At 42.0% G+C, this 71,437-nt stretch overlaps 2 protein-coding genes and 1 long non-coding RNA gene across 6 annotated transcripts; 1 reads left to right on the top strand and 2 right to left on the bottom strand.

Annotated features, from left to right (window-relative positions):
• Positions 1-13,688: 13,688 nt before the first annotated feature.
• Positions 13,689-14,223, bottom strand: LOC124238114 (uncharacterized). Its single transcript, XR_006888244.1, has 2 exons — positions 14,107-14,223; positions 13,689-13,901 (listed from the first exon to the last, which is right to left on the bottom strand). It is a non-coding gene; the product is annotated as an uncharacterized LOC124238114 (long non-coding RNA).
• Positions 14,224-14,525: 302 nt separating this feature from the next.
• Positions 14,526-47,476, top strand: NFE2L2 (NFE2 like bZIP transcription factor 2). Of its 2 annotated transcripts, none has more exons than XM_046658697.1 (5): positions 14,526-14,708; positions 43,547-43,813; positions 44,428-44,517; positions 45,183-45,374; positions 45,766-47,476. In XM_046658697.1, the coding sequence occupies exons 1-5, from the start codon at positions 14,664-14,666 to the stop codon at positions 46,987-46,989; spliced, it is 1,818 nt and encodes a 605-aa protein (XP_046514653.1). In that variant the 5' UTR covers positions 14,526-14,663; the 3' UTR covers positions 46,990-47,476. The 2 variants fall into 2 exon arrangements, with proteins under 2 accessions (XP_046514653.1, XP_046514655.1); XM_046658699.1 differs by lacking the exon at positions 14,526-14,708 and adding an exon at positions 15,399-15,846.
• A 4,754-nt stretch (positions 47,477-52,230) lies between these two features.
• On the bottom strand, positions 52,231-61,976 carry HNRNPA3 (heterogeneous nuclear ribonucleoprotein A3). Of its 3 annotated transcripts, none has more exons than XM_046658701.1 (11): positions 61,842-61,976; positions 59,679-59,801; positions 59,441-59,587; positions 59,149-59,359; positions 58,746-58,835; positions 58,568-58,663; positions 58,401-58,478; positions 57,753-57,899; positions 56,764-56,883; positions 56,603-56,672; positions 52,231-53,839 (listed from the first exon to the last, which is right to left on the bottom strand). In XM_046658701.1, exons 1-10 carry the CDS (start codon positions 61,911-61,913, stop codon positions 56,620-56,622), a joined length of 1,137 nt encoding a protein of 378 aa, XP_046514657.1. In that variant the 5' UTR covers positions 61,914-61,976; the 3' UTR covers positions 52,231-53,839; positions 56,603-56,619. The 3 variants fall into 3 exon arrangements, with proteins under 3 accessions (XP_046514657.1, XP_046514656.1, XP_046514658.1); XM_046658700.1 differs by lacking the exon at positions 52,231-53,839 and adding an exon at positions 55,788-56,510; XM_046658702.1 differs by lacking the exon at positions 52,231-53,839 and adding an exon at positions 55,788-56,510 and having other exon boundaries at positions 61,908-61,967.
• Positions 61,977-71,437: the final 9,461 nt, after the last annotated feature.

The following is a 71,437-nucleotide window of genomic DNA, read 5'->3' as shown; positions in this document are numbered from 1 at the left end:
ATCAGATTTTCAAAAATCTAAAAGTTTGCTTATCTTTGTGAGATTATAAATTGGTACAACTCCATGGAGGGCATTTTCGCAGGGTCCATCAGTCTTACAAATGCACATATCCTTTGACCCGATAATCCCTTTTAATGGAATATATCCTATGAATATATTTGACACATAGATGACCTAGATGCAGGATTATTCATGGCACCATTACTTGTAATAGCAAGACTGGAAACAACCCAATGTCCATCAATATGAAACTGGTTAAATAAATCATGTTGCCTCCATTTAGTGGAATATTATGCAGCCATGAAAACAGAAAGAAATAAAAAAGAAAGATAAGGATATGCTATGTACTATACTGATACAGAAAAATCTCCAAGATATTTTTAATGAAAAAATGCAAGATGCTGAGCAGTATGCACTATCTGCTAACTTTGTGTGAAAAAAGAAAAAAATAGAATATATGTATAAATATTTGCTGGTATATACATAAACTACTCTGAAAGATATCCAAACAACCAGTAAGAGTGGATGGGGAGGAAAAAAGGGAAGGAGATCTAGTGAATGGGGAGATTGGGAAGGGAGACAGACATTCACCTTTTATATTTTTTAAATATTTGAGTCATGAGCATATATTACTTATTCACATATTAAATATTTAAAAAGTGCTTGTTAAAAAATCAAACAATACAGACATATATAAGGTAGGAAGTGAGTGTTCCTCTGCTCCTAAACCTACCACTTGGAGAAAACCAATGCCACAGACGCCTACTTATCTTAAGGGATTTAGTCATTGATAAGCAGATAGGAGACTTAGAAAAAATTATGTATTAGGCAAGGAAAGCACTATTTTCTGAGTCACTGAAATCATGTTGCTGTGGCAGTACCAAATCCGCTTAGCTCAAAGACAAGCAGCTGAAATCAATATTTTATTTTATTTTTTGAGGAAGATTAGCCCTGAACTCTGCTGCCAATCCTCCTCTTTTTGCTGAGGAAGACTGGCCCTGAGCTAACATCTGTGCCCATCTTCCTCTACTTTATATGTGGGATGCCTACCACAGCATGGCTTGCCAAGCGATGCCATGTCTGCACCCGGGATCCGAACCGGCCAACCCCAGGATGTCAAAGCAGAACGTGCAGTTAACCACCGTGCCACTGGGCCAGCCCTCTGAAATCAATATTGCTTTCCTTCTGCAGGCTTACAGTGAGCCACTGGGCTTACATAGCACATTCAATCCTATATGAGTTCAAGTATATGTAGAATTGAATTGGAAAATTATTCTGAATTAGGTAGCAAGGTAAAGAGAATGGTAGAGGCCATTAGCTCTAATGTATTAAGTATTATGTGGATTTGAAATTAAGACACTAATATTGCAGCAAATGAAAATGTTTATGCAGTCTGCAAATTCTTGGCAGTAGTACCACAGAATTCAGCCAGCAACGGCTCCTAAGTTACAAACATAAAGAGTTGCAAAGAACACTAGTAATTATTCCTTATTTTCCACTGCCATTATTAAAAATTACTAAAAATATTTTCTAACTAGACTGTGACATTCCACTAGTTCAGTAAAGCAAAACTCATGTTATGAAGACCCCTCTCAAGATCATGTTCCTTTGACTCAGAAAATTCCTTGGAGTAGAAAATGAATGTTATAAATATCTATTAACCAAAAATGAATACAAAATGACGTATTCAGGCTCCTTATTTCAACACAAATACCAAGATCTCTAGCCAAACTAGCAGTTGATACTTTTAATACATGTGCCCTAATACAATGCAACAATTTTTATGCAATGCACTCTTTTTCCTGTCATCTTCTTATAAAAGCAATGTGTTGATGTTGGAAGAAACCTTAGAAATCAACAAGTCTAGTCATGCAGTCATTCATTCATTTCACAAATATTTATCAAGTGTCTCCACATATTAAGTAAAGTAAAAAGCAGTAGGATAAGAAGATGAATGACACAGTCTCTGGCCCTTGAGGAGCTTACATCTAAGCCAAACCCTTTATTATTTATTTTATTTATTTTGGCTTGATGTGTTTTATGTTCATGTTTTTAATTAAAAACATTTTTTTTCAATTGAGGTAACATTGGTTTATAGCTACCCCTTTATTTTTATTTTAAAGAATCTCTAGGTCTCTCAAGTTGAGACCAGTATGTCTTTTCTTTATGCCAAATATCAAGCATTTATGAAAAGAACTAAATAGTTTATATTTATGGATTGGCAGTGGTCTATTATTACTTCAATGCTTTTCACATAGTAATTTTTTGGTTTTGGATGATCATTTCAGACGATCTAACTGCTCTTCATCTTCACAAGTAACTTTAATACATTATGCCAGTTAGCCTTGCAACAACCTTCATTTCACAGAAGAGCAAACTGATGTCAGCGAGATTAATCAACTTTCCCAGGAATTGTACGGCTAGTAAGTAAGTGAACCCAGATGTGTCTGTCTCTAATGCTTATATTCTCTCTACCACAGAATCCAGCAGGACTTGTAGAGAAGTTGTAATTAGTATTTACTTTTGGAGTACTTTAAGATTGAGAATACTTTGAGTACATGAGTGTCATTTGATTGTTAAATCTGCTGCTGCTTCACAGACAATTTCTCAGAGAAAAGTACACTATAACTGTAAACAACACAATGTATTTCTGAGTACCTTAATGCCAAATCACGAAGAGCATGAAATGATACTGGACAACTGCTGGCCTCAGTCATTACAATATTCTGCATTAAAATGATCAATGTAGGGCTGGCCCAGTGGCACAGCAGTTAAGTTTGCAGGTTACGCTTCAGCGACCCTCGGTTCACCAGTTCGGATCCCGGGTGTGGACCTATGCACCACTTGTCAAGCCATGCGGTGGCAGGCATCCCTCATATAAAGTAGAGGAAGATGGGCACAGATGTTAGCTCAGGGCCAGTCTTCCTCAGCAAAAAGAGGAGGATTGGCAGCAGATGTTAGCTCAGAGCTAATCTTCCTCAAAAAAAAGTAAAAAAATTAAAAATAAAAAAAATGATCAATGTATAAATGAAGTTACTGGTTTTTTCCCATTATATTCCTTTACTTTTTTATCCGCAAACCTTCCTATAACCTTATCTTTTGTTCATTTGAATTGCTTTGCTCTACGTCTTTTGAATATCCATATCAAGTCTACTAAATCTTTAAAGATACTATAATATTTTTACATTAAATTATTATTATGTTCTTCAAAAGGTCACTGATTTTTCTTCTTTTAGGCATGTTGGTATGAGTCTCCTCTTAACACACACACTCCTCTACTCAAGTCTTCTGAGAAGCAAAACATTCACTTTATAGTGAATGATCAATGCATAACTCGCTCAGAGCAAGGTAGAGATTTTTGCAATCATAGAGATGATCTATAGCAAAAGAGATATTTGGGTAAAGTCACATGATCGAGTCTGGCACTGATTGGCAGTTAGCTTTGAAGACCTTGGACCGTGGAATCAGATCATAAAATCTGAATTGTGTTCCTTAGAGTCATATTCTTCACATTCACCCTTGAGCCACTACAATCAGATACAGGTTTCTAGGGGCCCTTGTAATTTATTTTTTTATGTATTTACAGATTTGGATCAATAGTAGAGGGCTGGTAAGCAGTAATCAAGAAAGAAAAACAAATACATGGAAATCTTAAATTGAATTGCAACATGAAAATTATAGCACAGTTTATAACAGCTTTATTATATCCTAATAGCATAAAATTATGCTTCACCCTTCAAAGTATGTCACACAGTTAAATGAGTTCCATGGTAAAAATTATAGCATAGATCATAGTCCCTAAATTGTTTAATTATTCACAAAGCATTGGGTGGTATCTTGGAATCTAGTTTGGCCCAGTGAAAGAGCAAAGGTTTTGGAATGAGCCAAACCTAGGATTTCAGGTGAACTCTGCCATGGAAGCTTGGCTAAGTTACTGAATCATGGAGCTGTGTGACCTTGGCCAAGTGATGGTATCAGACTGAACTCAGCTTTATCACCGTTTTTTTTTTTGTTTTTTTTTTTTTGAGAAAGATTAGCCCTGAGCTAACATCTACCGCCAGTCCTCCTCCTTATGCTGAGGAAGGCTGGCCCTGAGCTAACATCCATGCCCATCTTCCTCTACTTTATATGTGGGACGCCTGCCACAGCATGGCTCACCAAGCGGTGCCATGTCCGCACCCGGGATCTGAACTGGTGAACCCGGGGCCACTGAATCAGAATGTGCGAACTTAACTGCTGCACCACTGGGCCAGCCCACTTTATCACCTTAAAATGGTTGTTGTGAAGATAATAATGACACAAAAAAGGTTTGGAAATAGAGCCTCGTACATAGTAGATACTCAATAAACTCAAGCCTCACATAGGGCAGTTTCCACAGTACACATAATGATTTCTTATTAAATTGAATTGATTATAAGGAGATTAAGTGTTGGTATTATATGACCTTCCTCCTCAAGTGGATAATTAAAATTGAAAGGACATATTTCCTGCTGCTGACAATATAGTACTTCCCCAAGAGATTAGAATGGGCAAACTTTAGCAAGAAATGTCTCCATTATATTCCTTTATGGAGAAGTCTACAGTGTACACGAACACTTCTTCTATCTTATAAATCAGTATTATCACAAAATATCTGGGGCTGGCCCCGTGGCCGAGTGGTTAAGTTCGCGTGCTCTGCTGCAGGCGGCCCAGTGTTTGGTTGGTTCGAATCCTGGGCGCAGACATGGCACTGCTAATCAAACCACGCTGAGGCAGCGTCCCACATGCCACAACTAGAAGGACCCACAACGAAGAATATACAACTATGTATTGGGGGGCTTTGGGGAGAAAAAGTAAAAAAATAAAATCTTTAAAAAAAAAAATCTACTTATCCAGTGTTTAGGGCCTTTTTTTTTAATCTGTTTTTTTTTAAAGATTGGCACCTGAGCTAACATCTGTTGCCAATCTTTTTGTTGTTGTTGTTGTTCTTCTCCCCAAATCCCCCCAGTACATAGTTGTATATTCTAGTTGTAGGTCCTTCTGGTTGTCCTGTGTGGGACGCCGCCTCAGCATGGCTTGATGAGCGGTGCCATGTCTGCGCCCAGGATCCAAACTGGTGAAACCTGGGCTGCCAAAGCAGAGCTCGGGAACCCAACCACAGCACCACTGGCCGGCCCTGCCTTTTTTTTGTTGTTGTTGTTTTAAATAAAACTGCAATGACCTTGTCAGGGTAGTTAACAGATGATCTTAACCAATTTGGTTAAAATTGTTTATGGTGATAACTAGGGTTTCAAAGGGAGAGGAGTCAAGGAAGAATAAGAAACAGGTAATAATTGTTACTTCTCGATGAAGTTTAGGAAACATGAGTGGGTTCATTAACACATGGTTCGTGGAAGAAATTCTGAGACACCAATTGAAAGTAAAAGCTTAGTATTTTGTAGTTTCTTTTTTTAAGAACTCAAATTTGCATTAAGGTGTGTTTTATATTTTCTGGAATTTTGATGTCATTTAAATCAATAGTTAATGATATTTTCTTACCATAACTCCTCTCTGATTATCTAACAGCAAAGTCTCTAACAATGAAGGATATTGTAGGGACGTATCCCTTCCTCTAAGTCAACGTATAGAAAACATTATATTACACATTAAAACCGCTGTCATGAACAGATAATTGACATCTTTAGTCATTAAGGGAATGCAAATTAAATGCAAATTAAAGTTGCAATGACATACAGATATATTATGTACATACATAATATATATACAGATATATTATATACATGTATATTAGAATGATTATACTAAGTTGTCTTGGCAAGAATATGGAGGAACTGGACTCTAATAGATTGCTGGTGGGAATGTAAAATGATATAACCACTTAGAAGAAAGTCTAGCAGATTCTTATAAAGTTAAACATTCTCCTACCGTGTGAACCAGCCATTCTCCTCCTAGGTATTTACCCAAGAGAAATGAAATGTATATCCATACAAAGACTTGTATGTTAACATTCAGCAACTTTATTTGTAATAGCTAAAAAATGGAAACAACCTAACATCTATCAACATGTGAATGGATAAACAAATTGTGGTATATCTACACAATGAATACTACTCAACAATAAAAAGGAATTAACTATCGATACATGCAACAACATATATGAATCTCAATTACGTAGAGTGAAAGAAGCCAGATTAAAAAAGATTACATACTGTATGATTCCATTTATAATATTCTAGAACATGCAAACTAATTCATCATTCCACAAAGTAGATCAATGGTTGCCTGGGGATGGAATGGAGTACTGGGAGAAGCAGGATTAAAATGAGACACAAACAAGCTTTTGGGAGTGATGGATATGTTTGTTATCTTCATTGCATTGATGGCTTCACACATATATATCAAAACTTATCAAACAGATACTTTAAATATGTGCCATTTATTGTATGTCAATTATACCTCAATAAAGCTGTTTTAAAAAAAAACACTGTGTTAATTTTTCATAAAAATGCAGAGACAATGCTGACCCTCTGCTATTAGGCTGGGTAGATCCACTGCATGCCTCTTCTGTGGCATTCACTACTTCCTGGCTATGGGCAACTGTGATGTTTTATTACTGGACTGTAAGGACCTTGAGGGTAGGATCCATGTTTACCTCATCTTGGTCTTCCTTCAAACCCTCAGCATGGGCTGAGTGGTTGAGTTCACACGTTCTGCTTCTGTGGCCTGGGGTTTCGCCAGATCGGATCTTGGGCGTGGACATGGCACTGCTCATCAATCCATGCTGAGGCGGCATCCCACATGCCACAACTGGAAGTACCCACAACTAAAAATACAAAACTATTTACTGGAGGGGGTTTGGGGAGAAAAAGGAAAACTAAAATCTTTAAAAAAAAAAAAATCCTCAGCATGGTACCCCTCATCAGGTGTTTGGGTTTTTTTTACTGAGGTCATAACAGTTTACAACATTGTGAAATTTCACTTGTACATTATTGTTTGTCAGTCACCATATATATGTGCCCCTTTACCCCTTATGCCCACCTCCCAAACCCCTTCCCCTCTGGTAACCACTAATCTGTTCTCTTTGCCCATGTGTCTGTTTATCTTCTATACATGAGTGAAATCATACAGTGTTTGTCTTTCTCTGTCTGGCTTATTTTGCTTAACATAATACCCTCAAAGTCCATCCATGTTGTTGCAAATGGGATGATTTCGTCTTTTTTTTAATGGCTGAGTAGTATTCCATTGTATATATACACCACATCTTCTTTATCCATTCATCAGTTGATGGGCATGTAGGTTGCTTCCATGTCTTGGCTGTTGTGAATACTGCTGCAATGAACATAGGGGTGCATGAGTCTCTTTGAATTGTTGATTTCAAGTTCTTTGGATAAATACCCAATAGTGGGATGGCTGGGTCATATGGTATTTCTATTTTTAATTTTTTGAGAAATCTCCATACTGTTTTCCATAGTGACTGCACCAGTTTGCATTCCCACCAGCAGAATGCATCCTCTCCAACATTTGTTATTTTTTGTCTTGGTAATTATAGCCATTCTAACAAGGTGTAAGGTGATATCTCATTGTAGTTTTGATTTGCATTTCCCTAATGATTAGTGATGTTGAACATCTTTTCATGTGCCTGTTGGCCATCTGTATAACTTCTTTGGAAAAATGTCTGTTCATATCCTCTGCCCATTTTTTGATAGGGTTGTTTGTTTTTTGTTGTTGAGTTGTATGATTTTTTAAATATATTTTGGAGATTCACCTCTTGTCAGATATATGATTTATAAATATTTTCTCCTAGTTGGTGGGTTGTCTTTTCATTTTGTTCCTGATTTCCTTTTCCTTGCAGAAGCTCTTTAGTCTGATGAAGTCTCATTTGTTTATTTTTTCTTTTGTTTCTCTTGCCCAAGTAGACACGGTATTCGAAAATATCCTTCTAAGACAGATGTCAAAGAGTGTACTGCCTATATTTTCTTCTAGGAATGTTACGGTTTCACATCTTACCTTCAAGTCTTTAATCCATTTTGAGTTAATTTTTGTGTACGGCAAAAGATAATGGCCTACTTTCATTCTTTTGCATGTGGTCTGTCCAGTTTTCCCAACAACATTTATTGAAGAGATTTTCCTTTCTGCATTGCACGTTTTTAGCATCTTTGTTGAAGATTAGCTGTCCATCAACTGTTGTTTTTTAAATAAATAAATCGCACAGATAGTTTTTGTCAAAATATTTCAGAAAACATTTCTACCCAAATTCCCTAATTAACCCTTATCATTTTTTAAAAACATCCATGAGAGGCAGCAAATCGTCATGTTAAGAACTTTAGAGCCAGAGTGACCTGCCCAGCTACTTGCTAACTGCTTGACCATGGATAAAATTAGCTAGCCTCTTCAGGCCTCAGTTTCCTCACTTCTAAAGGAGGTAATAATATACCTATGTCATTGGTTTTCTGATGGGATTAAATTAAATAATCCACGTAAAGTGCATGGCCCATTGTCAAAACTCAATTTTAAAAAGGCAAGTGAATTCATACATTTACCATCACAAACTTCCGAAAGTATATGAACTCCAAGACTGAAATATTCTGTCTTTCATCAGTAGAAAGAAAATGTGATGAACAGGTACCTGCATCTTCTCGGGAGAGAGCTCTAAACTGGCATTAAAGTTACCTGCATGTTAGGCTTTTTAGAAGCATACAACCAGAGGAATTTAATTTATTAGAAGTGCAAGGGTTACAATAGCTTACAGTCTTGTCACTACATTTTATACCTTGTTCTTAGATCTTTTCATTAAAACAGAAGAATAAAAACCCTGCTACGAGGTAGAGGCTGAAGATGGAAACAGCTCATTTAGTTTCTCCCTACCCTTCATTTTGAAGTTCCTAAATGTAGAAATCCTATTCTCATATTTGTTTGTAAGTTTTCTCTCTAGTGAAAAATACTTTATCGTTCTGTCCACAGGGAATTAATTAAACAGAATGTGGAAAAACGTAATCTTCAGGGAGCTTCACTGTGAGTACTCAGTAAATACAGCACAGCCAAGGGACTCTACAGAGACCTGACCTACAGTGGACTGAGGCTGGGCTTTAGAACCAGCCAGTTCCAGATAACGATTTTCCTGAACTTTGAGCAACACACTTCATTGTCTTGTAGCCTTTTGATTTATAATATTGGGTCTAATCACATCTGCATGATTTGTAGGGAACGTTTATAAAATATATGAAATAATTATCATTGATCAACTGGGTTATTAATCTCCTCCAAAAATAAGGTGCTAACATATGAATAAAATTTACACCTGACCCTCTAGCTCTGGCCCAGTACTAGATTGGCCTTCAAAAGTCCAAGTCAATTTGTTGTGTGGGAAGAACGTAATACCAGGAATCAGGAAATGTTATTCTACTCCTGGCTCTGCCAATAGCTAGTTTTGTAATCATTGGTAATCAAATCACCCCTCAGTTGCCTCAAATGTAAAAGTAGAGGGTTGGACTAGATCAGGGAGGGAAAATACCTAACATGTGCCACCTATTCTGTCATTCTGTGCCCACAGCAGACATTGTTAATCAATCACTGAGATTTTTCTACCAAATTGGGAAGCTGCTTCTGAATTCTTCTCAGCAAAGCATTGTAGGCAGCCACTGCCAATCAATTGGAGTTGGCAATAAAAGTAAAACTTACTTGCCATGTTTGGGCCAGATGATCTCTAAGCATTCTTTTAATCCTAACATTACTCAAAGGTCAAAATGAGTCTATGAAATAGCAAATCCCAGGAGACAAATATCTTGGCAAGTCTTATTTCCCCTTTTCACGTTCCAGCCTCTAAGAGTGTTAAGGACTTCATCTGCAAGGCCTGCCCACGAGGATACTCTGTTCTTCCATCATTACATTCTGCTTTTTGTTTGTCCAAAATGAAAACAATTTAATTCATTTTTCCCCTAATTCTAAAAATGCTTACTGTAAAAATTTGAACAATGCAGAAAAGATGAAGAAGTGATAAAAGTGAATTATCTGATATTGGACACTCATTATTTGGTAACTAGCCCTGCAGACATAGCTCTAGGTATACGTGTTTTTCTGTATTCTGTTTATTTTCCCCATACAGCAATGTTATGTACGGGCAACTTTGCATATCACTCCAAAGCTGCGCTTCTTAGTCTCTTCTCAACGTACTCATAAAATTCCATCTTTGTCTGGGGCTCCCTCCTATTCTGCTCAGCGAAACTTTGCTAGTTAGCAGATTGAAAGAGCAAAGGATCTTTAGACCTTTACCGCAACCACACTTAAAGATGTGGTCAAATTCTCCAGGCTCCACTCTAGTATATACAGAATGGAAAGATTTGCAAAGCTTGTGGTTAAAATTCAATTTGAAAAGGAAATGGACCCAGTGGCTTGGGAGAAAAGCAGTGTTCCTCCCTAACACTACACCCCACCCCCACTTTTCTACTTGTTATTATAAAAGTAATATTTACTTAGGAAAATACAGACTAGCAAAAATGAGAAAAATAAAATCATCAGTAAGTTAATCAGAATAATAATGGTTAACATTTTGGACTATATGTGTTCAGTCTCTTTTTCCTGTGCATGTATATTTATATAGGTATCAACAGATATAATTGAAAAGCACTCTTTTAAACTTCTGGGTTTTTCTCTTTACTCACTGCCCTGCAGTTCCTGCAGAGTACTGTTTCTATTATGACCAGGAAACTCTGCAAGTTAAAACTGGCTTTGGAGATATACAGCTCTTTTATCAAGCAGTTTGCATAGTGAGGTGTGCACCCCAAGGAACCGAGGTTATGGGTGTGTTTCGAAATAAATACACCAATTATTTTGAACGCTGCTATACTGGAGTTCAGTTTATCCACGGGGCATGCTGCTCCCGAAGTTCAAATTCCCTCAGAAGATATTCAACAAGCATCTTACATAACTGGTATAAATGAGGTCACGTTAGGGCCAAAATCTCTATGCATTTACACATCTGACTACTTAATTGATGAAATGCCTGTGTTCCTTAAGTGTATTTTGATAAGGAGAATATCTCACTATCGTCTATCTAATAGTATGATACTGATGCATGCTGTGATGAGGTGATTTACTTTTGTTTTTTAAAGATTGGCACCTGTGCTAACATCTGTTGCCAATCTTTTTTTTGTTTTTTCCTTCTTCTCCTCCAAGCCCCACAGTAAACAGTTGTATATTCTAGCTGTAGGTCCTCTGGTTGTGCTATGTGGGACACCGTCTCAGCATGGCCTGATGAGCGGTGCCATGTCTGCGTCCAGGATCTGAACCGGCAAAACCCTGGGCCGCCGAAGCGGAGCGCACAAACTTAACCACTCAACAACTGGGCCGGCCCCAAGGTGATTTACTTTGTATGTAGCAACAAATATATATTATAGGACAGATACCCTCCTCATTCACAGGAAGGGACAGCCAGGAGAAACCTTGCCTTCTATATCCAATATATGCCGTTTTGGTTATCTGTTGCTGTGAAACAAACCACCCCAAAACTCAGTGGCTAAAAACAACATTATAATCTCTTGCAATTCTTTGGGCTGACTGGGCTCAGCCAGGCAGTCTTCTGCTGGTGTTGCTTGGAGTTTCTCATATATGGTTGCACTCAGATAGCAGCTGGGACTGGAGTCCTCTGGGGCTTGACTTAGGGTGGAAAGTCCAAGATGGTTTCTTCACTCACAAGCCTGGTGCCCTTTTGCTTCATATAGCCTCTCTCCACTTGGAGTCTCATCCTCCAGGGTTGTCCCCATGGCCTCTCTTCCCATGAAGATAGTCAAACTTCTTACATGATGGCTGACTTCTAAGAGTGTAAAATTAGAAGCTTGCAGGCCTTTTTAAGGCTTAGGCAGAGACCTGGCCTACTGTCACTTCCAGCCTCCTTCCCTAAGTTAAAGCAAGTCACTCGATTCAATGTGGGAGGACTACACAAGCACATCAGTAGCAGGAAGGGTGGTTCATTGGCTGCCACCTTTGGAAACCAGCTACTACAAGCTGAACAAATTTGGAATTTCAACTCTAAATCCAAGAGAGTCTGGATATTTTCTGGCTTGAAGATGGAGTACAATTAAGAGGAAGTGAAAAGAAGAGGGAAGAAGCCTCAAGGTGATGAAGAATTTTGAAACAGTGGTACTTTCTTGGGCCTTTCAAACTTGGCAGATTAGATCACCAAGAAGGTGAAATAAATGGGTCATCACATCACCATTACCCAAACTTTGTGAACTCAGAAGCCTTACTTGATGACGCTTATTTTTTTATAAGAATTCTAGATCAAAGTATTACAATCCTCACACATTTCTAGCATACATGGAGGGTTGTCTTTCCAAAGACAGCAAAAAAATTCACACATGAATGGAAATATACAAGGGTTAGTAGAATGTGAAACCAATTGGGGGAAAAAATAAAATAGTAGCTAGGAGAGCCTAGCAGTAGAAAGGACTCCCCTGGCACTGGGACAGGAGAGAAAAACCGGCATCCTCTATTCTGTTCTCCTGGAGCTTCTCAGCGTGGAGCAACTGTGGCCCAATAGCATAACATGGAAGTTTGGAAGGCAAGGCCTAGGTTCACACATGAAGACATCTCATCTCAGTGTTTGCCGAGACTGGGAACCTCTTTGACAGGGGTGGTCTAAGACTGTGGTTCCCTTTCCTTGTGCTGAACCACCGTTCAAAGCCAAACAGCTTTTCCTTAGTGTTTATTTTTCTTAAACATGTTCAGATTCTTATATTGTTCTCCTCCCTTCGAAAATATGTACTCTGCAGGTGCCTGAAATAATATACATTCAGCAACTGCAGTTTTGTAAAAGTAAAGGTTATTTCATTCAGTCTAAACTCAATGGAAAATTGTTGCTTAACAAGGAAATACCAAACACTTTATAAACTCCTTGAGGGCAGCAATCATGTCATATATGACTTTGGTATCTCCTGCCTCCTGGGCTTACTGTCTGCCTTCACAGATTTAGTAGTTTTAATAAGTAACTTGAATTGTTAACAATATACTCTTGTGCCCTTCTTTGACGCAGAAATGTCATTTCGTTATGTCTTTGCATGTTTCATGTCAGGTCCATTGTACATAATCTCCCCTAAACTTGTTTTCAGTGTGCAGATTATTTTGCAGGCTTTTCACATAACAGCTGAAAGGGTTTAATTCAAGGTGAAGACGCTTGCTTCAATTACAAGGAATTAATTTAGGCTTCACTTACCTCAAGGAATACTTGACCATATTAATTTACACATAAATCCTGTGAGTGTCAAATTACGCAACCAAGAGAAGGTAGTTCTTTGCAGGTTATAAGGCGTTGATCTGCCATACTCAGGCTTTTTTTTTTTTTTTTGGCAACAGGTTTTTGAATGAAATAGTAAAACCACTGCGGGCACAGTCTACTCACCTGGTTTTGCATAATTCCAAGAAGCTAGAAACTGAAAAGCAGGCTTGTTAAAGAGTGAGAAAAACTGTTAACGTATAAGAGAAAAAAAAATTTATTCTCTTTTAAATCTTAAAAGATGTCATAATATTCCTGTTTTCAAGTACTTGAAGTTTTCTGGGGGCAGTAATTTTAAATAATTAAGTGTAAAACGTAATACATACAAAAAGAAAGGTAAAAATTAATCATGATTCTACAACTATTAATATTTTGGCAAACAACTTTCAATTTTTTTCTAGGTACATGTTTTTACAAAACGAGTCCATATTATACAAACAAGTTATTTTATAACTTGATCTTTTTTATTTTTTAAGTTATGTCGTGCGTGAAAAGAAACTTGCAAAGGTTATGGCATGTTGTAGTATTGCACAGCGTTCAAGGACGCCATCTCTGGTGTGGTGTGCGTGCTCTGCTGGGAAGAGAAGCTCTTGGTGGACAATACTGACGACTCTCGGACCAAGAGACTTCTCGGTTTGCCCTTGGCAGCCTGAGCCTAACGAGAGTGCAAAGCGCGTGGGAGTAAGTGGAGGGCGCTTGGGGTGACTGCGAGCACGAGCTCCCTGCGCGGGCCACATTTCCCCTGGGCAAGTCCCACTGGCTCCAGCCCCGGAGGGGACCGAGGGCAGAAGGCCAGTGCACGGTGCGCACGGCCCGCGTCCCAGCCTGCAGCCCCCGCCCCCGGGGCTGGCGCCACTCACGGGCAGTTGGGTGAGATAAAGCGGGGCAAGGTTCTGCAACTCCAAATCAGGGAGGCGAAGCTCCGACACCAGCGCCTTCGCCGGGTCTCCAGGCGTGTTCGTCCCAACTGTTTAAACTGTTTCAAAGCGCCGGAACCCGAGCGACCTTCGGCAAACAACTCTTAATCTCGCGGGCGGACAGCATTAGTCTTGCCGAGGAGAGCAAACTGAGAGGGCGCACCGGGGAGCTAAGGCAACCCTCCTCCCGGCACCCCGCCCGCCCGCAGGGACCCCCGCCCCCAGACCGCCGGCTTCTTGCGTCAGCCGCGACGAGGGTGGGGGATTTTCGGAAGCTCAGCCGGCGCGGCCGGCGGGGAAAGGAAGGGCCCGGGCTCTTGCCCCGCCCTCGGGGGGCGGGAGGCGGAGCGGGACAGGAGCCCGGCCGGCGACTCCGGCTGTGTCGCGGAGAAGCGAGTGCCGGGGAGACCTGAGGAGCCGCTGCTGCCGCCCGTGCCGCGCCTCGAGAGCCGGGACAGGGCCGCCGTCGGGGAGCCCCAGAGCACGGTCCCCACCTCAGTATGATGGACTTGGAGGTGCCGCCGCCCGCACAGCCGTCCCAGCAGGTGCTGCCCCGGCCCTCCGGGCCCTGCGGTGGTGTCAGGACGGGGGCAGGGAGCGAGGGAGCCGCGGCCCGGAAGGGACAGCTGCAGCCGGCTTCTCCTCCCGTCTGTGGCCGGAGCCAGAACTGCAGCGGCCATGCACTGGAGCCGCTGCGCTTGCGCCGGGGCCGGGCTGGGAGGGGGAGCGGGGACCCAAGGGGCCGCGAGGGGAGTCGGGGCGCGGCTGGGTGGGGTTTTGGGGCTACGCCCAAGCTCGGGGGGGAGGGGCGTCTCTAGCCGCGTCCCCGGCCGCCGGAGCTGGGTCACCGGAGCCCCGGGCAGCCCCCCGAATTTGAGCGGCCCCAGGGGCAGCAGGGCAGGAGGGGGCGGACGCTGGCGGTCTGAGCTGGCGCAGCCCGGCCCTTCCGGGGCTGTGCGGCTCCCCCGCCTCGGAGTCGGCAAAAATGTGCCTAGTCACGGGGCCGCTCTCGGGGGAGTTGAGGTCTCCTCGGGGCAGGGACCCGGAGCCCCTCCTCTGCCGCCGCCCCCGGCCCCGACCTCTGGGGGCGCAGGCTGCGGCGCGGGGCTCTTCCCCCACCCCGGGCCGTCTAAGGGTGAAAGTAATCCATCAGTCCATCCATCGGGTCGCTCTTAGGCAGTTTGGCGAGAAAGCCCAACCCCCAGGGTGGGGGAGGGAGGAGGTCCTGAAGTGCCCAGCCAGCTCCGACGCCCCGACGTGCGGCGGCGCCACCGGGCCCCGCGCGCTCCCTCGCGCGGTGGGAAAAGTTCGGGCTCTTAGACCTCGGGTCGGCCCCTCGCGACGCGCGAGGAAGTGCGGGTTGGGGCAGCGGGCTCTGAGGTCGGAGTCGGCCGCGCCCCGGGCTTCTCGATCCCGCGCGGTGCCTCCCCGTGGCGCACGCCGCGTTCGGGGCCTCGGCCTCCCTGACAGTGGCCTGTTGGCTGTCACGGCGGCCCTCGGTTGGCCCTTTCCTGCTTTATAGCGTGCAAACCTTGCCGCGTCGGGGCCAAGGGACAAGTTGGAGCTGTTGATCTGTTGCGCAATTGTTGTTTTCCCCAGGGCGGCTTTGTCTTTGGATTTAGCCTCTCAAATTTGCGATTCCAAAATGTATAAGGCAGAATATTCTGTTCTCTGCTGTCAAGGGTAAGAGTTGCGGGTGTAAATGAGCATTTCTCTTGCTTTTAGATTGTTAGTAATGTTTTGCTTTCATATGTTATTTCTCCTTTGAGTGCTTTATATAGTTGTCCTTTTCTGTTTGAGAATTTGCCTCGATTTCTTAGCATGTTGCTTCTTTTGCAAGGGCGGAGGATGGGACGTTCGTGTTTCATAATGCTTTCCTAACAAGTTCTGTAAATTGTTATAAAAGTGAACAAGTTTCTGTTCATACTTTGTAGGGATTTTAAAGGAGTAGATATTTATGTTTCCAAAATTTTTTTTTTTGTAATTGGGTTCTTGGGGGAAAAAATATTTGGTTCAAGGAAATGTGTAACTTAATAGATAGAGTAAATACGTTTGTGCTCTTAAATGTAAAGTTTTAGATTGATTTTGAAGATCTAAAGTAGGATTTTAAGTTACTGACATTGCATTCATTATGCTTTTTTTTCTTAAAGCTTTTGGTCTTGAACTTTCCCCCAGTAATGATTAGGATTGTATTGCCCGGATTCCCACTAGTGTGAAAAAGTAAACTGTGCTTTCCGTTTAGGTGCTGTTCAAGAGTAATCTATATGAGCAAAAGATATGTGATGCTAATGCACTTAAGTTTTCCTGAATTCGAGAATCGTAGCCTAGAGCCTTCTATTTTTTTTTTCTTTCTTTACTATGTAGTTTAACATTCCATATACAGAGATGCATGAAGCATATGTGCTGCTTTCTCTTTTAAATGTGAATTTTCCAGTTTTGTTTGATAAGGTAACCGCCTTTCCACCTTTGTAATCAGACATCAGTCTGCATATTTGAAGACTATGACAAAAGACAATACAGTAAAACTTAGAATCAATTTCATGTTTATAACTGTGATTCATATTAAATCATTGTTTGTAGTCCAGAAAGATTTGAACAGGGTCAGAAATGGATTTTGACCTTTTTTCAAAGAAATTCCAAGTGTGAGTTGGTTTTGTGATACTGTTTTTGGCCCTCTGTGCAGAGGCCGTTTGACGAACAGGGCAGGAAGGCGGGTCTTAGATTCTGTATCTCCATTAGGTGGAAGCCATCCATTACTCTTTTCAAGGGTGTCTTGGAGAGATAAAGTACTTTGGTCTTGGACTAGACCGATAAGATTATTTTGAAAGAAAAATAGGACAGGCTTCTCATCTCCTGAATGAATGTTAACCAAAGAACAACTTGACTTTTTAGACAGGTGAAAAATCTCTCGAGATTGTGGAAGCAGCATGCAGGAGGATAAATACACAATTCACATCTGTCTTTCTGCATTAAAAATAACTCGGGCCATTTTGAAATCTTTCTTTCTGTTGACTTGGGTTTTTATAAACAATGCTTGGGGGAAAATAGTGTCTTCCTTTAGGATTACCAGGAAGAGTTGAAAAGCAAATACATTACTTTTCTTAATATTTATTTTTATTTGGGATGAATTATACTTACAGAGCTGCATGAGAAAAGGAATTTGTTACGGAGTATAAGCACATTTTTGCGGGGGGGGATTTCCTCTCTGCTGGCTGAACATATTTAAAGGGAGCTTTGCATAAATATTATTTCCTCTTTAACTGTCCCTTCATCTGTGGTTAACTTTTCAGTGTAAACTCTTGGGTGCAGGAAGAATTTGGCACTAAGATTATAATGGATGAGTTATCAGGTGCTTCCTTGCACACCAGGCAGTGTGTTAATTGCTTCACGTGTATAATTTCACAGTAACCCCCTGGGAAATACTATTAGCTCCAGTTTCTAGGTGAGAAAAGAGGCATGGGGAGGGCAAGAGTCCTGCTTAAAGTGACCCAGCTATTGAGTGGCAGAGGTGGGACTCCAAGCTAGGTGGTCCGCCTCCAGATGGCTCTTAATCACCCCTGCCAAACTGGACCAGGATTCATTAAACTTCAAACAGGAGGAAAAGTTCACACTTTAAAAAGTGGATTAATTGAGGGGCTGGCCCCGTGGCCGAGTGGTTAAGTTCGCGCGCTCCGCTGCAGGCGGCCCAGTGTTTCGTTGGTTCGAATCCTGGGTGTGGACATGGCACTGCTCGTCAGACCACGCTGAGGCAGCGTCCCACATGCCACAACTAGAAGGACCCACAGCGAAGAATATACAACTATGTACTGGGGGGCTTTGGGGAGAAAAAGGAAAAAATAAAATCTTTTAAAAAAAAAAAAGTGGATTAATTGAGAAAAACTGGGGGAGGGAGAGGCAGGAATTAAAAAGATTGATCTCTGCACTTTTGCCCTTACCAGGAATTTCTGTGTATGTGAGGGGGTGGTGGCCTTCTTGAAGATAGTGAGAGTAAATACACCCTATCGGTGGAATTAGCACATGGGGACCTTTTAAGGAAGACACAGGGGCCTAGGGGGGTTAATTTAGAGAAGCAGGACTATTTCTTAATATAATCATTGTTTTTTTTTTTTTTTTAAGATTGGCACCTGAACCAACAACTGTTGCCAATCTTCGTTTTTTCTTTTTTCCTCTTCTCCCCAAAGCCCGCCAGCACACAGCTGTATACTCCAGTTGCGAGTGCCTCTGGCCGTGCCATGTGGATGCTGCCCCACCGTGGCCATGTCCACACCCAGGATCTGAACCGGTGAAACCCCGGGCTGCTGAAGTGGAGTGTGCAACCTTAACCACTGGGCAACCGGGCTGGCCTCGATAATAATTGTTTTTTAAAATTCCTGGGATTTCAGCAGTGCCCGAGATTCTGCCTCACGCTTATTCAGGGACCGCTTTCCTTTTTCTTCATTAAATCTCCTGGCTCCTGGAATCTTTGTTCTCCTTTGTTTGCCTTGTTAGTTGGTACCTTCCCCTGTCCCGTTGGCTCTTTTCATTTGGAAGTCGTGGTCAAAAGTAAGTTTGGTACTGAAGATGTATATGGTGATGAGTGGGACAGACAGGCTTAAGCCAGGTTGAAGGAAAGCGGGGAGAATGGTGAGAATTTGAGCTGGCAGCTAGTGGAAACCTGCGGCTCAAATTAGGCACTAATCTTCTGTTTTGGCATTGCTGAATTGAAGCAAGCATAAGGGCTCAGGTGGAAGCTTACTGGGGGTTTTGAGAATACTACATTTCAAAGTTCAATACTTTATTTCTTAGTTTTTTTTTTATTAAGATTATGATAGTTTACAACCTTGTGAAATTTCAGTTGTACATTATTGTTAGTCATGTTGTGGGTACACCCCTTCACACTTTGTGCCCTCCCCCCACCCCCCCCCTTTCCCCTGGTAACCACCAATCAGTTCTCTTTGTCTATATGTTAACTTCCACCTATGAGTGGAGTCATACAGAGTTCGTCTTTCTCTGTCTGGCTTATTTCACTTAACATAATACCCTCAAGGTCCATCCATGTTGTTGTGAATGGGACGATTTTGTCCTTTTTTATGGCTGAGTAGTATTCCATTGTACATATATATCATATCTTCTTTATCCAATTGTCAGTTGCTGGGCACTTAGGTTGGTTCCACGTCTTGGCTATTGTAAATAATGCTGCAGTGAACATAGGGGTGCATGGGACTTTTGGAATTGCTGATTTCAGGTTCTTAGGATAGATACCCAGTAGTGGGATGGCTGGGTCATAAGGTATTTCTATTGTTAACTTTTTGAGAAATCTCCATACTGTTTTCCATAGTGGCTGCACCAGTTTGCATTCCCACCAACAGTGTATGAGGGTTATTTCTTAGTTCTTATCGTTGAACAAATTGTTTTCAGAATTATTGTCTTATTTGTGTGAATTAAGTAGGCTGCAGGATTTTTAGGATCCACTGGATGATTTGCATAAAAGTTGGCCTGAGTAAACCCAGGGTATTTAAATGCCTGTCTCAGCCTCTTCTGAAAGTTTGCTGAAATCTGTTGCACACCAGGCTATAGGAGAACAAGTTTACCATATGCAGTATTTAACCTGCTTCCTTTACCTTTGACTGCCTAAGTTTACTATAAAAGGGAGAATAGAGTTTACATTTTGATAATATGATTTCCAGAAGTTATTAAAATTTCATTGCTACCTGCTTTTAAATATACTCCAACAAACATTTATTAAAAGGGCTCTAAGGTATAGGCCAAGCCCTCTTTAATTGATAATGGTGTGTTTTCTGGAAATGAAAGCAAAAATACGTTTAAGTGTATAATTCCCTAACAGTATTCGAAAAATACAAATCGTGTTCCTGCACCAACCCTTCCCCCCACCTTAAAAAAAAATAATAAGACTTGCGAAACAAAATCCTCCCCTGCCTAAAATGAGAGTTTTCTATGTGTCAGCTCCTGCCACAGGGAACACTTTTTAACTATTAGTATTAAGAATTTTAGGAACTCTGAGGGTGGGGAGCACCTTTAACCAGCCATTTCTATGGCCTGCGTCCTATAATACCTGTGTGTCACAGAGCCTCATCTATGAACGTCTTTATGTGTGTGTGAGCATGTGAGTTTATTTGGCTCAAACTCTGGGGGCAGTAAAGACAAATCCAGGGCATAGGAAGGATTCAGAGCACCACGGCCATCTTTCAAAGGCCCTGTTGATAACTGACCCAAGAGGCATTATAATCCATCAACAGTCTGTATTCTGAAGGATTAAAACAAAACATTCCTTGGCAATGCTGAGTAGTCATTCCTTCTCACAAGCTTGGAAATTGAGACTGTGGGGCCTGTAGTATGGGCAGCATGCTGCCGAGATCCGAACTCTCCATTGCTTTGTTCAAATCAGAGAAGAATGATTGGATGAGAAAAGAAAAATCAGATCATTTTGGCTTTGAAGCCTTCTCCTGAAGTTTTTATTTTCTGCATTAGGCAATTCTCTTTAATGGCCTTTTAAAATCTCTGATACTTATCTGTGAATCTGTGTTTTTTTTGGGTTTTTTCCTCTACAGCTAGATCCTAACTTTCTTTCGAGCTGGGTATTGCATTTATATTTCTTTCTTTTTTTTTTTTTCCAGCTTTATGAAATGTAATTCACATACCATACAGACCACCCATTTAAATTGGACAGTTGATTGATTTAGTGTATTCAGTGTTGGACAGCTGTCACCACAATCAATTTTAGAACATTTTCATTACCCCATAAAGAAACCCCATATCTGTTAGTAGTCACCCCCCATTTCCCTTCAACTCCCTGGTAACCACTCATCTATTTTCTATCTCTATGGAGTTGTCTGTTCTGGATATTTCATATAAATGAAGTCATACCATATGTGGTTTTGTGTGACTGGCTTCTTTCACTTAACATAGTGTTTCTAAGGTTTGACCATGTTGTAGCATATATCAGGACTTCATTCCTTTTTATTGACGATTGTTACCTATAGCAATGGGTCTTCAACTTTGCTGACTATTAGAATCACCATCAGTATTTTAAAATACCGATGCCCAGGCCATATCCCTCATTAAACAGAGTCTCTGGGGTTGGGACCTAGGCATCAGTATCTTTTCAAGCTTCTGAAGGGATTCTAGCAAGCAGTCTGGTTTGGGAACCAGTACCCTGGAGAACCCAGCTCAGTATTGGTACCCATTGAAGGTATTTATATAGTGATTTAGAAAATTTTTCTTCTTCCTCTCCCCAGAGCCCCCCAGTACATTGTAGATTCTAGTTGTGAGTGCCTCTGGTTGTGCTATATGGGATGCCGCCTCAGCACGGCCTGATGAGTGGTGCCATGTCCACACCCAGGATCCGAACCAGCGAAACCCTAGGCCGCCGAAGCAGAGCGTGCAAACTTAACCACTCAGCCATGAGGCCGGCCTGACAACATCTAAACTTTAAGGTGTCCTAGCGAATGTTTGAAATCCAGTAAATATAATTGGAGCTCTTTAATCCCTCATGGAGATATGGGTAATAATTTTGTTATCAAAAAATTTTCCCCAAGTGGGTCAGTAGAATTTTTCTTTGTTTCTTGTCAGGAATGTGGCCTGTGATAACCTGCAGTCTGGATTATTTGGGAATAGCAGAGAAAAGGCAGTGAGGCCAGGATGCTTAGGACAGGTGTTGGAGCCTGGAAGCCAGGACAGAACTTTGCCTCACCCTAGGAAGCTCTGTGCTCTTCGTTCCCAGGCCTTGTTATCATCTCCCGTTAAAAAAACAAAAACCTGTAGTAGTTAGGTTCGCACGATCTGCTTCAGTGGCCCAGGGTTTCGCCAGTTTGGATCCTGGGAGCGGACATGGCACTGCTCATCAAGCCATGCTGAGGCAGCATCCCACATGCCACAACTAGAAGGACCCACAACTAAAAATACACAACTATGTACCAGGGGGCTTTGGGAGAAAAAGGAAAGAATTAAATCTTTAAAAAAAAAAAAACCCCAAAACTTAAATGTGCAAAGCAGCTTTCGGCAACCCAATTTTTTGGTTCTCTGTATCTACCTGCTAAAGTCAACCTTGTAGTCTGACCACAGTGGGTACCATTGTCCTTACCCGAATGGCTGTCTGGTTTACATACCTGGAGACTGGGCTAACTTTCACATTGTTTGCATGTGTGTACGTGCGTGTGCATGTGTCTTTGTTGTACAGCACAGCAGTCTCACTTGAGAGACTTGAGGGTATGGTTCAGGGCCTTCTGAGCTGGCTTAGCCCTGCCTTGCAGACAGGGTGGGAACACGCCCAAAAGGGAGTGGGCACCCTGGTGCCAGCCACAGCCTCTCTCCAGTGTCGTCAGGCAGAGCTTGTGTGGCCCAGCTCCAGTCTTTCCCTGACTGTCGCCCCATTGGAGGGGTACATTCGGTCACCCCTCAGGACGCTGTCTGCTTTTCTAACTCTAGTCATCAGTAGTTTACAGTTCTTTTAACCTGTCCTTCCTATTGCTTTAAGATTTCAGAAACGATATCTTATTCTTTTCACTTGTTCTTATGAGTTTTGTGCTGAATGATACACATAATACGTGTTTAAAGTATCTTAAAACAGAAGGATTTTAGTGTTAACGTTAGGCCATGTGCAGTGCATACTTGTATTTCACTGGCTCATTTTTCCCATTCAGTGCCTTTTCCCTTCTTTGCAGGAATGTAGCCGACATTCAGGGTGGGTTAGTACCCATCTCCCAACCCTCCGATGTCTGTGTAAGAGGCAGGGACACTATCGACTGGGTAGGGAGGTGGCCTACTGATAAAGGATACAGAATTGTGTTTTACTCCAGACTTGACAGTCTTTTGTCTTCTCTGCTTCAGCACAGAATGATAATATCACACACGGATGCAGAATCCACCCACTCCCAGCCTAAGGGATTAGAACACAGGGAAGAATGATGCCGTGTGTGGTTGCCTCCGGTGAAGGGAACCGAACAGAGGAGTGACACATGAGGGAGCTGCACTCCTTCAGGTGCTCCGGGGTTGACTAAGAACCTGTACTTTCTGCTGGTTTGGTTTACGGTACTGGAGCCAGGGAGCCCTGCTGCTCTGTCTAGAGTGTTGGAGAACCAGAGATTTTTTTGACCTAGCCAAAAAAAATTTTTTTCAACCATTAAAATCCTGATAATGAAAACCATCCAAAATAAAAACTATCTTTTTACTTTTAAGAGGAAAAATTGCCAATTTTTGAAGTTGTTTTTGTTCTTGGTAATTTTCAAGGAAACATAATTAAAATAGACCTTGAGGAACCAACCCCTAAGGACAAGAGCAGGGCTGGCTGGCTTTATGCTGGCTGACGGCCTCCCTCACTCCCGGCCCGTAGTTCTGCGCTGGTTCCCAAGCTGAGACCAGGACCAAGAAGGAGACCCGTCCTGTGGGTTCAGGTACTTTCTTCTCCTGCAGAGACAGAGGTTCACCGTATGCTAGAAACTTCTTTACCGGGCTGCATGTTTGCAGGAATCCTTGCTGCAGCAGTGGATTGAGAGTCAGGATGGTGACGCCCAGGGGGGAGATTCCAGGTTACATTTCACATGGAAAACAGCTTCTAGAATTAAAGGGAGAGAGGCTGGGAGGAAAAAGAAAACTAGCTTAAGAGAGTTCTTTTTAATGAACCCAGGAGGAATACAGCCTTATGGGACTCTTCCTGAGGGAAGCCTCAGGCTGACCCAGAATTTTTACCTGCGGATGTCCTAAGTCTGTAATACTCAGATTCGCTCTTCAACGTGCAGTTTGCACTTAGGTTCTCCATGTGATAAAACGGAAAGCATTTCCAAGTATTTACTTGTACTGTATTTACACCTATTACCTTTAGTTTGGTGTGTGTGTGTGTTTTAAGGAAGATTAGCTCTGAGCTCACATCTGCCTCCAGTCCTCTTCTTTTTGCTGAGGAAGACTAGCCCTGAGCTAACATCTGTGCCCATCTTCCTCTATTTTATATGTGCGACGCCTGCCACAGCATGGCTTGATAAGCAGTGCCATGTCCACACCCAGCATCAGAACCAGCAGACCCCGGGCCGCTTAAGTGGAGTGCACGAACTTAACCAGTGGGCCAGCCCCATCTTTAGTTTTTTTAACAACCCTGTTAATAAAGGTTTTATCATTACTGAGAAAAACTCTTTGGAAAGGCTAAGAAACAGGCCAGAGTTCAGTTTAGGAAACTAGAAACCACATGAGATATTTCAAACAGAGGGAATTTAATATAGGAAATAAATAATATAGGTGATGGGAGAGCTGAGAAGCCAGCCAGACAACTGAGAGATTAGCAGCCTCAGGAAGCCACTGCCACCCCTAGGGCTGGAGGGGTAGGGGGTGGAGGTGGAATTCCAGGCTCTGGCCTATCCTCCCGAAGCTGGCACTGCATCAGGTGCTGGGACACCGGCAGAGGGGCTCTTCCTCTCACCTTCCAGCATCTCTTCACTGCTCACTACCACCCAAACCCCTGGTGGAATGTAGTTGGCAGCCAGATGGCAAGGAAGCCTGGGATCAGAGCAGGGGCAGGCTGGGGAAGGGATCTGGAAGGCACTGCAGTCACACAGCTGGTAAGAGCTAGAGCCAGGACTGGAACCTTCTTTGCCATCAAAGTCCTTGCGCTTTCTTCACACCATCTCCTTTTAGGAATCTCAGACAGACCTGGTGCTTTGCCTTTGGGGCACTTGTCACACCTGCTTGAGGGTGAATTGTGTGAGATCCCACACAGCATGAGATTCACGTTCCCCGCCTGCAGGGGGATTGAGACCGCAATGCCTACTTTATTCTGACTTGCACAGACTTTTTATAGCTATATATTCCTTCTAGTTAATGGAGTGCACCTGTGTGACCACAGACTCACTCAGTAATAACGTAATCTTAGGAATTCCTCTAAAGACGCGGGTGGAGGCTGTATGAGGGGAGTTCCTGATTTGGAGAAGTCTTCCTGTTGTTGGTAGGCTCTGTGCCCCCTCCCACCGTGAGGTGCCCCTACGATGCCAGGGCAGGATTGCTTATGTGTGGATGTTTGTGGTGTTGCTGAGGGACTTGGCACTCTGGGTCTTGAATTTTGGGGTAGGTTCAGAAAGGAGAGAAAGCGGCTTGAGAAGAGCTGGGGGAACCTCACGTCTGTTCTCATTGATCCTGATAAAGCCTTTTCTCCCCAGAGAGATGTGGGTGGAAACGACTCCCCTAGATAAAAACTCATTCATCTCCCTCTCTCTGGGAGCGCGCGGCACTCGCCCTGGGCCACAGGTGTCCGGAGTTCACCTGATAACAGTCCAAGTGTGCTGTGAAGCTTCAGGGATGGCGGGTGTGCTGGCCAAGATGATAATGGAGACGGAGGGAACAATTACTCTTTCATTTCCGTTCACGTTACCAACTCACTTTAACGGTATGAGAACCGTCCTTTTGATGTTGGAAGATCGCTGAATACAGGCAACTAGCAATTTCATGGGGAAGAAAAGGGGAAAAAATGAACATTTACTGAACATCTGCTAGCCCTGTAGTACGTCCTAGACCTGTTCTCTTGATCTTGACACTAACTCTGTAGTGATGGGGGCTGCTATGTCCATTTCACACACGAGGAAACCTGTTCAGAGAGAGAAAGTAACTTGTCCAGGGCCGTGCCACTCAGGTGGCAGAACAAGGATTTAGAATGTCTGTAATCCCTGCTCTCCTTTTCCTGTTTTCCTCCTTCCTTCCCTTCGTTCTTTCTTTACTGTCTAATGACTATGAGTGCTTTGTTAGATGCTAGAGAGTGAGGGACTCCTTTATGAAGATTAATTAAGACAGTGTCCCTACCTCAGGGAGCTGGCTCAGTGTTTATCGTAGAGGGTGCTGCTGGCACGTGGGCTGGACTTCCCTTTGGAGTGGAGGACTGTCCCACATTGTAGGATATTTAGCATCACTTTGACAACCAGAGCACAGTAACCCTCCCTCGTCCCCACACAGTTCCAGTTGCTCCTAGGTACCACGGTGATTCATTGACTTCGAGAGAAAGTTTGAAGCCAGGCTACTACTGCTTGTGCTCAGGAAATCTCAGGATACTGTTGCTTCCTTGTTCTTTGTAGGGAGGTCCACCATTTCCTCAGATGACAGCCTGTTCACACCTTTTATTCTAAACTGGAGGTGGGGGAGAGATCATAGAAAGTGATGAAAGCTCTAGAAACCAGAGCGACCAAGTACCTTTAGGCTGAGGGAAATAACCAGTGTCCTCTAAGAAAATACACTTAATCAATATTTATATTGATTGATATTTTATGCAGGTTGCAAAATTCTTTAGTGGATATTTGAAGATACTATCATGTTTTTTCTCTCAAAAAAATCAATTTTTATCGTTAACTTGAAGAAGTGTGCATTTATAGTTCTTAAGATATGATACTTTGTTTTTCGTAGAGTACCCAGAGAATAATTTGAAGTATTATTACTGTGAAAGAAGTTAAATAATTTTTCTTTGACTAATAGTTGGGTCATAAATGATATTAAACATGATACCTTTGTTACATAAGTAATTAGAACTCTTTATCCCAAGACACCTTAGGTATACAATGAAAATACTGACTTCTGAGCCTAAACTTACACTTATTCATTCCATAAATATTTATTAGGTATTTACACACCCTAACGAACTTTAAGGGCAGGAAGTTGTTTTAATCTTCCAAGATAATGCAGCAAATGTATTGTCCTCCTTAAAGGACATTTGCTTTTCAAATGGCCCCTATTCTGAGTTAATCTATGCCTTTGCTCTTTGTACGCCTGGATTATAGGGCATGTTTCCTACCATAATGACTGTAAATTACTTTACATCTCTATCTCCTCTGCTCAAGGTATAACTTCCTCTAGGGTGGGGACTGTATTTTATTCATTTTTGTAACTCTGGCGTCTGGCACCATGTCTGCTGCTTACTTAGTCGTAACTGCTTCATAAATGTGAGAGAGAGTCCATTACTGCCCTCTAGGAGGTTGGTATTTGTACAAGCTCATCTGTGCTATGTGACAGTTCCATGACAGTGCAGAGGAGAAAGTGTCACTTGCAACTGGGGTGCTCAGAGAGGACATCCTGGAGGAGGGAGCATTTTAACTAGATTTTTTAGGGCAGTAAGATTATTTGACTCACGCTTCCGTGGGAAGCCCGAGGGAGGGTGCAGGCATGTGTGGGTGGTGTACTGGTCATACTGGGTTGCTAGGACTGAAAAAGTTAAGTTGGGGCTGGCCATAGAGGGCCTTCGGTGCCCATGTGTGGTGTTTCAAGTTTATATGAGGCATCTGGAAATCACTGAAGGCTATAGAAAGGGCAAGACATGTGAGCCGGGTGTGGACGGGAAGTGATTATGGCCTGTGAATTGGCAGATGAAGAGGTTGGAGGCAGAGAGATGGTGAGGGGGCTCTTGCTGTGGTGTGGGTGTGGCATCAGCACATGTATTGAGGATCTGTAATTCTAACTAGTTACCACCTTTGTTGGCCATTTAAGGAGAATTTTTTTAAAGCCCCCTTTTTAAAGGAGGGGAGTAGATTTTCTCCTTCTGTTGGCCCCATCACAAAACCATTTGTGCTCAAGCTTGCACACGCTGCTGTTTCTGTGTTTTAACAGAAACGCATCTGCCAGTGTATTCATTCCATTGATGAAAGGAGAGGAAAAACCAGCCAGAAGTTGCCTTTTTGCTTTAAGGATGGATAGGTTTCTTCTCCAAGGAAGCACAGGGGGAGTTTCTCTTGGCCCTTCTCTAAGATCAGTTTACTCTTCCTGTCTTCATTCAGCTGTAACAGTCTCATTGTTGGCTTCCAGTCCCAATAGTAAGCAATATTCATCCAAGAAAAGACAAGAAGACAATATCCCCTTTGCTCTCCCACGGGCTTTCCCCGTGAGTGTGAGCTCACAGCTCTGCATCTAACAGTTGTGCTGGCGGCAGCTGCAGTCTCCCCGGCTCTTCCAGGTGCTGGCTGGTGTGTGAACAGCTTTAACAACTTGATTTTGTCGTGGGCACTCCTTTCTCTGCCCTGTGTGGTAGGGAGCAGAGAACTGAGGCCTGGAGAGGCTAAGTTGATAGATATAACAGTGGGCTGTGCCTCAGTTTTACCATGATTAGAATGTGGATGACACCTCCATCACAGCGTTCTTAGAATTAAGTAAGAAACGAACTGGGCCCAAGACCTGGCACATGGTATACATTCAACAAATGGTGGCTGTGATTACTGTTATCGTAATTCTATTTCTCCTTTGTCAGGGATGTTTGAATGTGTGGGGATCGGAGATTGCCATGGCCCACTGGAAAAAAAATCCCTCCTTGAATTCTAGCTGTGTCACGGCATAAAGGTCCGTGCCCTTTTCGCTCTTTGCTCTGCACTTCTCATTCTCCTGTGGTCTTCCCTGCGCTCTCCCTGGCCTCATGTCAAGGCCTGACTATTGTGGACATTGAAGCCTCTCTCTCGAGAAAGAAAACTGATCCATGACAAGGCCTTCCGCGTGCCCTGGCACAGCAGAGGGCCACATCCTGCCCCCGTCTCTCCTGTGGGACCCTCCACCTGTCTGCTGGAATCCCTGCCCTTATGTGGCTCATCAGCCATCTCACTGAACTCCTTCCCAGGCACACTCCTTCACCTGAGGCAGAATGTCTCACTCTCCGGTCCAGGGCCTAGAAAAAGGACAGTGTCCACAGGCAAGTTGAACGAACAGAGTTTGGGGAGTGGAAGTGCATTATGGAAGGCTAAACCCAAACATGAACTGAGCGGACTCTTGTGGCCCTGTCTTCTTTCTAACCCCAACCCCTTCTTTTAGTCTTTAAAGACTAAAAGATTTCTTTTATAGTAACCACCCCCAAGTAACTCCGGCCTGAAAAAAAGGGGAGAGTGGTGAAGGGAAAGAAGACCTCTAGAAGACCCTTGGGAGATGACACAACTGAAAATGGTTTACACTTACTACCCTTTCTTGTTGCCATGCAAATGTCTGAAACATAAACAAGTTATGACCTCACTTTCTATTTTTTGTATAGTGCTTAGACCCAGAAGCCTAAAAATTAGATGCTTCTCATGTTCATTTGACACCTGCAAAGGGAGTTGAATTTATTAATAGTATTATTACCTTACCCATGGGTTGTCCCCCCCCCCCTTTTTTTTTTTTTGCTGAGGAGGATTAGCCCTGAGCTAACATCTTTTGCCAATCTTCCTCTTTTTGCTTGAGGATTATTCACTCTGAGCTAACATCTGTGCCAGTCTTCCTCCATTTTGTCTGTGGGTCACCACCACAGTGTAGCCATCAACAAGCAGTGTAGGTCCATGCCCAGGAACTAGACCACAGCAGAGTGTACCAAACTTAACCATGAGGCCATGGGGCTGGCCACTGTCCCCTGTATTTTTAAGAGGCATTCAGATACTTTTTTTCATATGAAAAACAATTCCATGAGGGAGGTATTATTGTCTTGGTTTCCCTTCCAGGAACAGCACAATGAGGGTAGGTGGCTAGGCCAAGGCCACCTCATACAGCTCGTTAGCAGCAGAGCCGTGGTTGGCTCCACACAGCCTCCCTGAGGAGAGTCAGGTTATCCTGAAGGAGAAGCCTGTGTTCTTAAAAGATTTTATTTTTTAAAACGATTTTATTTTTTTCCTTTTTCTCCCCAAAGCCCCCTGGTACATAGTTGTATATTCTTCGTTGTGGGTCCCTCTAGTTGTGGCATGTGGGACGCCGCCTCAGCATGGCCGGATGAGCAGTGCAGTGTCCATGCTCAGGATTCAAACTGGCGAAACCCTGGGCCATGCTTCAGTTTCCTTGTTCCAAAAGGGCGATGACAATATACCACCTACCTTGCAGATTGGTGCAAATGAGAGTATAAATGAGATAATGGATACAAGTGCTTGGAATAGTGCTGAGCACATAGAACGTGGACAATAAATGTTGGCCATGCTCTTATTGCTTAGATGATGCCATCCCTATCTTTGTCTGGATCTAGAATATTGGCAGTGTGATCTTTCATGCTCAGATCTTAATGTGAAGGCTCACCAGGAAACCACTGTCCTTACATATTTATTTAGCGGGCTAGTTGAAAGGATTTACATTAAGGAAAATAAAAGATTCCTAATCTGATTTTGAAATAGAACATATATACACACTAATTATAATTTCCTTTATAAGAGGTTCAAACTCCTGCCTGGCAATTGGCAACAGCAGTGTGCACTGGGCATTTTCAGAGGTTGACATCTGAAAGCAGTTGAAACGTAATTTCCAAATTCAAGATTAGTTCATATCCTTAGTTGGAACAGATAGTACTGTCCCATCACCTAAGCCCCTCATTTCTATCCATTCTTCACGTGACCTTTGCAATAATCTGGTAATTAATTGTGTGGCATCGGGACCATCACATTGCTGAATAACATCAAGCTTATTTATGAGCCCTCTTGGTAATTCAGACTCACCAGCACTTTCAGGTCATTGAAGTAGCTTTTTACAAATAATTTGCTATGAGTATAAATACTAGCTGTTGTAGTTTAGAAGCCTTAATGTTGCCGGTGTATCCTCAGGAAGTAATTTGCAAAACAGAAGAGTTGGGTTCAATAGAATTCCCGCCTGAGGAATGTTGAGGGCCCACTTTGTAGGCTGCCCCAGAGCTCTGCTGGCACTGGGCACTTGTCACCCTCGAGCGCTTGAAATGGAGCTAGTGCAACTGAGGAACTGAGTTTTTGATTTTAATGAATTTTAAGTTTAAAAACAGGAGCAATATAAGATATTTTTCTGTACCCTTAACCTCGTCCTGGTAGGCCTGCATTTCAGGGGATCATGTCACGCAAGATTTGTTGTAGTGTATTTGAGTGTGCTCATCACTTCTGATATCTCAATAATTTTTAAATTTTGGTTACATGTTAAAAGAATTTTTGATATATTGGGTTAAGTAAACATATTAAAATTAAATGCACTTTTTTTTTTTTTAGTAAGGCTACTAAAAATTTCTAAACTCCACACGTGGCTTGCGTTGTATTTCTGTTGGACAGGACTGCTTTAGAGCGTCCGTTACAAGTAGCTGAAATTAGCTTGTTTTAAAATGCAAAATTAGTTTTCAGACTGACCTATATTTTGGACTTGATAGAATCAGAGGTATTTAGGGGCAGGGATGCCGGGAGTCACCTAACCCAGCCCTATCCCTGGGCAGATGAAGAAACTGAGGCTGAAAGTTACGGTGGAATGGCAGGACCTAGTCCAGGTGGGGAGTGGAACCTGGTGTTCTTTACAGCCTTTGGCTTTGGGCCCTGGGTTTGCTTGGCATTGGAAACATGCTAGGTGTCAGGGCTGCAAAGAACTTAAACTTCCACCAGATCCAGACTGAGCAAAAGGCCTTTAAAAGAAATTATTTTAGGGGCCAGCCCGGTGGCACAGCGGTTAACTGAGCACGTTCCACTTGGCAGCCCGGGGTTCACCGATTCGGATCCCCGGTGCAGACATGGCACCACTTGGCAAGCTATGCTGTGGTAGACATCCCACATAGAGAGTAGAGGAGGATGGGCACGGATGTTAGCTCAGGGCCAGTCTTCCTCAGCAAAAAGAGGAGGATTGGCAGCAGTTAGCTCAGGGCTAATCTTCCTCAAACATAAATAAATAAATAATTATTTTAGGTCGTAAGCTGTGCCTACCAGTGGGCAGTGTGATCACTTCCGTGCTTGACATGTATTTTTGTTGGGCAGTATAATGATACTTTCATGGAGAATAGTAATAAGTAAAAATAATCCCCACGCTTTGTGTGAACATCTACTCAGGAAAACTCCATATTTCTGGTTTTCATATATTTTAATTTAAGAAGTCCTTTTTCCAAAGCCACAGGTTTTAAACCAGGCCCAGAGCTTTTGTCCTTGAGGAAAAGACTGAGCACTTGACTTCGTGTGTTTATTGTTTGTAGGTGTCTGAGATGATTTGGCAAAAGTTTAGGTCTGTTTTATGGTGGTGTTTTCTTATGAATGTAGCAAAACCAATTTAAGGAAGAAGCCACTGACAACTACAAAGAAAACCCATAGAGCAAACCAGAATTTTATTTGTTGTTTGAGGAGTGGAAGAGGAAAGGGAGGCACTAGGATTTAGTAAATGGTGACGTGATGTGACGTATGGGCACGTCCATCAGGTTTAGAGGAGGGCGCTTCTGTCGCCGGTGCAGCTGACAAGCTGTGTGACCTGTGATACTTACCCTGCCTCAAACTCAGGGTCTTCATCTCACCGATCTTCACAGTAGTGTACAGATGAAAGGACATGATGATACAAATGACAGTGTTTTGCTGTTAAAGCACTACCAGTGTAAGTAAGGGCTGGTGTCTCCAAGGAGAGATGTAGAACTATTTCTTGGGTCACACTTGGTCTTAATGTGCCCTTGGATGAGTCAGTCAGGTTTGGAATGTGCATTTAGTGAGTACATGACCCTGACCCCATGATTCAGGGTTCTCAGGGGTCCATATTGATTTTGAGCCACTTTTGCTCTTGGTAGCAGAGATGATCTGCCTGAAGGGGCTTAAAACTGGGAGGCTCCAGTCTTATCATATTGAGCACAGGCACAGCCTTTAGAAAACGACTCGTATTTAGAGCCTGGGGGTGGAGGAAGGAAAGTTCTTTACAGAAAAATGGAGGTCACACATCGGTCAAATAACAGAGTTTTATAGGTCATTAATGTGGCTGCAGGGTGAGATGCCACACAACAGTTTTGAAAAGGTCTCTTTTCACAGTAATTCCTACTATTTCATGAATTTTAAGTAATAGAAATTGCAGTAGGAAAGTCTAGTTCGAAATCTAATTTGTGTTAGGTTGACCAGATGGCCCTCCTGGGTTCTGCTCAGTTGGATGACACCTCCGGCCACTTACCCATTTAGCATGTCTGGGCCTCAGGATCCTCATCTATAAACCTGGGGTTTGGACTGTGGCCTCCAATCACCGTCAGCTCTCCTTAGTCAGTTGTGTGTTCCAAATGTAATTTAATGCCTGACAAACATCTGTTCCTGAGAGAGACATTCCTAGAATGAATGCCTTTTCCTGGTCTTTAAGGAGCTGGTAGATGGGTCAGCCCGCTGGACTCACTTTTCCTTTGAAGTTTACCTCATCTCTTAGAAGGGCTGAGGTTGCTGATTTTGCCTGCTGCGCCTGAGTGTTTCGGCTGTTGGCACTCTGCCCAGCATCTGTTTTATCTGTGTGCACCGTGGTCTTTACATTTCATGCTCCTCAAATGTTCTGCCAGCTCCAAAGGCACCAGCCAAGGTCAGCTTGGCTGGAGCAAGGCTGGGAGCAGACAGATGGTTACAGAAGTGCTGTTGGCCGGTCAACGGACTGTACATAAAGTTTATTCTTTTCTTGAGCTTTAGTTTTATTGTTAAAAGATTGTGGGAGGGGCTGATGTTGAAGTTATTCTGGAATTAATAGAGGAAACCTTGTATAGGTGGTTAATGCGTGTTTATTGAGTGGGTACTATGTGCTGATATGATGCAGGGTGTGAAGGACCCAACATGAGTTGGGAAAAAAGTGGGGAAATGGGCACACTCACACGTTGCTGGAGGGAGTGTAAAAGGTACAGCCTCTGTGTAGAGCTGTTTGGCAATATCTAATTAAAAATGCATATACTCCTTGACCCGGCAACTCTACTTCTAAGTATTTATCCCACAGATATCCTCACACCTTTATGAAATGATTTATGTAAAAGGATATTCATTATAGCATCTATTTGTAATAGCAAAAGATTAGAAATAAAAGTCCAATGAGGGACAGATTAATTACATAATTAAATAATATATGATGGTTATAGTACATCTTTATAATGAAAAACTGCTCAGCCCTTAAAAATAATGGAACAATCTATGTCCTGATGTAGAACCATCTCTACAATGTATTAAATAGGGAGAAATAAGTGTGGAACGCTGTGATTATGTGTGACTGTGTGTGTGTGTCTGTGTGTGTGTATTTAATAGAATATCTTGTAAGAAAACACAAAAAACCGATTCCAGTGGTTGCCTTGGGGAAGAGTACCTGGGAAGTTACTTTTGCAACTTTTAAATTTTGCACCTACATGTCTATTAAAAAAGGTATTGTCATGCCCTAAAGGAGTGTACAGTTTCATCAGACCTTTGTAAGAAAGCCCAGAGAAGACATACGAAGTACGAGGTAAATACTGCCTTTGTGGGAACAGTGATTTAAATGCTAAGTTGTCCTTGTCAGTTAAGTTGAACTGATTTGCCCCTGAGTTTTCAGGACAGGCAGGTCTGAGTGTCGAGGGCTGACTCCCAAGTCCTAGTGTCCCGCCTGGGGAGGGGGCAGCCGCGCGAAAGCACTTTGCAGACCTCGTCTTGTAGTGCGCTGGCGTGGGAGCGCACCACGGCATGGGAAGAGCGAGCCTGCCAGGCTCGGAACCAGTTCTGGGTTGGAATCCTGGCTTTGGTACTTGCTGAACATGGGATTTGGGGCAGGAGTATTCGATTCCCAAAGCCTGAATGTGCTCATCCGTAAGTGAAGATGAACCACCTCCCTCGAACCACTGCAGTGAGGCTCCGATGGGACAGTGCGCGAACGCGCCTGTGAACCGTGCAGTGCCCCGCAGGCGCCAGCCCTAGCAGACGCTGGTAGTACCTGCAGGCTGGTAAGCCGGTGCAAGAGATGCTCATTAAAAAAGTAAAGTGAACCAAAAACCTATCTTTTTCCCCCTCTGCCAAATAATTTAGCAAGAGCTGTAAAATTGAAAAGTAGACCATAGGTGGTTTTGGGATCCTTGACCTCTGACCTTGAGGCAAGTCATTTCACCCTCCAGATCTGTTTCCCTATTTGAGAAGTGAATATGTGAGTCCTATGGTCCTTTGCATTTGTAGCGTTCCGTGACAGTGTGGAATTAGCATTAATTCCCATCTCGGCTGAGATGAGTCATTCTGACCAAAAAGTCCAAATGTGGGGAGGAAGTCTCTACGCTGGAGACGCTGAGCCTCTGGGGAAAAGGGGGAAAACAGTGCTGCCATCAAGAGGGGAGCCCACGGATGCTTGAAGTGAGAGGAGGTGTGTTCGTTGTTTCTTGGAGTTCTCTCCACCTCCTTCGCCTCCTTTGCTTTCAAACGTTCACCTGGACTAGACCTTTGGAAGCCAGGTTGACCCCTTGTTTATTGGGAAGGATCTTCATACAGTTGTGAGTGGCGTACTTTATGTCAGGTGTCACTCGGTGAGGTCTTCCTGTGCAGTTGAGTGATGCTTCCCCCGTGCTGCCTTGGCTCCTACATGCTTCTCATCACATCTCAAAACTAAGATCAGAGACTGTCTCTTATTTATCTTTGTGTCCCCAGCACCATTCCTGACACCTGAGAGGTGATCTCTACATACGTATTAGATGGCAGATGATCCATTCAGGGTCGTCTGCACACTAATCTTCTTGATCTCCACCACCATCTTCATCATCATTCTGGTAAAATGAGGTTTTAGCCATTAGTAGCTTATTTTGAGAAATGTTTCAAACTTGAAAAAGTCCACACTAAAAAAAGTTAAACAGACCCCTTGAAATGTATTAAAAACTAAGTGTTTTAGATAGTCTATATGTATTACAACATATATACGTATCTAAAATTCTGCATCACCACGGCATACAAGGTCTTTGGCTAGCAGCAGTAAAGAGCGTATAGTACTTACTTCGCCCCAAAGCCTTCTTACTTTTTTGAGGTAATCGTAGGCAGTTAAATCTGAAAAGGAGCTTTAAGCTTGAGATAATTTCTTTTTACAAATGCAGGAGGCAAAAGAGGGTAAAGGATCACACAGGGTGTTTAGAAGTGGCAGAAGTGGCTGTAAAGAGCGCCAGAGGTTAAGCGTGTTGGAGCATGCCCTCCCTCTGGGGGATACCCTGTAGGAGGAGGGTGCACGAGAACGGGCAAGCAGGGGTGTCTGACCTCAAGGTGGATGGCTGAGCCACCTGGTTAGCCCACACCCAGTTAATTTCAGTGTCGATAGGGAGTCAGAGCCAGTGCTCCTAAAGGTTCCACTGGAATATGGTTTGCGTCCGTGTGTTTCCTGTAGAATCACTCTAACAGTGATGGAAGACCCACTCACAAAGCTCCTCTCATGTGTGGAGGGTGGCTTCCAGAACTGAACACGCACGGCTTGTTCAGGCACGGGGATGAGATGAGAAAAACGTATCCAAAAGTTTGCTTGTCAAAGCAAGCCATTCTTTTGGCAGAGTGGTGATGACCCTTGCAGAAGTCCTTGACAGCCTAACAGCATCCTCCTCACGTACAAACCACCAAAAAATAACTCTGTTGGGACCCAGGTGTGAAACTTCTCATGGAAAAGTTGGATCCATGCACTTTTTGTAGTAGGTGGTATCACCTACTATTTTGGAAACTAACTGTCCTTCCCGATTTCTTTTTGGCCAAACACATGTGTGCCTCTTGAGAAAATAAACAGTCCAAGTTCCTATTCTATTTACTTTCTAGTTTTGCTTTATCTTTTCATCATGCTTTGCCGTCTGCAGACAAGCATAACTGGTGAGAGTTCCAGTAAACTGGCTGGATCATATTTCTTAGATTGAGTCATTGCTGAGAAACTTGTTTGTGAACAGGAAGCAGCCCATGAAAATGTCTGTCCCTAGTCACAAGCCAGACTGTGAGGAACACAGTTGAAACACAAAAGGGTAGAAGGATGATTCTAGAACCCAGGAAATAGTAAATTTGTGATCCACGGTTTTAACTTGTTGAATAATTCGTCACTTGGTGTGTTTTTGAGAATTTTTATGTTGTTAAAAATTGCTAGTTGGGGGCTGGCCTGGTGGTGCAGCAGCGGTTAAGTGCACACGTTCCGCTTCGGTGGCCCTGGGGTTCGCCAGTTTGGATCGCAGGTGCAGACATGGCACCGCTTGGCAAGCCATGCTGTGGTAGGCATCCCACATATAAAGTGGAGGAAGATGGGCATGGATGTTAGCTCAGGGCCACTCTTCCTCAGCAAATTGAAGAGGATTGGCAGCAGTTAGCTCAAGGCTAATCTTCCTCAAAAAAATAAATAAATAAATAAAATAATCGCTCATTGTTGAATATTGGGGAAATAATCCTTAGTAAGCTTTCTCTAGAAGGAAAACTTGGATTAGTGATAACTGTTACTACCTGTTAGGAATCTCTGGCGACATATATAACTGGTTGCTAGGCCAGTTATTTTTTTAAATGGAGCTGTAGTTACACAGAAATTAACCTGGTGACATTTACACTTGGCCGAGATGGCTATGAGGCCCCTTCCATCTCTAACTTTCAGTGATTTTATTTATATATATATATTTATATATATATATATATATATATATATAGTGATTCCTTGCTTTTTTATCACCTACTTCACAATTATTGTAGCAATATATTCAAAAGTTAGCAAATCAGTGCAGTAGAACCAAAAGTACTTGAATGTGGGCAAAGGTTCTTGGTAAAGAAGAACCTGTCATCTGCCTTCTCTAGAACTCCCGCTGAGAAAACAATGAGCATTGGGTATCTTGCAATGAAGCAGTGGGAGAGAAGCAAAGAGAGCTCAAGAGGTAGGTAAACATTTATGGAATGTAATGGTCATCAGCGATGTGTATTTTAAAAACACCTGCTTGTGTCATTTTACTTTATTAAGGATTCTGACTGCAAAGTAGGGCCTTGTGAATCAAGCAGATCTTTTCTGCTGTTTTATCAATTCTTCAGGCATGCCCTCAGGTGTTTTTGTAGCCTCCTATAGCTCATTTGGTTCATTTTCCAGCGGATGGTAGGATGCGATTCATACTCCATCCGGTTTTGCCTAGACTTATTTGAGTGGCTTCTATGGAAAAAAATATTAAACCAGATTTAGCTTTTAGGTGAGTAATATAACCACCTGGGCATAATATAGAGAGGCTGAAATGTATGAAAGAAAAACATTTCCAGGTGTAACTTCGATTCTGAATGCTGGTAATTAATATTCGGATGAAGAGGAGATCTCAGGGGAATAAACTTTAAAGGAAGACATTATTTATTATGTTCTTAATGGAAATACATGATTTTAAGAAGGAGTAACTTGAGACATTGTCTTGTCCTCATACTGTAAAACTGGAAGTGAGGATCAGTTTTCATTTTCTGTCTACAAAGTTAGTAATCTGTGCAACTTATTTTAACAGTTTATTAGTGAAATTTATTTTTAGAAAGAAACCTCCCACCACCTTCTCAGCATCCTCAGGACAAAGCAGAGGATGGCAGAGGGAGGGGAGGAAGAGCGCTTGGGAGGTACAAGTCTCATTTACCCATTGAATGTGTAATAGAAACCATTTTATTTTTCATTTCAAATATTTTCCAAAGCCTCAATTTACTGAATTGCTTTAATTTAGGAGGAGATTGTATTATCTTTGCTTTATCTGTTCTCATTTTTTTGGATCATCTGAGCATGATAAATGATGATTTGTTTAAGGCACTAAAATTGGCTTGCAAAAGACATATTTAATATGGGATTCTGTGTTCAAGGCCTCTCTTCTTTGTTTATCCTGGAACAAAGATGTTTGTTTTAAAGTAGTATGAGTTAATAGGCCAACTTCAGATTTCCCATAAAACATATAACAGATTACCCAGATGGCAAACGATGATATATATACATTTTAAATATGAATATTTCCGTTGAGCCAGATGGTGATTTAACTCAAATTGTCGAACAGTTATGTTTCTTATTACACTGTCTTCTTTTGTCTAAGCCAAGCTAGCGACAGAATTTGGGAACACACTCAGAAATTGCTAAAGGACAACAAAAAAAAATTCAGACACTAAGCGGCAGGCAGCATTTGCTCCACAAGGCACGGGAAGGCCCACAGCCAGCGCCTGGTTGCCCTCGGGAAGCGTTTTCACTGTCTTGAGGAAATACCTGTTGGAATATGTACAGACTATCCCCCTGCTTCCTCTCCCTCCCAAACCTTTCCTGTCTGCCACTCTGCGTGGCAGCCTTCCTCCTTGGGGGCTTGGAGGGGAGAAGTCGCTGTACTTCCCCAGCGCCTTGGATTCCTGTGCCAAAGAGCAGTTTTAGTTCTTCCTTGGGCATTTCCCATCCTCACTGTCCGGTGTCATGTTCTCCTTTGTTATGGGCTCCGCCCAGACCATTTCCTCTCAGATGGTGTGCGAGCTTTGCAAAGAGATGGGTCACTTGTGGAATAAGTCATGTGCCTGGTCACAGGGCTTCTTACAGGAAACGCGTGCTGCCTGTTGGGTTAGCACGGACCCGGCCCTGAGCCTGTGGGGCTCCCCAGCAGTGAGGCGGGTGGACAAGCCTCTGCTGTTCCCTCTTTCAACATAAAGCTTTGAATATTTCATACATTATCAAGTCCCACCAGGTTCTTTCTTCGGAAACTTATGTGAAAATTTAAGAAACGCAGAGTATGACATACCTTTTAAGGCTATGACAAGAAACCCGTTGTGGCTGCATTCTGAATTTGATCAGAATTCAAGTAGTCGAAATTCAGGGTTTTTTTTTCTTTAAAGGAGAATTTTTCTTTTAGAAACCTCTCATAGCAAGAATAAACATTACATAAAAATAAACTTAAAAATACAGAGGAAAACCTCTGAGAACACTTTGAAACCTGTTTTGGTCCCATTCTGATCTCAGTGAAGGCTGCCCGGCCTGCATAGGCATTGTCACTTGAAAGGTCTTCTGGTGGCATTCCTGGTGGAGATAGTAAGCTAGGGCTGTAGGAACCACTCTGCCTCCCAGGGTCCAGCATTGCTTCAGAGCAGGTAACGAGGACAGGATGCTCAAGACCTGATCCAAATGATGCTGCCAGTTTTATTTTTCCTGTTGATAAGGATCCACAAGGTGTCCTTCTCTGATCACGTTTGGGAAGTTTCAAAAGCTTGAATTGGTTTGGCGCTGTGCGTTGAAGGGTAGTCATATCAGGAATTGAGCAGCCGTTGAATGGGTATATGTGTGTACAAAATATACATAAAAGTATATGTCATTTATTTTCATTTACAACACATGTTGCACATGCCCACTAGTCAATTTCAGACCTTCCCTGAGTAGCAACCAAGTAGCTTCATTGCTGAATGTTATTTCAGGCAGCCACTGCAGTTAGGTCCACCACTTCATTGTTATCCAGTGGCCTGGAGTTTGGTCTCCCTTACAGCAAGTAGTAGGGCCCATCACTGTCAGCATGCATAACAGCGTTTGCATATACTTTACATTTATAGAGAGATTTCTTTCATGTCTCATTTGATCCACCAACATCTGTATGATAGGGGTAGGATGGAACAATTACAGTCATGCATTGCTTAATGACGGGGAGACATACTGAGAAACGCGTCCTTAAGTGACTTAATCGTTTTGCGATCATAGTGTGTACTTACACATCCAGACAGTATAGCCAACTATGCACGTAGGCGACATGGTACTAATCTTAAGGGACCACTGTCGTATATGCGGTCCATCGTTGACTGAAACGTCGTCATGCAATGCATGGCTGTATACTAAATTTATAGTTAAACCATCTGAACCCACTCAAGACATCTCATCTGGTGGGGCGTGGGGGAAGGGGAAGAAGAACAGAGTTCTAGCAGCTCGTGGTGTGGCTGCTACTGGTGGTTTTGGAGTAAATTACATTAGAAATTTTCTGGGGCTGGCCCCGTGGCTGAGTGGTTAAGTTCGCGCGCTCCGCTGCAGGTGGCCCAGTGTTTCCTTGGTTCGAATCCTGGGCGCGGACATGGCACTGCTCATCAAACCATGCTGAGGCAGCGTCCCACATGCCACAACTAGAAGGACCCACAACAAAGAATATACAACTATGTACTGGGGAGCTTTGGGGAGAAAAAGGAAAACAAAAATTAAAAAATGGATAAAATAAATTTTAAAAAATTAAAAAAAAAAAAAGAAATTTTCCTCCACCCTGCAGGGCTGGGGTCTAGGCAGGCACCGGAAAGGGCAGAGCTGTGAGCAGATGTTTCCAACATAAATTGCGTCAGTGCTCTTTCAGTTCTTTTACAAAAAAGTCAAAACTGGACACTAGTGTTTATCCTGGGCTCTCTTTAACAAGAAGCCCCAGGCCTAGGCAGTCTGAGGACAGAGAGGGAGGGATGTGTCAGAGTGGCCCCCAGGTGCAGGGACGAGTATTTGGGTTTCTCTCACTGATCTCCTGAAGAGCTCAGCGCACTTTGCGCATCAGTTTTTGAGGGGGATGGGAACAGGTATGGCCTTTTTAGAGAGAGAGAGAAACTAGAGTGCAGTCAAGATTGGTGATCCTGCATTCTTTTCATTCTGAGTGCTAGCGTTCAGCAGTTGCGAGTATACTGAACACCTCCTTACTATCTTGGTCTCTAGCTCCAGTTTAAAGAATAGCCTAGATAGGATAGGATACTGTATCTAGATTCACCGAGAAGACACGGCCCCACCTAATCAGAATTTTAAAGTAGACTGCCCTAGGCCTTGGACCTTTCTCTTTCTCATGACGCTTGAGTAAATGGAAACCAATCACTTTTACAGTGGAAATTATCCTCATGCTTTGTTTTAGTGGGCAGCCTGAGAAGATAGCCGTGTATGACTGAATGCTCTGTGGTTGCTATTTTGTTGCTTGTGGCCAGGAAAGCGATCCAAGTGACAGGTGCTCAATCCAGCCTTCAGTAAACTGGCCATTTCTTCACTCCACCAAGATGTCACGGCAAAGTATCTATCTGAAAATGGATTTTATATCCTCCCCAATTTAGGAACCGCTGGCCAATGATCAGATTTTCTATTTCTAGTGTAGGCTCGTGGTTAAAAAAGCATATGTCCAAGATTGAGGCTGCTTGGGTGCATATCCTGTTCACCCACTTTCTAGTAGTATCCCTTCTTTCTAGACCTCAGTATTCTTATCTGTATAACAGGGATATATGTTATCTTTATATGGCTGTTTTGAGGACTAGTTTGTGTTTATCTAAGGTACTCAGAACAATGCTTGGCATATAGAAAGCCCTTAACAGATGCTGGCTTAAAAAGTTACGTACACCCTAGCTGGTTCTAAAGAGCTACAGATGCCGTTTTAACTATACCTAGTGTGTGTGCTTTATACTATATATTATACTGTTCAAGGCTAGAATGATGATGAACCTCATGAGCAGGGTTTTGTAGCATTTGAGATTCTGACACCAACTTTCAGTCAAGGCTAGAGGCGGCCTGTTATCCAGCTAGCTGTTCTGCCTCTAGACTGGGTGGCCTGCTCCTCCTTTGTTGGGTAAAAATAGCCTGACTGCTCACTGAAGCAACCACCACGATATTTTTGTCCTTGGGAGGCTGAAAGTAGCAGAGCTGTAGACATCCTGGGCAGCCTGGTGCTGCCAGGCGCCATCAGAACTGAAATACCAAGTTTGATGTTTGTGCACGCCGTCTGCTGGCCTTCAGGCCCAACTCCCTTTCCACCTATGTCTTCACTTTCCCAGTCTTGAGCTCATTATTTTCAATGTAGATGATTTGTTCAATGGGAAATGATTTAAATTTCCTACGTTTAGACGTTACCGAAAACTAAAGTTATAAATCAGAAAAATTGCTTTTGATGCACTTGTGGTTAGGAAGATTTGGATGTGGCTCCTAGGCGTAGCCTTGTTACAGAAATTGAAATAACCATTCCCTCATTGTAAGATTCTCCTCTTATTTTAAAACTTAATACCTTCCATCTCTCCCTGGAGCTGTTTTGTTTCTGGGTTTTTTTTTTTTTAAGAGGGTTACTTACGATTTCTCAGGAGTGAACCTAGTGGGCACAACCCCTTTCTCAACTCTTTTGGTAGGTAACGGACAACCCCTCGCTTTACCCACGTCACAAGATTACCATTAGCCAGGGCTTTTTTACCAGTTTGTTCATGTCTCAGGTGCTAAAACTCAAGTCAAGAGGAAATTGTTTTAATAAGTGAGCCACAGCGACAAGAGTAGCAAGAAATGATGGAGAAAAGATAATCCAATGTAGGAAAGACTGAAAGAGTGGTGATACTTCACAACTGCTAGATTGAAAATTTAACCTGGGATTTTTCCCCTCTATAAAGTGGATATTTGCTGGGTCAGTTTAGGAAAAAATGCCACACATTTCCATGTTTTCCAAACTCCATTTCTCATAATAGCCCAGTGGCTTGGAGTGCTTGCTCTAATTTCTATATTCCATTAAACAAGTGTGGGATTTCTTTTACTTCAAGAACTTTTATGTGCAGTGTTTCTTACTTTGCTCTTTGGTGACCTCACCATCACCCAAAGATTAATAATCCAAGCAGCAAGTGATTAGAAGGGATGGCTGTGTCTGTGGGTTTGTTTTTTTAAAGAATGGATTCGTCGAATGGAATTAACTGTGCCCTTCCAGAACATTGGATCTGTGTTCCCATTCAGATTTTGTTTGTAATTTCCCCACCCCCCACCATCAACAATGGCATAATGTACATTATGTGGTATCTGCCATTTTAAAACCATCTTAACCAAGGTCTCTCTCCTTCCTCTTTTGTTTTAAATGTAGGACATGGATTTGATTGACATACTATGGAGGCAAGATATAGATCTTGGTGTCAGTCGAGAAGTATTTGACTTCACTCAACGACTTCAGCATGAGCTGGAAAAACAGAAAACACTTGAAAGACAAGAAAGACAAGAACAACTCCAAAAGGAGCAAGAGAAAGCCTTTTTCGCTCAGTTACAACTAGATGAAGAGACAGGTGAATTCCTCCCGATTCAGCCAGCCCAACACATCTCATCAGAAACCAGTGGGTCTGCCAACTTCTCCCAGGTACAGAGTACTCATCCTCGGGAAGGTATATGGCAGGGTTAAGGAAAGAACATTGACCCAGGAGTTAAAACATCTGGATCTGAGTTCCAGCTTTGCCTCCTACTACATCTTGACCTTATCGAGTCAACTTCCCAACTTCAGCCTTCAGATGAGCTCAATACCTGACTTCCCTCGCAAAGTTGTTGTAAGGGTTAGGAGGACATAATTTACAGGAAAGAGCTTTGTAAGCTATAGAAACATCAAGGAAGGATCCAGCAGCAGCAACAGTAGTGGCAGCAGAACTAGCAGTAGGGATTACTTATGGCACTAACTGTTTCAGGCACTGTTCAAAACACTTGACATAATTGATTTAATCAACACAATTATATGAATTGGGTACCATTATCCCCATTTTATCTACAGGTGAGCACTTGAAGCTCAAACAGGCTAAATAACTTACCCAGGGCGCTCAAGAAATTGGGGGAGCCAAGATTTGAACCCAGTCAGTCTGGTTTGATTCTGCACTCTTAACTATTAAACTGATTTCTGAAATGAATTATGATTAACTAGATTGTAAACGTTTTAGGAACAATGAATGATTTTCTTCTTCCTTTATGTCATTCTCTATTATCCAGGTTTCCCACATTCCCAAACCAGATGCTCTGAACTTCGATGACTGCATGCAGCTTTTGGCCGAGACATTCCCGTTTGTAGATGACAATGAGGTATAACATTTGGTTAACAGCAAGACTCCACAACTGCATCTAATGTATCCTGTATGGAGCCCTTTAACGTCTCCCCATTAAAAAAAAGAATGAAAAAATCTATTTTAGGAGGCAATTTTGTCAAGGAAACCCTGGCCTACAGATAACTTTACAATTAAAAGAAAAAAGACCCCCCCACACAGTACAAAACCAAAAATGTTTACCCCTGCATAGCGAGAAACATGGCTCAGCATAACCATGGAAACAAGTCAGTCATTTGTTTATATGGGTACTTGGAAATAAATTTTGGTAAGTAAAAAGCAAGCTGGGCAATAAACCAAGACTTGTTCAATTAGCAATTTTAATTAATCTGTTGTGGTTGAAGCACTACACTAGGTATTATATAGATAGAAATTAAATCCTAATGATTGTTCTTATCTATTTTGAAGTTCACCTTCAAACGCATAAGATAAAACAGGCTAGTAAATGAGCAAATTTGGAGTCAGATGGGGCAGTAACAAATGATTTGTTTCATTCAGTAGAAACAGGGGTCCTAGGTGGTACTTCTAAGTGGAGAAATACAGAACTGCAGCCAGTTCAGTTGAAGGTGTCGTGATGGGGCCTTGGAGCGTGCTCATCCACTGTTGGTGGCAGACTCATGTAGATAAATGCCTTGTCAATTTTAGGTTTCTCCAGCTACGTTTCAATCACTTGTTCCTGATATTCCCAGCAACATCGAGAGCCCAGACTTCATTGCTCCTAACCAGGCCCAGTCACCTGAAACTCTTGTCCTTCAGCCAGCCGTTGCTGATTCAGACAATATGCAGCAGGACCTTGAGCAAGTTTGGGAGGAGCTATTATCCATTCCAGAATTACAGGTAACTAAGACCTAATAAGTAAATCCCAAAGATGCTATTTTATATTCAGTGCCTTTAAATTAGTCACTTTGGTTATTATTTATATGCCACCTACTTATAGGAAAGGTTGGAGGGTGCTTTTAAATTAGTCATGACAGCTGCCCATGCTCTCTTAAGTGCACTTCTGTTAGTTAAATGGGCTGGATATTTTGAAGACAGATCAAGTTATAAACCTGAAGTCTCATCTAGGAACTCTGAAATTAATACATATGCTTTTTTATCTGTTGGAAATGGGAATTATCTCAGAATTATAGAAGAGCTTGATGGGGGAGAGAGTTTACCATCAGCTATAGATTATCAGCTATCAAAAATACTAACCTTGATTTACATACTCTAACTTTCTTTTCCACAGTGTCTTAACATTCAAAATGACAAGCTGGTTGAGACTAGCACGGTTCCAAGTTCAGAAACCAAAGTGACAGAAATTGACAACAATTACCATTTCTACTCATCGATCCCCTCACTGGAAAAAGAAGTAGGTAACTGCAGTCCACAGCTTCTCAATGCTTTTGACGATTCCTTCAGCAGCATCCTCTCCACAGAAGACACCAGCCAGTTGACAATGAACTCATTAAACTCAGAGGCCACGATAAACACCGATTTTGGCGATGGGTTTTATTCTGCTTTCGTAGAGCCCAGTGTCAGCAATAGCATGCCCTCCTCGGCTACTTTAAGCCAGTCACTCTCTGAACTTCTCAACGGGCCCATTGATGTTTCTGATCTATCACTTTGTAAAGCCTTCAACCAAAATCACCCTGAAAGCACATCAGAATTCAATGATTCTGACTCTGGCATTTCACTGCGCACAAGTCCCAGCATGGCATCACCAGAACACTCAGTGGAATCTTCTACCTATGAAGACACACCACTTGGCTTCAGTGATTCTGAAATGGAAGAGACAGATAGTGCCCCTGGAAGTGTCAAACAGAATGGTCCTAAAACACAGCCAGTGCAGTCTTCTGGGGATACAGTCCAACCCATGTCACCATCTCAGGGGCACAGTGTTCCAGTGCATGATGCCCAGCGTGAAAACACGCCAAAGAAAGAAGTGCCTGTAAGTCCTGGTCATCGAAAAACCCCATTCACAAAAGACAAACACTCAAGCCGCTTGGAGGTTCATCTCACAAGAGATGAGCTAAGGGCAAAAGCTCTCCACATCCCATTCCCTGTCGAAAAGATCATTAACCTGCCTGTTGAAGACTTCAATGAAATGATGTCCAAGGAGCAGTTCAACGAGGCTCAACTCGCATTAATTCGAGACATACGCAGGAGGGGTAAGAATAAAGTGGCTGCTCAGAATTGCAGAAAAAGAAAACTGGAAAATATTGTGGAACTGGAGCAAGACTTGGATCATTTAAAAGATGAAAAAGAAAAATTGCTCAAAGAAAAAGGAGAAAACGACAAAAGCCTCCACCTATTGAAAAAACAACTCAGCACCTTGTATCTCGAAGTCTTCAGCATGCTACGTGACGAAGACGGAAGACCTTACTCCCCCAGCGAATACTCCCTGCAGCAGACGAGAGACGGCAGCGTGTTCCTTGTTCCCAAGAGCAGGAAGACAGACGTCAAGAAGTAGACTTGGGAAGATGACCTTTTGAGCTAGTGTTTTTTTTGTACTGTTATACTAAAAGCTCCTACTGTGATGTGAAATGCAGAAATATACTTTATAAGTAATTCTATGCAAATTTATAGTCAAAACTAGTGTAGAAAATATAAAACTTTAAAAAGCATTAAATAAAATAAGTTATCAGTATGCTGAATCAGTAGTTTCACTTTAACTGCAAACTTAATTTCTTAGAACACCATTTGGGCTAGTTTCTGTGTAAGTGTAAATACTACAAAAACTTTATTTATACTGTTCTTATCTCATTTGTTACGTTCCTAGATTTATATGATACATCTGGCTAAAAAGCAAATTGTTGCAAAACTAACCACTATGTACTTTTTTATAAATACTGTTATGAACAAAAAAATGGCATTTTTTTATATTAAATTGTCTAGCTCTGGCAAAAACAATTTAGTTGAAAAGCTGGTACTAATAAAGGAATATTATGACTGTTAAATTATTTTTCTGGAATTCATTCGAGTTTATTCGGTCTTTTCCATGCCATTAATAATACATATGTTTAAGTGGTTTGCATTTTCAGAATGTTTTCACTGAAACATAGGAAAAGCATTTCACACTAAACATTCTGGTGGCAGAGATATAGACGAAGCATATCAAGAAGATATTTTCTCTCTTCAACAGCAGGAACATCTCAACCGAGGAAAACATCCTACTTTGACATGAAAACATGGATTCATTTATTCACATCAATAGTATGCGAACTATGTGCTAAGCATTGTTTAAAGGACAAAATGGGAATCCCTGTCCTCCTGAACTACTGGAGGAAGACAGCAAACATACAATACTATGCCAGAAAGAGGACTGGGAAGACCAGCAAAAAGGAAGCATTGCGATTTAAAATAGGCTTGTAAATAGGAAAAGCCTCACTGAGGTGGCAACATTTGAAAGTGTGCGAGACCTGTTCTCTAGAAGAGTATTGCAGACAGGACACAATCAGTCCAAAGGTTCTGAGGCCTGTGTAAGAACCAGGATTATATGGCTGAACAGAGGGGGAGAAAAATGGTGGGCAGGTAGAGTGAACATCGTACAGAGCCTCGTTAAGCCTCCAGAGGAGTAACATCTGATTTCTAAGTTTCCTCTGCCTTGTGTTGAGAACTGGCTAGAGGGTAAAGGTGGGAGCAGGGAGACCAATGGGGAGGCTCTGAAATAGTCACATGGGATACGCCATCATCCTACTGTAGGGTGACAGCAGGAGAGTGAGGCGGCATTGGATTCTGCAGGTTTCAAAAGTAGAACTAAAAGGGTTTCCTGACAGAATGGAGACAGGGTGAAGGTGGAGTCAGACTTGAACGTTCATCTTTAAGAACTGAACTGTCCAAGGACCGGCCCTGTGGCACAGAGGTTAAGTCTGGAGCACTCTGTTTCCACAGCCCAGGTTTGCAGATTTAGATCCTGGGTGTGGACCTACACCATTTGTCCGCCATGCTGTGGCAGCAACCTACATATAAACTGGAGGAAGGCTGGCACAGATGTTAGCTCAGGGTAATTCCTCCTCAGAAAAGACCTGAGCTGTCCAGATGGCTAAGGCTAGTTAGAGGGAGTCTAGGTGATGGGAAGATCAGTTCACTCTGGGACATACTGAGAGATTAAACATGCAACCAGCGGGTATAAAACCAAAGCCCCTCAAAACTGAAAATCTGCTGGCTGCCCAATAAACCATTTGTCGCACTGATTCACTATTTCTTCATCTAATCCAATGTCTGTCTGGTTTTGTTTTTAAGTGGGAAAATGGAGAGTCACCTGAGTTAATATGCATGTTTAGAATAAGCCCTACTACACGCAAATTATTCAGAAGGTTCTAGCAACCCATTAGGGAGCAACATGGTGCAGAGGTCCAACCGACCTAGCGCCACACCACCTGGACTTGCCGCCGCCATTTTTCTAGAACCCCCAGTAACTCAAAGCACTTAGACGCCATTCCTCATCCATAAAGCAAGGATAAGCATTCAGTGAGTTACTCCACAAGTACTGTGCCTAGCTCCTCGAGAGCACTCTAAAAACTTTTCATTTTCTTTAGCCTTGTATTACAATGCCTTTTTGTTCCAAGTGAAAGACCCAGAAGTCAAATTAGCTTAAGAATTCAGTTAACTAGAAGGCTCAGGGTTGAAAATGACTTCAAAGAACAGATCTAAGCATTCAAATGTGAAGATTCTGCTGCTGGCCTTTCTTGTATGGTCAAGAATTTCTTCCTGTAGTGCTGGTGAGATCCCTGGAGGAGTCATCACTTTCCCAACCTCAGATGACAAAAGTCTCAGATCTTGAGTGAAGTGCCCCACACTTGGACAAAACTATGGGTGGGGATTGGGGGTGGTGGCAAGAATCTGTTAGCAGAGCCTCATCTGGAGCACCTGGAATTGGCCAGCACCTACTACAAGGAAGAGCATTCTGGGCGGAAACCTGATGACAAATGCCATCTCTCATGTGCACTTTTAGTCAAGTTTCAAAATATTTTATGGAGCTCATTCAAGATAACTGACCTTAGAACCTTAGTACCTAAACATCATTACTTTCAAGTACTAAACATACTGCATTATATAGTTAGAAACTAAAAATTCACAGCATAACAAATCCTAACTTCCCCAAGACTGAAAAAAAAGTTTTCATCTCAATCTGGAATTTAAATATTAGAGCCTTACATCTGTCCTCAAATTAAATGTGGCTATCCAATTGTTAAACCTTGAACTGTTTCTAGTTTTAAAATGTGTACCTATGCCTTTACACTCAAGTATATCAAGCACTCTCAGAATTTTAACTGCATGACACTACATGTTACGTAAGAAACCATTTTCTGACTGAGATTTCTTGAGCCCTTTTGAGGGAAGGGGTGGACGCTCAGACATACCTTACAGACTTCTCATACCCATGCTTCTGTTTTAAGCCTCAGAACATTTACAAAGTAATTCTCATTCCTATTTTAAAGATATTTATCAGGCCAGTTTCAGTTTTCAGCTGATGCTTTTTAGTACTTTTTGAGGAAGTGGAAAAAATTTAAACACAATAAAAACTTCAATCCTACTCGGAGAAGAAGTCTCAAACTTGGGAATTATCTTTTAATGCCACCCAATAAAATTTTAGATCTTCTTCAGGATATTATGGCAGCACCCACAATTACCACCAAAAATACTCTCTTTAGGGACCAAGGACCAGGCGCTAAGGCTCTTTAAGCCCGTTTTCACATTTAATCTTCAGACTTAAGGGTAGGTATCATCTCTGTTTTACAAAAAACTTAGCTGAAAACTGTTCTTAATCTGGATAGAATTTAGGTCAGGGAATTTTGATTGGGAGAACATTACTTCTTTATTCTCATTAACACTAAAACATTTCCTTCAATGCTGCAGGCAACAAACCACAATGGTATTCACAGGACTTGTGACTTTCATACTTGAAATCACAACTTTAATATCAGATTACTGTTCCAAGTTTCTCAAAATACCATTTATGCATCACAACTTCAAAGGTGTAAGTCAGACCCACCGCTAACCTCACTTAATACAGCACCCATTACTAAATCAAACAATATTTTGACAACTGTTTTCAATGTAATGTTTAATTCTACATATTTAACGCATATGAAATAAACATCCTAAAGGGTCTATTGGCATCAAACTGTCAAAGGGGAGCATGGCATAAAAAAATTAGAAAGCCACAAATAACTCGCCCAAGCTCACAAAACTACTACTATAAACTTTTTACTGACAAGTAAAACCTGCTATGTAAGAATCAAACAAAAACCTAATTGCATTTTCTTCCAGCACCTATTAAATAAGCGTGTGAGAGCAGATAATTGAGACTAAATCCAAACACATCAGAGTTCTTTGGATGTAAGCATACTTTACACTTCTGTTGACAGAAATGCATGGACTAATACACTTTTTAATTCTTTTTCTCCCCAAATACCCCCTAGTACATAGTTGTATATTCTTAGTTGTGGGTCCTTTCAGTTGCGGCATGTAGGATGCTGCTTCAGCATGGCCTGACAAGTGGTGCCACGTCCACGCCCAGGATCTGAACCAGTGAAACCCTGAGCCGCTGCTGCGTAGCGGGCGAACTTAACCACTCGGCCACAGGGCCAGTCCCTGGACTAACACATTTTTAAAATGACAATTACCTGTAGCTTTGATAGAGCTAGTTAGCATCTGATACAATTTCCATCTCTGTGATTATAAGCCCTTTATTAATTTTAATGGCCATAGAGATGTAGTGAAATTTAACCATATCTTTTGCAAGTATTTTAAAGGTGTCAACACTTGTACTCATTATTTATCCACACTTATCCATAAATGTTAGTAGTATGGTAAATAGTAAATTTCTACTTCCTAGCCTTCAGTACTGTGCTCATTTAACCTCTAGCATACAATGCACAGTTCAACGTGCCCGTGTGCTTCCCATTACGTGTCTTTGAAAACAAGCAAAAATGGCACAATTTACCTATTGCTTTACTCTCCCCTCAACCTGTGGTACTTTCTATTCAATTCTAAGTCAACCTATTGTATTAGCAAGATCCCATTTTTGCAAAAGGAAACAGTAATCTTTAAAACATTTAATTGCAGTGTTATGATTACATGGATGCCTCCAATTTTTTATCTTGTTGCCTGAATACAGTTAAACTTACTGTATTTTCATTCTGAGAAAGTAAATATATACTTATTTTTGGTAGAAATGAAGCCTATTCCTGTTCTGAGTTATTCTGGGATTTAAGTATTAAACTGGAACTATAAGGTATTACAGGTGCAGAGAATATGAAACTACTGCATGTACTACAAAACCAGTGTTGACTACAAGCAAGATGCGTCACAATTCTTTCCAAAAAAAATCCTCACGTGGCTTCAATTCACAAAGCATTTCACTTAAAATGTTCTTAACATCTATTAATGAATGCTAAGAACCCAAACATTTGTGCTATAAAAACATTTCTTAAAATTATCAAAAACCTACCTCAAAAATTTATCAAAGTTGAACAAATGACTGTTATCACCTTTACTTGGGTTATACTGTACCACTGTAGCTTAAGGCTAATTTCATGAAACCTCTTTTCCCCCAGCCCACCCTCACACCACAAAATGCTCAACCACATCTTTTAAATTGATATGTGAAGGCATTCCAAGTTGCCTGTTAATTATCTACTAGTAAAGTATGTAACATTCACCTTTAGCATTTAAGTCACATGAAATTGTGAAGCGACAAAACACACACATTTCTAAAAATATTTTAATGAAAAAGTTCTTTCTGTAAACATTTCATTATACTACAAATGAAACATTTGAATCCATTACAGACCACCTCTTGTCTTAAAAATCAGAATAAAACACACTGAAGTTTAAAATTCTGTTTATATAGGTTAACAATCCTTACATTTACCCCTGCACATGCTTATTCACTACTTTGTGACAGTACTGAAACTCCAAGAGATACTGTTTATTAGAAATGTTTCAAATTGTGACTTAGATACCGGAACTCTTAAAACCAAGCCTATTTCAGTTGTTTAGTTCCATAACAGATGTTCTTTATTATGAGATAAATTTCTTCTTTAGGACCTGAGTGCTGTCGAGTTTTTTTTTTGTTTTTGGACCAATGTAGTGTGGGAAGCAGTAACCTATGAGTTGGTTTGACAAAATCAGTTAAAAAGTTTGCTGCAACCATTTCCCCCTTACATAACTTACTTTGTTTACCGGTGCTATGACTTAAAGAGCATTACATTTTTCAGAAATGACAGTGGAACTACGTTTAAAATAAAGTCACTTTATTTCTTTATAAAGAAACGAGATGGACTGGAAGGAACAATGCCTTTAAAAAAGAAAATGTTTCCTGTCTTAAGAAATCTACTCCACTAAAACCATGTTGTAAAGAAAACTTATTAAAAAGCTATTATTACCTTATTCAACACTTCATTCTATGGTGATGTGTAGAAATTCGGTCCTGATTTAGACACGGAAACAAAGAGCCAACCAGTCATTTTCTGAGAATAATCTCTGGCAATCTACTCTTGTTTATCTAAGAACTTGATTTACTTATAATTTAGAGACTAATTTTAAGCCTCTGTCCCCCCAAAAGTATTTTTTTAAAAAGTGAATCAACCTCAATTCTCAACTTTTGACAAGCCCTTTGGGGGCAGCAACAATAGCCCTTGTGAACAATCAGCAACTGATCTCAACAGTAGTTGAGTAGTATTTTAATTACTCTTTTGGAAAAGTTGTCTTTTAAAAAGAGGATTAGCAAGTTAGGCCCCACTCCTGGTTAACAGGTTAAACACAAAAAAAAAACAAACAAAAAAAACAAACTTAGCCTTAGTCCAAATAATTCCCTAAATTTCTATTCAAGAGACCTTATACATGAGGCCACTTGAACGAACACCATCTTCTCCACCTGTATCCTCTGACACCTCCCCAGCGCCCACTCTAAGGCGTTTTCCTAGAGCGCGTTGGCAACTTCACGCTTCTGTTTTAAGTCAGGCTTATTACAAAATCTCAGGTTGCTCTTCATCGAAAATCGACTTTACCTAAAGACACCAACAAGGACTTGGATACACGGGGCCACATCTGACTAAGACGAACACTCATGGTTACTGCAGGGAAATTTTTTAAATTGTTTAAAATGTGTTGAATGTGGTTCCAAGAGTTTTCAGCTGAACAATTTTGCCAACGTACCTAAGACTTTTAAAATATGTAATATCAATTTGTTGGGAAACAAATGGTGTCATCAGGTTTTACTGTGAGCTACAAACCTTACCCAGCCAGAAACCTTCGTATTTAAGATGGTAGGAAAGACATTCCTCTTTTAGGCAAGTGGGTTCTCATTCAACCTGCAAATCAAAAAGATTACTCTTACCTTGCTTTACAAAGAATTACTCTTTAATTAGTGAAAAAATTCAAATGCAAGCCTTACCTAATGCTTATTGCCCTTCCTTGCAGGTCTAAATGCTAGACCTAGTGACTGTGGCAACTATCTCTCATTGATGTTCCAAAAGGCGAAGAGCTCCTTCCTGCTAGACTTTCTTCGATATTTCAGTTGTAATAAGCAGATTTAACTAGCTTTTGGAAAGTTGCTCACTATCACCATAGTATCTTATGCCTTCACTTCTCTGTAGTTGAAGCTCTTGCTGCTGCCTTGTCATTCTTTATTTATGCTGACTTGTCCATACTCAACAGGCTGCTGAAGTCCTGTCTTAGTGAGTCTCCTTTGATCCACTGTGCTTAAAAAGCACATCTTAGGTCCTTTAAAGCTGGTTAAATCGCTCTCCTCATGGCTTACTTTTCCACACTGTTCACAAGAACTAAGCTAATACAACTTATAAACAGGTCACATACACAGATTTCACCTGCTTATAGGTTGCGAACACAGCTTACTGAAAATATTTCCACTATTAAACTAGTTCCAGAACACAGAAAGTTTGTTAACAGTACAATTAACCTCATATGCCATTAAAGGATACTGTCAAGGTTGTGTCAAACAATTTCACAAACATAGAAACAGGAAATGTTAATCTCCCCCATTCCTTTAACCTTTATTATATGAATAAAAGAACTTGAGACAATTTAGCTCAATTTTAATAAAATGTTTCCCAAGCATTATTTTGACCAGGTACCCAGGTTTAAGTTATGAACATTGACAGTGTCCATTTATATAACCACACTTGAAGTTGTTAAAGACTTAACCATTTTCTAATATTAGCCTATTTTCTATGCTGCTTATTCACATATGTCCATTAACAAACGGAATGTTGTCTGTTACATTTGTTGTTTTGTGAGTGTTTTCTGGAAAACTGCAGTATCTGTGAAGACCGATTTCCATGCTGGCATTGCATGCATCCAAATATTAATAATGCACAGAGGCACAGAATTAGAGCAACAAGAGAGCATATTCAAACACTAGCACGCCCCATTCCCCTTTTTATTGCTTGTTTTGCTTAGTACTTCTTAAAACAAAAGTAATCTCAAATCCAACGTTCAACTGCCAAAGAAAGAGTAACAGCAGGGCACATACTTAGGGCTCGAATGAAATTGAAAGCACTAGCTGGCGCAACAGTAGACAATTGGTTTTTATATATATGACCTTATTATCTAAAAACTCTTCTCAACCATGGTCTCCCAAGCAAATTGCTAATTCATACCAACATGATTTAGGTTCAAGCATAAACATGGAATAACAAGTGTGTTCTCTGGGATTTTAAGTAACTCAGGACCATCCAAATTGGAATCGAGGTTTTTGGCAAGTGAGAAGCTTGTACTAAGCAACTGTGCTACACTTCTGCAGTTAAGCCATTTGGGATGATTTTATCTAGACTATCCTTGGTTTCATCCAGTAAAATGTACAGGGTACAAACAGGAAAGCATGCCAGCCAGTTACGGGTTCAACAATGCATGATTTTTATTCTCTTGCTCTGAGAGCTTGTATCAAAAAAATATATATGTATACTAAACCAAGGAAAACTGAAGATTTATGGGCCTCTTGTGCTTTAAAAAGGAAAAAATTCAGGTAGCCACTAATGTGCCCAGTACAGCAAGGCTTAGTGGTCCTGCATTTAGAAAAGTTTCTAAGGTAGGAGGAAAGGGAAAACATCCACTACCCCTTTCCAGAACTTAAACAGAGGGCAGTAGACATTCTTTACGCCCAAATAAAACTATGGTAGCACTTGACATGTGACCAAGGTGAATGTAGAATGGAGGTGTTCTCAACACAGCTAGAACTCGGCAAAGCTAACACACTAAAATCATTACATTTTTGAAAGAAAATGCACAAAAACCAAATAGGAATTTTGAGATTTTTTCATTTGAAGGTAAATCTTAACGCTATTAAATTCACAAATATGCTAATTTAAATACCCAATTCTATTTATCTAAAACACACATTGCAAACATACAAACATCTATTCTCTCCACATGTCAGAGCCCATTCATTTCATGGTTTGGAAATGGGGAGAATAGAGTCCCCTTAAACTGCAAGTCAGCAGGTGTTTCTTTACAGTTAACTTTAGCAAAATTCATACAAAATAGTAATTAACAATGATCTTCTTTACTTGTTAACTCACAAGGAAACACCTTCAAAACTGCATTTTGTTAAAGTTTCTGTACTAAAATGTAGAAAAACTGAACTACACAAATATTGAAAAGTTAAAAATTCCTTAATTTTTTATTCCTGGTACCACTACCACAATTTACAGGGCAATATACCTGATGTAATGAAAAGAAAAAGAAAAAGACAAAGCTACAACAGATAAAAGACCTCAGGAATGTACATCTAATTGACACTACATTGCATTAATCAATAGCTGCACTTTTTGCAAACTGTGGCTATGACAGTCCTGAACAAGAAGGGTTTCCTGTTTAAGCTGCAGTAACTTTTCTGACTATGGATCATCGTTCCTCCTGTGGCAGATTTTTACAGTTCCTCTAATGCATTTGGGACGACTGTCTCAAAGTAACCTGCAGCTTTCCTGACAACTCCTCGCTCTCTCTCCTGCTAAGAACTGTAGCCTGTTGAATAATACAGGATAAAAAAATTATTACACTCAGTGAACAGTTCCACATATTATTTATCATCATGATTAAAATTTAAAGATACCTACCCTCTTCTGTTGAGTTTTTAGAACCTTCTGCTACCATATCCACCACTTCCACCACCAGATCCATAACCACCTGGAAATATACATGTAGAGTTTTTAAAGAAATATATGAGTTTTTGAACTAAAAAGGCTGTTAAGAATTTTGATTAAAAAAAACTATTTACCACCATAGGGACTGCCCGAACTTCTTCCACCAAAACTTCCCCCCTTCATGGGTCCGTAATTTGATTGCTGTTGTCCACTATAATTTCCGAAATCATTATAGTTTCCACCACCATAGTTACCTAAAATTACAAAGGTTTTATTTGTGGTTGACCTACACAATTTTTTCCTCTTTTAACATATGCAGCTATTATCTTTGGCAATCATGGCAGCATGCCCTACAACACTTAATGCAACCCTTTGAAAAGAAATTTCACAGAGCTACCAAACTCTACCACAAACACAGAGGCCCATTAGGAGACCTCAGACATAGTGAGAGAAAGAAAGAAACAGTGGACGATGGTCCAAAGAGCACATAAAATAGATAACTTTACATTAGATGCTACACCTCAGCACATGTTCTCTCCTTCATACCACTAACACCTATCAAAACCGCCAGTGTTTGATTCACTCTAATCCCAACGTAATACAACTTTTACATCAACCACAGCAAGTATTCTAATTCGTTAAGAAAAACCTCCTGTTGTTGACACATTACTACAGTCCAAGAAAACCCAGTGTTCCTAACAAACTTCTTTATCTATAATATCACGGAGTAAAGATGGACTTGCCTAAAGTCTGCAACCTGTGACACAGTAGGAGTCAAAGTACATTTGTCACCTAGACCCCAGAAGATACCCTATTCATTTCAAAATGTCTGCATATTCAATTTACAGTTCCCATCTGTCCACTTTAAATGTGTCTAGAATTAAATAAAATTTTGGCAATACATTACTTATAAATGTCCATTTCAACTAAACAAAATAAAAATTGAATACATTTTACCAATTTACAAAATAGCCAACAAAGAAAACTGTTTACCCACCATCTGAGTATTCTCTATTATAGAACATGAAATTTGACCATATGCTCCTTTTAACACTTTTTCAAACATCTGTAATGGTACTATATATAAACAACACTGAACATTTAAAAACAAGTGAAAACTTACCACCGCCAAAATTTCCTCCTTCATTGTAACCATCATATCCTCCACCACCACCGTATCCACCACCTTGGTTTCCATATCCTGGTCCTCCACCACCACCACCACCATACCCTCCTCTACTACTATAACCAGGACCACCGCCATAGTTGCCTAAAAAAAATCGGGTTACACAAAAACATAAATGCATACAGAGGATCAAGTTATTCAACTCTAGTTTATGTTACATTTAAACCACTGAATAATAAACCAATGAGTTGATTTAACTCTAAAGCCTGGTAATACCCAGTCAACAGAACAGCAAGAATCTGGGCTAGTAAGAATTCAGATGAACACTTAAATATCTTTCGGAACGAAAAAAAAAACTGTTTTAATGGTCTAAAATTTCACTAGGGAGAAGAGTGCAGTCTCCTCTGAGACATACAAACAATTCCAGCTCGACTGGTAATATAAAAAATTTTATTAGCCAAAACAAACTAGCTACTGTTAAATATTTAGGGTGAAAGTCTAGTCTATGGTTATTAGTTTAGTTTACTTTAACCGTCAAGCCGCACAAGTCTGGACTGAAATTAAATAAATGTAAACAGGTACTTAATTTTCAACAAAGTACAAACACAAAGCCAAACCATCAAACATCAACTTAAAAGAACTTACCATCACCTCCAAATCCATTATATCCACCATCACCTCCTCCGTAACTACCTCTGCTGCCACCACCTCCACCATAGCCTCCTGAGGAGAGCAAAGTATGAAGTGAAGGTATACAGTCAACTTACCAATAAATATTAGGTAGACATGTACTTAGAAAGTAACGAGCCTACCTCTTCCGCCAAAGTTTCCACCACGGCCGAAGTTACCTCCACCACCTCCGAAGTTTCCTCCACGACCCATAAAGTTCCCAGATCCACCTCCACGACCTTTAATACAGGCAAAGAGCTCTTTGAGAATCTTACCAACACTATCTACATCAAATGTGTATGTATATATGGTACTACTCACCTCTCTGCGATCCAGCAGACTGCATTTCTTGTTTAGAAAGGGCCTTTTTCACTTCACAATTATGCCCATTAATAGTGTGGTATTTCTGAACTAATTTTTTTAATCAAACAAACAAACAAAAGTTAATGTTTGGAAAAGCACAAATAAATGATACCCTCTATCACTATGTAACTCATTAATATATCAAAAAGGTAGTAACTCGGGGGCAGGGGGACACGGACATTAATAACGTTTTGTTTCTTGACCCAGATGCAGGTTACACAGGTGCAGTCACTTATGAAAATTGAACCATACGCTTCATATGCTATGATGCACAACACAAAATTGTAAGCATCTGAGCAAATTTCGTGTAGAAAAAACTATTTCTGCTTTCTCATTCAAGTTCCAATACATTGCCACTTACCAACAATTTTATCAACTGTATCATGATCATCAAATGTTACAAAAGCAAATCCTCTCTTTTTTCCACTCTGCCTGTCTTCCATAACTTCTATGGTTTCAATCTTGCCATACTTTTCAAAGTAGTCTCTCAAATTATACTCTTCTGTATCTTCCTTAATACCACCCACAAAAATTTTCTTCACTGTTAGATGGGCACCAGGCTTTACAGAATCCTGTAAATGAAAAATTCCTAAGTCAAAAACCCAAATTTTTACAACAATTTCACGTTACACAACATGGCATTATTAAAATACCTCTCTAGAAACAGCTCTCTTTGGTTCCACTACACGCCCATCAACCTTGTGTGGTCGAGCACACATTGCTGCATCCACCTCTTCAACGCAAGAGTAAGTCACAAAACCAAAGCCCCTGGAACGTTTTGTTTGGGGGTCTCTCATTACCTACAAAATAAAAATTTTAAAACACTGAAACACACCTCCACAGGTCCTCTACCCTTTTTTAAGAAGCTTTTTTTGTCCTTTAGTAACTTACAACACAATCTGTAAGGGTGCCCCATTTCTCAAAATGTTCTCTTAAACTATCATCTGTAGTTTCAAAGCTCAGACCACCAATAAACAGTTTTCTCAACTGCTCTGGTTCCTTTGGATCATGGCCCTGGGGAAACAAACGAATACATTGCAATTATTTCTTCTAGCAGGTGAACTGCTGAGAAAGATGCGCAAGCTTTTAATCTGCTACAAACAGTAGCTCAACACCAAATTCCTGTACAATTAGCACTTCGACCAGTTAAAAATTTGAGTAAGATCATAAACATCAACTGATTAAAGGAACCAAAATACCAAGAAATACTATAACTGAACTTTTAAATGACATGATCACTGCGACTAAATTGAAGTCCAAGAGAATTCCAGAATCGAGAATCCCTTAATTTTAAGGTATAACTAAAAGCACGTGGGGATAGATTTTAGAAATTACTACTGAGAAACCATTTCCTAAGAAACCAAAATGTTGTAGAAGCAGTGTTTCATCCATGCCATTTCTTTTCATGTTTTCCTTCCTGATGCTACACCCTAACAAGCATTTAATTTTAAACCATAAAACTGTTAACTACAACTTAAAAACTGAGTGACAAATTTAGGAATTCACCTGTTTCAAGCAAATCAAAATGTTAAGCTGAATATTCCTCAATACAAGGCTAAACAAGCATTTTCCCCAAAAGAAAACTATGAAAAACATCCACCACGTATCTTCATAGCTTTCTGTAACCAATTTATGTTATACGATATATGCTGCAAAAATTACCTAACTGCTACAAACGGCAAAACTTCAAATACAACATTTCATAGGTTCACAAAAAGGGCAAGGTGGACTTAAATATGCCATATACTGCTTGACCAGAATGCAGCACAAAACAGAATTGAGATTTTTCTTGAAAATTAACATGTGGCCTGAATTGTTTTTCAATTTAACTAACTCTTCAGTAAATTACATAAACTGCCATTTAATGCATGCATTAAGATACTGTTCATCAAAAGTCCTTAAATAAAGGGGCTCACATTCACATTCTAATGTCTTCCTGAGTCTTCTAAAAGTAGAGATCCTAAGGCATTTAACATGAAGAGACTGTCACATGCTAGAAGAAAATGTTAAATAATTAACAGCCTAAAGCATTAATTCACTTAGTCTCCTCTTCTCAACTCTAGATTAAATGCATTTAATTAACAATACAGAAAGCTGACACAAAGAATTACAATTCACACAAAATTATCTCAAACAAATGAAAAATTCAACCGTGGTTGCAGTCCTCTAAAACAAAAATCCAAGAAACTACAACCAGGGCCGACCCATCAGAAACGGGGAAAACGGAAACCAAAAAATGTTTAAGTTTCTATTTTACATCTGCACTCAAGTTCTGAGACAGAGTACTTCACCCACGTGGCGCGAAGATATGTATAATTCTAAGTACTTTAGCAAGATTAGCAGATCAGGAAGTATTTTTAAGCAGCCAACTTTTTAAAAAATTCCTATTTCCAACTGGGTGCTGCGAAGAAAAGAACAGGACAGAGAATTAAATTCTCGTTGCCTTAGAGAGGTCTGTAAGGCCTAGAAACGCGCCGGCAGAACTTCAGCGAGAGCACAACGCCCCATGCTTCGAGACCATTTGCGGTATTTTCGGCCGGGCTGCCTCCTCCCTCTTCCTTCCGATCCCGCGCTCTGGTTCCCGGCGGCGGAGCGAGGCGGCGGCCATTGCGGGCCAATGCGCCATTTCGTAACGCGGCAGCGGATCAATGTCAATGTGGCCGCCGCCCGCCTGCTCGCTCGCTCGCTCGCCCGGATGTGCCTGCTCGTCCCCTCCCCTCCCCCACCGCCTCCTCCCAACCGCTCCCGCCGAGGCCCGCCATGCCGCCCTCGGCCCCGGATGCGAGGCCGCGCGGTCGGCGGCCCGGCTCGCCTCCCGAGGTCTCGCCAGCCACGCTGCGCCTCCGAGGAGCCACCTGTGCAGCCGAAGGAGAAGGCGAGGCGGGCGAGGGGCCCCGAGGAGACCTCCAAGGCCCGCTCCCCTCCCCCTCCCACCGCCTGGCTCAACGCAGAGCGCGGGACAGCCGACCCAGTCCACCCGGCCTCCCCGCTCCCACCGAGCCAGTCCCCCCTCGCCGGCCACTACCCGTCAACCCCCCGCTCTCCCCCTAATACCTCCTCCCCCCGGCGGCGGCGGCGACGGCCGGAGTCGGGCTGGGGGCGACCGGGCGGCGGTTTTACCTCCATTTTGAGACCGGACTCGCCTCTTCCAACTCGAGTTCAATATGGGACCGAGAGGAAGAGGCGGGGCCAGTCGTCACGTGACGCGCTTTCTGCGCGCCGCCGGCCCGGCGGGGGAGGGGCGAGTTTGAAAGGGGGCGTGGCCAACTGGGCGCGAAGAGGGACTGGACGAGCGGGTTGGCCGGCGGAGGGCGGGGGTGTGGCGGGCCGCGGGAGCGCGCGCGCCTCGCCAACTTCCAGTGCGGCGCCGCCCTTGCCGCCGTTCGCGCTCGGGCGGCCGCGGGGACGTCAGCTAGGGCTCAGCCAATGGCGAGCGCCCACGTCGGGCGAACGCCTCGTGACCGCGCGTCACCGGAGAAAAAGGCCTTTGCCTTTCTTCTCGCGCTCGTGTCCCCTCCCCCACGTAGGCCGCTGGGTCTGTATTTCCGAATTCATTTCATTCCCGTATCTGAATAAAACCACACTTTTTTCTTCTGTACTAGTATAAGGTTGCAAGAAAGTCCTCTCGCGGCGTTTCCTCGCTCATTTCCAAATGCCAGGCACCCGGTCTGTGACTGCGATGCCCACGGTGAGGGCCTGCACTGAAGATCTTGCGACACCTACGTATAGAAATCTTGGGCACCCTGGAAAGGCCTTAAAACGCGGCTGACATACTGAAATTTCACCCTTAACGAGCTGAGGCAGGACCGGTCGAGGTCTGTTCATTAGGGACTCATTGATGTCTTGAAATCTGTCGGCACTATTTTAACACTGTCTAGTTAGTGTGGACAGCTGAAGCAACTGTTGTCACGGACGGAATTCAAGGAAAGGTTTACAAAGTTTCCAAAAGTAGGATCACCGGATGTGCTATCTGTTCGCGAGTGATTTTTACCTTAATTTTCCAAGTGTTTTGTGAGGTATAACGAAGGAGATCAACTAAAGTGTTAGAAACTAGAGATCTAATCCTTTCTCAGACTAGCCAAGTGATTTTAAATCATTCGACCTTGCTGAGTTTTGGTTTAAATTTTTTTAATTAAAATGGGGATGAGATTAGGAGATCCCCAAGACCTATGATAGCCATAAATTACCTTATGGGTCCATATTTAAACAAAGGTACTGATGAAAGTGACCACAATTGGCAAGTCTCCCTATCCTGCTAAGAAATGTCCTGTATTTTAATGTGGCAATGGATATGAGCAGCTCCTTTAGAATTGGTCTGGCCATCCCTTAGAAAGATTAGAAATCTAATCAATTATATTGTAAATTGTTTGAAAAACAGTTTGTGTTAACAAATGAGGAATAGTCGGCTTGGAGTTTGGAAAAAGGGAGGACAAAGAATAAGAATTTGTTGATGTTTATCTAGTATTGCACAGGTGGAACAGGTGTTTTATTTGGGAGACATAAACAGAAGGTACTCTGTTCTGGGCCAAAAACCAGTCACCAGGCGTTAATGTAACTTGAATGAAATAACCCTCCAAACTAGCCTCCTCCTATTGCTCTGATTCCATTATCACAAGCAAACTATATGTGTACTGGTTATCAGGTACTCCTCATAGCCAACAACAGTGCTTGAGACAATGGGAAAATATTCCCTTAGTGTCTCATTAATATATCAAGGCTTTTTGAGTTTGATTACTATGATATAGGCATGAATAACTTGGTCAATTCTCAGTATGTACAAAAACACAAAGTTAAAGACCTTAGGGAGACGGTATTCACACCAAGGTACCCTTGTGAGACATGCAACTTGATCCGGAAGACTGATCACTTGGCTTCACTTTTAGGGCTGTTTGGGTGTTTTCTAACCAAGTTACTTCTAATCAGTAACTTCTGTTATTATTCTTTCTTCTTTGAATTGTATTCAATTCTTGTATTAATTTGAGAAATGATGGGGGATGGGATACTAAGTACTTCCATCCAGGAAAATGGTGTGTTAGTCCATTTATTCAGGTATTTTGTCCTTCAGTAAAATGTGGATTCATCCAGATTTGTTGTTTATCCAGACTCTGGTTTTTAGACATTAGCTGTTTTTTATGCTTTTGTCTAAACTTACCCTCCAGCTCTGGGGCCCATGGTATCTCATACAAATAACCCTGCTGCTGGGGCTGGCCCTGTGGTGGCCAAGCGGTTAAGTTCACGCGCTCCGCTGCAGGCGGTCCAGTGTTTCGTTGGTTCGAATCCTGGGCGCGGACATGGCACTGCTCGTCAAACCATGCTGAGGCAGCGTCCTACATGCCACAACTAGAAGGACCCACAACGAAGAATATACAACTATGTACCAGGGGGCTTTGGGGAGAAAAAGGAAAAAATAAAATCTTATACAAATAATGCTGCTGGAGTTCTTGACCCTGTTGGACATACTTGAGCTTTGGCTGCTGTCTATCCTTGTAGCCCTGGCTGTCTTTGAAGTGTATGAGAGAGAGAAAAAGAGAGTATATGTAGTGGGGAGCAGGGGACAAGGGTTCTAGGGTCAAATGGGGTGACAGACAGACTTTATAAATAATCAATATCAGGGCCTCTCAACTTCTTTCATATCTCAATACATACAGAAAATGATAAATTTTGTACAACACAGTAGGTTATAAAAACAAAGAGATTTGGAGACATCTAAATTATAGTTGGTAAGAAAAATAAAATACAATGTATTAGGAAAGATATTAAAAATTGAATTTGAATAAAACCTTCACGTAAAATTTTTCCACGTTTTTAATGATGGACTTAAACTTGTTTCTGTGAATGTATTTTGACGTTAGGTTTTATGTTGAAATGCTTTATGCAATTCCTGATCTAGACTGTTTAATGACAAACTCCTCATACTCTGAATAGTAATTATCAGTGAGGGACTTTGATCACAAAAGTGGGTGATAAAATATTTAAAACCATTTTATACAACCATTCAAAGTTTACAGTTGTAATTATAGTTAAAGGATAACAACTCTTCCTTTTCTTTTATTGACAAATGTAATATTGCAATTTCATCTGATAATGCAAATGAGTTTAAACCCAGTAGTACATTTGTATATCAAGATTTCCACATTGAACCTCTAGCTTTCCGAATATGCATGCCTTTCTTGTCAACAGTTAGTCTGGGGCCATTAAAAGAATGCATCACCACAAAGGAATAGAAATAGCCACTATGTTAAGACAAATATTAAGGGCATTTCCTGGAGCTGAGCCCACCAAGAACCCCACTCTGCTCAGGCTCCTCTCTCACACGCCTGACAGATTACCCTTGGGGCTGTGTGGTATGCCCGTTGGGCATCTGAATCACAAACTTGTGCTGTGGCTTCAGAGTCTCTGGTCCATGGTGGGCAATGGGGTGCTTTGCAGATAGACGCCCATGTGGCGGGCATCCTTGGCCACACATGGACAGAAGAACTGCAAGTGCTAGTTGTTGTCCTCTGTGCTTGCTGCTGCTTTGGTGTACACCCCAGACTGCTCTGCATAGGCTGCCCTGAGGAGCCCTAAACAAGGCTGCTTATGGCCAGAGGTACTGGCCCAGGAGGCTCTGGCTGCCCCTGACCCTCTCAACTGCTCCATTGCAGGAAGGATCAGTGTCCTACTCACATTCAAGACAGCAGCATGCCAAAGTCCACTAGTTGGGAAGTGCTGTCTGGATTGTGTACTTCATTTTATGAATGAGGAAGCTGTTATGCAGATCAAGGAGTTGATTTTTCCAAGATTAATAGTAAATTATGGCAGAGTCAGTACTGAAAGAGAGTGGAAATTGAATGAAAGTATTTTGGACAGGAGAAAGGTAATTCTCAGAAGGGAAGAATTGTAATATACTATAAGCTTTGTTCTCTGCCATTATATTCAGAATATACCGATAGCTTTATTTTTCTAAAATCTTGATTTTTAAATAAGGAGTATATAAAGTAAAACACAAAACAAAAATCTTTCCCCTCAAATCCTATTACACAGATTTGACCACAGTCAACAACTTAGTATACATCCTTTTACATTTTCTTTTAGGCCTAATCAATACTTGAAGTATAGATGAATGTGTATATTTAGCCATATCTGTTTCATTTATACAAAAATATATCAAAATATCCACATTGATCTGAAATTTCCTTTTTACCCCCACTTGACAAACCAGTCATTTATTGAACTGTTACTGTGTGCCAGGCGTGCTGGGTGCTGGAAATTCATCATAGTCACATTATTAAATGCTTACCACGTAGCTTGTACTGTTCTAAGCAGCTTATGTTCCTGATCTTATTTAATTCCTCTAGCAACCTTAGGAGTAGCTCCTATTATTATTCTTGTTTTTTAGATGAGTAAGCCAGGGCTTAGAGAAGTTGAATAAACTGACCAGGGTCATATATGTGCTACGACTAAGGAGCTGAGGTGGAATGTCATGTCATAGCTGTATTTACATTTTAGTATTCTTGAAGGTAACGACTTTTTCTTAAAAGATTTTCTGTCACGCATCTGTCATATTCACTACCTTTTTCATCATGTCTCCAGAGACTGCTAAAGAACCTGGCTTATAGAAGGCAGTTCAATTATTTTTCTTGAATAAATAAATGAATGAACGATGAATGAAATATGTTGGGTCCCCTTTAGTGCCCTGGAGGTCCCCCTGCATGATTTGTGGGCCTAGTGCAAAATGAAAATGCAGGACCCCTTATTCAAAAATTATTAAGAATTTCAAGGGGCTGGCTTGGTGGCGCAGTGGTCCAGTGCGCACGTTGTGGTTCAGCAGCCCAGGGTTCACCGGTTCAGATCCCGGGTGCGGACATGGCCCTGCTTGGCATGCCATGCTGTGGTAGGCGTCCCACATATAAAGTAGAGGAAGATGGGCACGGATGTTAGCTCAGGGCCAGTCTTCCTCAGCAAAAAGAGGAGGATTGGCAGCAGTTAGCTCAGGGCTAATCTTCCTCAACAACAACAACAAAAAGAATTTCAAGACAGTAACATCAGAGCATTAAGCCAAACCAGGACCCTTCTGAGCACAGGGCCCTGTGTGACTGCAAAGGTCATACAATGGTGATGCTGGCCTTGGTGCCTAGGGTAGTGCCCTGTTTAGAGCAGGCTCTTGGTCCCTTTTGAGCAATTTATTTGTTTTTCATTTTGTGATTTACCTCCACTTCTTCACTTCCTCATCAGCAACTCTTTTTTTTTGAGTAAGATTAGCCCTGAGCTAACATCTACTGCCAATCCTCCTCTTTTTGCTGAGGAAGACTGGCCCTGAGCTAATATCCATGCCCATCTTTCTCTACTTTATATTTGGGATGCCTACCACACCATGGCTTGCCAGGTGGTGCCACGTGTGCACCCGGGATCCAAACCAGCGAATCCCAGGCCACTGAAGCGGAACATGCGAACTTAACTGCTGCACAACTGGGCCGGCCCCAGCCACTCATTTTTTAAGTATTCATAATCTAGTTTCTGTCCCAAGCTACAGAAATTCTTTTTCCAACGTCACAAATGATTATCTGTCAAATTAATTTCCCTATTCTCAATGTTAATCCTCCTATCTTAGTTTGGGCTGCTTTAACAAAATATCATAGACTAGATGAACTAAAAAACATTTTATTGTTCGCAGTTCTGGAGACTGGGAAGTCTATCAGGGTGCCAGCATGATTGGTTCTGGTGAGAGCCCAGTTTCTGGTTTGCAGGTAACCGTCTTGCTGTGTCCTCACAAGGCAGAGAGAGAGCGTGAGCGGGTGAGACAGTGAGCAAGCGAGAGATTCGTGTTTCTCCCCCATAGGGACACTAGTCCCATCATTGGGGCTCCACCTTCATAACGCAATTACCTCCTAAAGGCCCCATCTCCCAATACCATTACACTGGGGATTAGGGTTTCAACATCTGAATTTGAGGGGGACACGAACACGCAGTCCATAACACCTCCATAACCCAGGGGTTAACATTACTGCCTATCCCTTGTTTTTGTATTCTTTTTCTTCATCTTTCTTAAGGACATTGATTCTCCCCTTCAGTGTTGTCTCGGCTTCCTTCTGGATCTTTCTCTCTTTCATTTCATCTGCCCTCTGTCTCCATGAGGTTTTGTAACACTGAGGTATGGAACCTCCTGAGGGACTTTGTGAAATGCACCCCTTGCTCTCCCTGGAGAGGCCACTTTCCCTAGGAAAGGTGCGAGTGGTGTACCTGCCTGAGAACCCTCAGGGAATTTGTACGTGCCTCCTGGGAGGCTGAAGTTGTGGTCAGGTCTGATTAGTGTACTGAGGTGATGGGATAGATCACCCCTCCTCCCCAACACACACAGACACACACATGCACAACAGGTGGGTGATTTAAAAAGTGAGGAGGTAATTTGGTACTAGAAGCACTGGTGAATCATACACAATGACTATGCTTTCTCTCAGACAGGTCCCAACTTGGAGGTTTGAAGAGGCTTGCATCTCTGTATTAGGTCTTTCACAACACATCTTTTGGGATGAATATCTGTGATTTTGCCTGCCTAGCATCTAGTTCCCTTCTAGCAATAGTGCTCTGATTTTCTTATGGAACCACCCACTTCTCATTCTTAGACCATAGGGTTCAGGGGAGCTGAACCTACCCCTGACTTCAGGGGCAGCATTTGACTTGGACCTGGCCAATTAGAACACTGTATCCTTCTAGCTACAGGAAGTGATTCAAGAGGGAGGCAGACAAAAAACAAAATAGGTAAATCATATAGGATATTACAAGGTGGTAAATGCTGTGAGGCAAAATAAAATAGGGAAGTCGGTAGGGAATGCTGGCAGAAACAGGAGAAAATGCATGTGGGTGGTCCAAGATGGCCTAACTGAGACATTTGACATTTGAGCAAAGACTTGACAGAGATGAGGGACTGAACACTGGATATTTAGGGGACTAGAGAACGAGGAATACGAAGAGAGAACAGCAGACGCAGAGACCTTGAAGCAGGATCATGTATGGAGTATTTGAGCAAGGAAGCCAGTTTGGTAGAAGCAGAGTGAGTAAGGGGGAAGAAAATGCAGTAAGGTCAGAGGTACCAGGAGGCGTGAGCCTCCAGGACTTATAGGACATTCTAAGAATTTTGGTTTTTACTGGGATGAGAAAAACCACTGGATAGTTTTGAGCCTTAAATTCTTAGAGGATCACTCTGAACTCTTTATCAAGTAAATCACTTATCTCTGTTTCATTAAGGTCTGTTTCTGGGGTTTTATCTTGTTCTTTCCATTGGAATATATTTCTTTGTTTCTTCATTTTCCCTGACCCTCTGTGTCAGTTTCTGTGCACTAGATCAAACAGCCCCCTGTGCCAGTCTTGAAGTGGTCTCTGCAGGAGATGAACCTGTCACTCAACCCTGCCCTAGCTCCTGGCTGTCTCTCAAACCTTTGTAACTGTCCAAGCAGCCTACTTTGTTCTTAGTGACTCCTGGTAGTTGAGGGTGCGCCAAGACCCGTCAGCACAGCAAAGGGGAGGATCTCAGTCAGCACCTAGGTGCAGGCTCATGGGAAGCCTGACCCTCAGGCAGCAGCTTCTGAAGTATGCAGCAAGCCTCTTTCAAGGGAAGGCTGAGGGGCCTGCCTGGCAGTGCAGCGGTTCAGTGTGCACGTTCTGCTTCGGCGGCCCGGGGTTCGACGGCTTGGATCCCAGGTGTGGACATGGCACCGCTTGGCAAGCCATGCTGTGGTAGGCGTCCCACATATAAAGTAGAGGAAGATGGGCACGGATGTTAGCTCAGGGCCAGTCTTCCTCAGCAAAAAGAGGAGGATTGGCAGCAGTTAGCTCAGGGTTCTAATCTTCCTCAAAACAAACAAATAAAAAGAAAAAAGGGAAGGCTGTGAGATGGGCATTTCTGTCTACTCCTTCTGCACTGAGCCCTGGGGGATAGCCACTGAAGAACTATTTGTTTGCTACAATTTACAGGATTACTCTGGTTGCTTGTTGAGAATAGATCATAAAGGGGCAAGAGTAGAAATAGGGATATTCTTAGGAGATTATTACAATAATCTAGTTTAGATATGATAGGAGCTTAGACCTAGAGGATAGCTGAGGAGAGGGTGAGAAATGGTTGGATTCTTGATGTGTTTTGATGGCAGAGGCAACAGAATTTCCTGTCAGATTGGATGTGGGGTATGAAAAAAGGAAAGGAGCCAAGGGGGAGGAATTGGAGAGATAGAGTTAATGAGCCTTAATTCTGGGTCTTTTGATTAAACAGGAAGGGAGACTGTTTTCAAAGTGGCTGCTGAAATGAAGGAAGTCTGCAGTTCTTGTTGTCTCCTTATCACCGTGAGGAAACAGCTGGCCCAAGCATGGAGTCAACGGATCACAGGCACAAAACCAAGTCCTGATGACACTGATCGCCCCTTTGATCCAGCTAGGCCCAGACCAGGGTCTGCCCCTGGATGTTTCAGTTACATGAGCTTATGTTCTGATTGTACTTAAGCAAGTTGAGCTGGGTTTCTGTTACTTGGAGCAAAAGAGCCCTAACTAATATACCCCAGGAATAGAGCAAGGGATATACCTTTCAAGTGAGGAGTGAAGTGAACCATCAAGACAATGAGGCTTTAGTTCTCCAAAGATGAGAAGCCTCACCCACTGCCCCAGGTGCTGAAGTGCCTTGAGAAGGAAAGGGTGAGAGACCACCAGGCCTTGCAGGGGCCTTTCTTAAGACTACTCTTTTTGAAGAGTTCTTTATTTTAGCCAAGACAGAAAAAGAACTGGAAACCCTGGAGGAGGAAGTGGACAGGGTTGGGCAATTTTCTGAGGTGAAGGAAGAAAAGAGCAATGAGACAATTCCCTTCCCAAGCTCCCTGAGTTCTCTTGGAGACTCCTGGGGAGCATCTCAAGCAAACCTGCCTCATGTTTTCCTTAACTTGCCTTGCCTCTGCTGCCGGTCACCTCCATGAGAATGTCATCCTCACAGCACTGCAGTCCTCTGAGGGGCCACTCCGAGCCCTGAGGATGCATTGTGCGCTGAGTAGTGTTGACAGATGAGGAGAATGGCTCTCTTCCTTGCTCTGTTATACTTGCACAGAGTCTTACGAAGGCTTTCATGAACACAGCTGAAAATCTCAATAAATAAAGCAAAGTATAAGCAATTTAGTGGGAAAAAATAGATAATTAAAAAACCAGAATCTGTTAAGCAAAAAAACTTTAGCTTTTAAATGTTTTCAAAGTGATCTTGGTTATTTCCTCCCATTTATTCTTCCAGAAGAACTTTAGAATCACTTTGTCAGGTTCCAAAAACAAATTACAAAAAATTTGTTATAAAATTGTGAATTGGGGGAGAATTGACCTCTTTGCAAGAAGACTTCCCATCCCAGAACATGGAACCTGGCTTATATCTCATTTAGAGACTTGAGCCTATTCACAGTAAGAGGCAAATGCAAGGGAAAAGAAAATTGATGGAGTGAGGTCTTAGAGGTGGGAGCAGACGGGCTCTGGGGCACCAAGGGAGGGATTAGCCCCAGGCTGGGGAGGGAGTTGTCCCACTCAAGGATGGCTATGTGCCAAATAAGCTAGGTAGCGCCTCAGGGTATTGAGGGAATGCCTGCCTGATGACCTCTGATCTCCCTAGTGAGTAGGAAACAAGGTTATCTGCTGAGATAGTTAAGGGGTGGTGG

The sequence above is a fragment of the Equus quagga genome, chromosome 4, assembly GCF_021613505.1.
Source record: "Equus quagga isolate Etosha38 chromosome 4, UCLA_HA_Equagga_1.0, whole genome shotgun sequence".
NCBI lineage: Eukaryota > Metazoa > Chordata > Mammalia > Perissodactyla > Equidae > Equus > Equus quagga.
The sequence above is the reverse complement of the archived record's forward strand: the minus strand, read 5'-3'. Positions and strand labels throughout refer to the sequence as shown.

Coding starts and splice junctions, on each gene's coding strand:
- HNRNPA3 (XM_046658701.1), bottom strand. CDS start 61,913: ATGGAGGTAAAACCGCCGCCCGGTCGCCCCCAGCCCGACTCCGGCCGT. Junction 57,900..58,400: donor TAATGGATTTGGAGGTGATG/GTAAGTTCTTTT, acceptor GATTTTTTTTAG/GCAACTATGGCGGTGGTCCT. Junction 56,884..57,752: donor AGGAGGAAATTTTGGCGGTG/GTAAGTTTTCAC, acceptor TTGTAATTTTAG/GTAACTATGGTGGTGGAAAC.
- NFE2L2 (XM_046658697.1), top strand. CDS start 14,664: ATGATGGACTTGGAGGTGCCGCCGCCCGCACAGCCGTCCCAGCAG. Junction 44,518..45,182: donor CGTTTGTAGATGACAATGAG/GTATAACATTTG, acceptor TGTCAATTTTAG/GTTTCTCCAGCTACGTTTCA. Junction 45,375..45,765: donor TATCCATTCCAGAATTACAG/GTAACTAAGACC, acceptor TCTTTTCCACAG/TGTCTTAACATTCAAAATGA.